At 38.3% G+C, this 72,089-nt stretch overlaps 1 protein-coding gene across 5 annotated transcripts; it reads right to left on the reverse strand.

Annotated features, from left to right (window-relative positions):
* Positions 1-42,572: 42,572 nt before the first annotated feature.
* On the reverse strand, positions 42,573-51,000 carry LOC113346481 (protein CELLULOSE SYNTHASE INTERACTIVE 3-like). 5 transcript variants are annotated; one of them, XM_026590032.1, is made up of 7 exons: positions 50,335-51,000; positions 50,002-50,096; positions 46,755-49,860; positions 44,052-46,611; positions 43,402-43,853; positions 43,085-43,201; positions 42,573-43,006 (listed from the first exon to the last, which is right to left on the reverse strand). In XM_026590032.1, exons 2-7 carry the CDS (start codon positions 50,061-50,063, stop codon positions 42,821-42,823), a joined length of 6,483 nt encoding a protein of 2,160 aa, XP_026445817.1. In that variant the 5' UTR covers positions 50,064-50,096; positions 50,335-51,000; the 3' UTR covers positions 42,573-42,820. The 5 variants fall into 5 exon arrangements, with proteins under 5 accessions (XP_026445817.1, XP_026445818.1, XP_026445819.1 ...); XM_026590033.1 differs by having other exon boundaries at positions 44,052-46,608; positions 50,335-50,999; XM_026590034.1 differs by having other exon boundaries at positions 42,573-42,988; positions 50,335-50,999.
* Positions 51,001-72,089: the final 21,089 nt, after the last annotated feature.

A 72,089-nucleotide genomic window follows, 5' to 3' on the forward strand; every position in this document is an offset into this window, starting at 1 on the left:
CCGTGTCACCATAATGTCCATGTCTCAGTCCTGAGAGTTTCGATATTTTCCGGTGTGCGTTTGAGCAACATTTTGAGAAAATATGAAGAAATCAGGGATCTTTGCTGAAACCAGGAAAACTTCATGAGATGAAGGAATAGTAAAATAATGAAGGAATCATGAAGTGTGGGACCGGCTATGGCCAAGGCATGGACGGCCGGACAAAGATCCCGGTCCCAAGACATTGTTCCTAATTTTATAATATTTTTCATGATCTTAGGGAAATATCATAAAATCAAGGAGTTTGTTGAAACCAAGGAATTTGCTGAAACCAATGAGTTTCCATGAGATGAGGGAAACATAAAAAAATAAAAAATAAAATAAGGGGCGTGTGGGACCGGTTAGGGCATGAACGGTCGGCTAGGGCCCGATCCCACGAGTTTTCCTAATTTTATATTATTTTCATGACTTGAGGGAAATTTCATGAATTCAAAGAGTTTGCTGAAACTAAGGAGCTTCCTTGAAGTGAAGGAGTTTCCATGGGTTGAGGGAAACAAATAATATTAAAATAATGAGACAAGAGCGTGTAGGACCGGCCACGGCTAGGGCGGCCGACCGACCAATGAGCCCGGTCCCGTGCGTTTTCTCCCTAATTTTACATAATTTTCATGAGTTTAGGGAAATATCATGAAATCAGGGAATTTTCATGAGATGAGGGAAATAATAAAATAATAAGGAACCATGAAGTGTGGGACTGGCCACAGCTAGGGCATGTCCGGCCGTCTAGCAAGATCGGTCCCACGACTCCTTTCCTTATTTTTATTATTTCTTTGACATGAGAAAACACCATGAGATTAGGGAGTTTACTTGAGACGAAGGAGATTTGCTCAAATGAAAAGACTTTCATGAGATCAGGGAAAAACAATAAAACATGATAAAATATGAAATTAGGCGTGGGACTGGCCACGGCGTGACAGGCCGTCCGGTGAACCCAGTACCCTAACGCCTTTGCTAATACTTTATTATTATTATTTTTCATCCCATTTTGCATAGGTTCATCGTTCCTTTGTGTTTTGGAATGCTCGTTTGTGCATTCAAGAGCTCGTTTGTGCATTATTGCTGAGTACACTTGCACCGTTTTAGTCGGGGGTTACTCGATAGCCGCTCAGATGCCCGCATGTTGAATATTTATCACTAACCCGTGGAATTCTGCTGGGAAGAACCTCAAATTGAAGTGACGAAATATTACGAAGAATTGTAGAATATTGCTGAATATTCAGTTAACGATTAGAGATAATTAATTGATGGATCTATACTAGCAGGCATGCTGTCTAGGAGCATTAATTATCTGAGAATTGATAAATATGAGCTTGTTAAAACGTCATATCACCTTTATATAGTCAGAGAAAACCTTGTTGTATCCTGAAGACGTTATCGCTCTATACTAGCAGGCAAGCTGTCTAGGAGCCGTCTAATCTTTCGATTATATATATAAATAATTACTGAAATTGCTCAGTATTCATGAGATGTGTTGTTGCCTCAGCTGAGATACTACACATCTACATATACTCTGAGAGACAGTATTCTCAGTCAGAGATTTCATGGCACGAGCTTTCATGCTTCAATGAGAGACATGAGCCTCAATACTCATCTGATTGTTGGATCAGGAGCATGTATAATTATGGTTTTACGATTTTAACCCTTGTTGAAAATCCATCATCTACACTGACAAAGGAGTTTATTGTGATAAACGGAAGAGCCTTTTGTCGAACTCATATCACTTGATTGAATAGAGTTGTTATCGAATAGATTTGTTGTTCCTTTACTGTTTGGAATATGAGCCAAAGGAATTGTTCCAAGTATGTGACTTATTACAAGTTGGAGGCATGGGAATACAGACGGAACTAGGTAAACTATAGGTTTAGTTGCTTGGTCTCAACTATACGAAGTTGGTTTATTTTGTATAGCGGCTTAATCCTGAGAGTATTCAATTCTAGACAAGGTCCCGGGGTTTTCTGCATTTGCGGTTTCCTCGTTAACAAAATCTTGCTGTATCTTTTACTTTTCTATTTCCGCAATTATAATTGTTTTATTATAATTAGAAGTAAAATACACAAACGTTAATTCATATTTACTTGATAGCAATCCTATTGTGTTTGGTTAAGTCCGAACCTTTTATCAAGTAAACATACTTCGTTGTTTTATTGTCTCGATCTTGAATCCATATTCAATCAAACAAGTTATCTTGTTGTCGTGTTGTCTCGATCTTGTATCCATAGACGATCACACGAAGTGTGAACCGATTAGTTGTATTGTCTCGACTCAGTCCAGAGACAACCACTTTCGAAGAAATGACTTATAGGTGGAAAAGTTTTAGATTGAGGTATTTCTAGGTACCCCCGCCTTTTCATTGTCTATTGCAATTGATTTCATATCTCACCTTAATCTTTGACCAGAACGAAATCACATATAGGATTATCTATGGAAGGAAGATTGGTTTAAAGTCTTCAATTGAATTGAAGCAACTCTTAGGTTGTAAAGGACGTCAACTAAGGGAATCAATTGCGCGGAGTCTTGCGAGATTCAAGAGTCGTAAGGAGCGCAACTGTAACTGAACCGCTGTGATAGTAGATTCGGTCTCAAATACATTCCAATCCGAAGTTTTGATAGTAGGCTAGTATCTTTAGCAACATGATACATTTTGGTGTTCAAATCTGGACAAGGTCCCGAGGTTTTTTTGCAATTACGGTTTTCTCGTCAACAAAATTTCTGTTGTCTGTGTTATTTCTTTTTCAGTATTATATTGTTTATGTTTATAAATGAAATATCACAGGTTGTACGTAAAATCAATCAAAATAGATATATTCATCCTTGTTTGTTGGATACGACTTGATTGATCTTGGATATTGATCTTTGGAATCGTCGAAGAACTCTCACGGTATCATTAGGTTCACGGACTTGTCCCAATACATATTGATTGTGAGAGTAAGAGATATAAACTCTACTTATAATTCCTAATTGAGATTCATTAAGTTATAACTCTCAGAATTGTAATTGAGTTTAGTCCATACAGGTTGCCTAAGAAAAAGTTGGTGGTGTATTTTGGTATCTCCGCATTTTCAAAACCATACACCAAAAATTCGCAACAATACTTACGCCAATTTCAACCACAAATACTTAACATTTTCTTACTCAAAATCTTCAACCTTAAATTCTATATCCTTAATCTAGTTGTCAGTATTGTTCCGGATACCACCCAACAGCTCCGTAGAACGACCTCTCGAGAGAATGCCAGCTGTCCAGGACTTTCTGACAGTTCAACAATTTTTTTTTTCTAAAAAAAATAACTCAATCAATTCTTTTCTTAAATTTTCAAAGTCATTCACTAGTAGTATAATGCATCAAATCCATTTTCAAAACCCGAAATTCAGTAAATATGTATTAATATAATTTCTATATTGAGAAAAACATTACTACCTAGATTAAATGTTAAAATAAAAATCTAGAATAATTTAACGATAATGGTTAATAATCAATACATAAAATTCATAAAATTAATTTACATAATAAATTCAAAACAAAAGTCATGATTATTAGCATGAAAAACAAAAAGAAATCAATACAATTTTAATGCTAAAATAGGTTTTGATTTTGATAATGAAAATCTCAATAATTTTTAGAATAAAATTTAAATAAAATAATACGAATGGGTATTTTGGGGCTCAATCAACATATTAGAGCTTGGCAGTTTAGTGCAATTCTCCGATATAGGCTTGATATCCCCCTTTTTTGAGGTGGATGGTTCCTGCCCTTTCTGCAAAAGGGAGATGGATGTCTTTGGAGATCATGCCTTACATTGTGCAAATGTGTTTGGTCTTAAGTTTACACATGATTTGGTGCGGGATACTATTGCTGACATGTGTTGTCGGGCGGGTGTGCCAGCAAGGAAGGAGGTTGACTTGGGGTATGTCTAATAATGGCACTGCTTTGAGACCAACTGATATTCTTGTTCATAACTGGGACAATGGACGGGATATGTGCTTTGACATGACTGGAGTTTCACCCTTTACTGGAGGTTAGGTGCGTACTTTTGCTCCGGACATGGCTATCAAGAATGCTGTTTCTCGGAAGAATTCCAAATATTTGGAGAAGTGCACGACACAAGGTTATGGGTTTGGGATACTTTCCTTCACCACCTTAGGAGAGCTTGGTGACGATACCACGGATTTTCTGAAATGCTTTCGTAATTATATAGCTAGTCATGATGCTAATATGCGGGCAAGCGAATATATTTTTCATAAATTAGGAGCGGTTATTCAAAAGAGGGTTGGAGCTAAGCTTGTTTCTAGGCTTACAACTAATTTCCTACCAGACAATAATCCTTCTGAGTTGTTTTAGGAGTTATTATCTTTATTTTAATTCTTAATTTTTTAATTACGATGGGTATTACGCCCGAAAATCATATTTATAAAATTACGAGGTTTTACACTATTAACCCATTAAAAAGAATTTTATCCTGAAATTCAAAATCCAAAAATAGAGGGTGTTACACTATGAACTTCTTAAAAAGAATTTCGTCTCGAAATTCAAAATAAAAAATACCGGATGTTACAATAGTCATGTTTATATTCGTCACGTAGGTGTTTTAAAATGCTTTTCAATGATATAATATATACGAATATGCGTAGTATAGTTTAAGAGATAAATCATTTCTAAATTTTATTATTCATTATTCATAAGGTATAATTGTAAAAAAATAATTAAAAATACTCATATCTCCTTTTTTCCTTTAAGAATTGTGCAAACTTGAGCTAGGTCACCTATTGAGGGACGGAGAGAGTAAATTCTTTTAAAATATTTTTAGTATTTTTACGATACAAATATACGAAAGTTTGATAAAATTCGTTACGGTGAATTATAGCATTAAAATTTTGTCGGGAACAACTATGCAATACATGCATAAGTGATGTGAAGAAAGAATCAAACGATCATCAATCCAATATGTAGTGATGTTTCAAAAAGAATGCGTGCAATTTTGTCGTCAACATAAGAAAATGCATAACCCAGTTAGGTAGACTTGTCCCTTTATCTTTTTTTCTCATTTTTAGTTTTAGCAAAGCAGTGGACTTGATTCACTTGAAGATTCAAGTTGATCCAATTGGAGAGGTAATGAACAATATATCGCATCCTTCGATTACATTTTCTTTTCATTTTCCCCTTTTAGAAAACAAAATCATTACATGTACTATTTTTTCTCTTTTCTCTTTTTTATGTCCGCTCTTTTTAAAACACAAGAAGGTGTACTGATGTAGTAGACAATCATTCTATAACTCAGTTTCTTCCGCGGAGAAATTATTCCTTTCTCTGAGTTTTAAATTTTTCAAGTTTCAACTTTCAACTACAAGTTTAAGAGATAATTGTAATATTTTTATTAGAATTTACATTTAAAATAAGTATTTACCGCTAAATTTATTGTTTGTTGCTATGCAGTTTATTCATAAGCAACCAGATGAGAGGATGCTGATGTCGAACGTTATCTTTGAACTATAAACTTGAATTGTACGAGCACTTTCTTATTTTAACAATTAAGTTATGGAGTAGTTACCTTTTTTTCTTTTGCAATGTTTTCGTCATTTTCTCCGTGTTGTTAATATGTATATATTATAATTTAGGATGTTTCCATAATTTTATGATAAAGTTTCAAGAAAATACAAAAAGTTCAAATCAAGATCAGAGGAAGAAAAACCAAGACAAATATGAATTTAGTCAATAAAATCTATGCAAAATAAATAAATAAAACTACTGTAATAATAAGGAGGGAGGATCCATGGACACTCTTAGATGGACAAGGTCGGACAAGATTTACGTCATTTTCTCTGCAAAATCCGAACGGTAATGAATTTAAGTCTAATATTTTGATGGTATATTCTTCTTATAAAACTCTACATTCCTACAAAAATTGAGCACAATTCGAGATGTATAAAACCACCATCTACCCCTTTGAATATTAGCCGTTCAAAATCAACGGTTGAAATTAAGATCGATAGATGGTCTGGTTTCCCATGTCAAATTGCATTCAATTTTGGTAGGAACGTAAAGTATTATAATCGGAACATATCAATAAAATATTAGACTTAAATTCATTAACGTTTGAGCTTGCCGGAGAAAATGGTGTGAATCTTGTCCGACATTTTCCATCTAAGAGTGTCCATGGATCCTCCCCCAATAATAATTCATAAGCATGATCTTTAAGTTAGACTTTAGCATTCATAATGATGAAATTAATTAGCATGATGACATGATGGAATAAGTTAGCATGATGTTGGTGTTTATGCTAATTAAAATATAACTTCATACGTGCATGTTAAAATTTGTGAAATTTAATTAACAGGGTGTCAATGTCCATGTTAGTTAAAAAAAAAATTAAACAATAATTAGCTAGCCTATGTTCAGAAGGGGTCAAAACTTAAAAGAATAAAAATAGTAATTGTATTCATGATCAAAAGACCTAGCTAGCCTATGTTCCTATACGCATGCAACCAAATTTCCTATTGTTTCAAGAATATATTGATTACCTAGCTATGAAATAGACATCTAGAATTTTCTATTTGTGGACACAAATTAAGAAGAGGCCGAGAATAGTACTACTGAATAAGGAGAAATGAATAGTTTGATAATATTATTTTCTTCCTCTTCGGTAATAATTATCCTTTAAAAGGGCAAGAGGAGAAATGAAATGAAATAAATACTTCTACTTCTCTTCCTTTTGCGCAAAAGAATTTTCGAATTCTCTGGGTTTTAAATTCTCAAATACAAGTTTAGGAGGTAATATTAAGTTTATATAGAATTTTCATTCAATTAAAGTTATAACTTGTTAATACGTTGTTAATTTATTATTTTTCAATTTTTTTCCATGATATTAAGGAATGATGTTGATGTTGAAAATTATCTTCGAGTTTGAATTGAGCAATTAGAATTTTGAAAATTTTCTTTCGAAAAATTATGCAAATACAATCCATGACTAGGAGTTTAAACTTTAAACTTAGAAATGTTTTAAAAACCGGTCTCGACTGGATTAGATTCGAAACACTATTCATAAATAAGTAGTCCATCAATTTGAATTATTTGATACATAAAGAATCTATGTTTCTTTATTAAAAATAACATTATGAATTGATATATATAGTATAATGTATACCTTATCTAAATCATGAAAAAGAATGTTGCATGAGTCACATCATTTGTTTAGTGGATGTTTTGTCTCATTTTATTTATTTCCTGCATATTTTGTAGTATAAAACGGATCCTACTTAACCCCTTTAAGTATTCTAAGTTGGGTAAATGATTGAACGCAACCTTTCATTTTTATAAAAAATACGATTTTTCCGTTGGACGTTTTTCTATACCAATGATATTCCCTTTAATGTGGCTAACACATCCCAGTACCACGAGGCATTCAATGCAGATGCAAATTTTGGCCAATCCTATATAGTTCTATCATCTTATAAGTTGTCGAATCCCATACTAACTTCTGAAAAACAAAGGATTAAAAAAGATGTGATGTCTGTCCAACGACACTACTAGAGAGAATATGGTATTATGGTTGTACACTCATGTTTGAATGGTTGAAAAAACAAAAGCAACCATACGATTGTAAACTTTCTAGTTTACAATGGTAGTGGAATTAAGGTTTCGAAAAGTTTCGACATAAAACATAGTCGGTTGACAACATAGTATTTAATTATTTTGTTCAAGCCCGTTATAGATGATACCGGTCCGACAACTAATGTCCAGTTAGTAGCAGATCAAGGATTCCAATTCAAAGATGCAGGTAACTATTAATAACTTCATTTTATTATATACATATTTGGAATATATTTATCATTAACTTCTTTCTATTTTCCTTTGAATAGGTAAGAGATTGGCATCAGAATATGGAACATTTTTATGGGTACCTTGTGCTGCTCACGTGCTGGACTTGATGTTGGAAGATACAAAAAAAATCCCCTTTGTTAAAGATGTGATCGTAGAACCAAGAAAAATTAGCAAATTTGTTTATAATCATGCTTGGGTTCTTGTTAGATTTAGACAATATTCTGCATGACGCAATCTATTGTGCCCTGGATTAACAAGGTTTGCAACGAAATTTATTTCAATAAAGAGTATCATTGATCAACAAAATGCTATCGAGATCATGTTTCTGAACAAAGAATTTATGAAATCGACAGAGGGAAAAACTCGTCAATCCAGAGATTTGAAGAATATTAGTTCAAATGAGATGTTTTGGACCACGTGTCAAAATGTGTGCATAATGGTTGGTCCTTTATAGAAAAGGGTTTGTTTCTTGGACTCAGACAAACCCACTATGGGTTATTTGTTCCATGCACTTGCAACATGTGTGGAAACTATACAAATGGGTTTGGGATCAAATCGAAAATGCTTCTGTCATAGGTGTAATAAAGAAACGATGAAAAAGTCAGTTGAGTTCTCCTCTTCATGCTGTATCGTATTTTCTCAATCCATATTACATTTTTAACCCAGCAACCAATATCATCAACAGTGAAATTTCTGAGTCCCAAATTTTTCTTACCGAAGTTATATCAAAAATGGATAGTGGCATGCAAGAACAAGTAAAATGCATCCTAGAGGTACAAAATTACTAATATTATCTCCAAATATATTTAATTAAGTAATTTGAATTTCTAGTAACAATTTTACTTTTCTTTCTAGGCGGGAAGCATGCGAATGGTTCAAGGTCAATTTTCATCTCCATCGACACGTATTTCGGCTCAACTTGGTGATCCTGTAAGTTGGTGATTGTCATATGGTGCTGAGTATCCATCCATTCAGAAGATTATAGTAAAGATATTCAGTGAAACAAACACATTATCTGGATCAGAGAGGAATTGGATTGTTTTTGAAAGAATCAAGAATATGTGATCTGGTGTATGTTCATTATAAATTCAAGTGATGTTCACGACGTTCATAGTCTACTGAGGGATGAAAATATGCTTGACTGGATAGCGGGGGAAGATGAAACACCGGTTTTACCTCAAGAAGAGCAATGGTTAAATATACTGGAAGAGGAAATCGTTCTTAATCCAGAACCATTCCCTCTACCATACAACTTCCATTGATCTCGAAGTTGAAACCCCATATCAAAGGCTACATGTGAGTGACTTTGTTTATGACTTTGGAAATAAGACACGAGGTTATGAGAAAGCGAATCCCATAGATGATTATCGTTACACTGTCGATCGCTCTGACCATGGTATCCAATACATGAACGCAAGATATAATTCTAATATTGATAACAATAATGAAGTACGTAACAACGATGATGAAAATGAAGAAGATTATGAAGGCGATTATGATGATGATACTTATGTTAACAATGACATCCAGTACCCCCGCGACGATGACTAAGATGAGGAAAAGAACCACCGAGAAAATGAAAGATACATGAATAGTTTGAAAAAAGGTAGTGGTCGTAGTTGGTTCGCGTAACTTCTTAAATGATGAACACTAGTTTAATAATCTTGTGTTTTTTAAATTTGAAGCTTTTAATCATGTAATTTCCTGTATTATTTTAAAATTTTAATTCTAACTTTTAAGCTTTCATTCCAGAGAAAAAAATAATCTCAAAAAAAATTTGTAAGAAAGTTATTTACACGATTACAACGTGCGTGATAACAGGAAAACAGTTCTAGAAAATGTACACTAAAATGTTATTTAGAAAAAAACATTCAAACGAAAAACGGTTATAATGTGTGTGAAAATAGAAAAGCGGTTCTAAAGAACTGCCGTTATTTCCTATTTATCGGCACTATATAGGCACGGGTTTCGGGAACCCTCATGGCCACGGTATATGGGTGTGACCATTTTAACGGATGTTTTTTTCGGAAAAAATGGGTGCTTTTCAAACTTTACTCTCAACTATCCATAGAGGGGATGTGTTATGTTCAATATAAATTTCTTTCTGGATGCGTACATATTCTCTCACTCCTTGTTTTATCACTCCAAGCCTACCTTTTATATTTTCCCTTATTCTTCGATGAATATTAATGATTTCTTGTCTATAGTTATTAAATACCTGCTTCCAAACTAAATTAGAAGGAACGTAATGACGTTGAACCTCAGGGAGAGTAACAACATTCCCACAAGCTTTTGTAATAGCAACATATTCTCCAGTTGTTACAGGAACCCTCTGACGAGATGAACTGATATATTCATAGGAGAGGAAAGTGGATGGAGGGGAAAATATCCTACTTGATGGGTTTTGTTTGGCGTCTGAATGAGTGAATTTAAAGGGAATGCACCATGAAAATTGTGACTTTGTATCACTTCTTGCAACAGGTTATTCAACCGTCATATCTTCCTAGTATTATAGTTCTGCGACGTAGTATTGATGTGTAAGGATTATCCGATTTTGGAAATAGTCCTAGTATTAGCATATCCTACAAGTTAAACCACCATAAACAAGGCATTCTGTCCATTCTAAACATAGGGTATGTTCTGATTTAGGTACATGAATATCATAAGAGGGAATTCTGATTTAAGTATGATAAACATGTATCAATACAACTTGTACTCTTTACGATTCTGAATAAAGCATCTTCGATAGCAGCATAACAACATAATACACAATTCTATATAAGTATATATAGAAGTAAGAAAACAAAACATCAAGTAATTAAGGGTTCATTGACTTAGATTCTAATTCTATTTCCTCTTGCTTGATTAATGACACAACACAAATTCTGGATATATATAATCAAGAGGCTAGAAGAGGGCTTAGTCATTACTTAAGTAGTTATGTGTCATCCAACCTGTCCATCATTAGTTGGATGACAACTCAGAAAACTCTGACATGTTAGTCACTTTAAGTCACCTCCTTGACAGGTAATTAAATTGTCTTTTAGTGCAATTAAAATCAGATCCTTGAGTTCTAATTTACGCTTTTACTTGTCGGAAAGAACGAATATCAAGCATAAATAAACGTATTATCTTTTGAAGAGAGCGTCCATCATCTTTATGAAAGTTTGTGATTTTTGGAACATAACGACCATCATCTTTCGAAATGGATATTTTTTTGGAAAGAACGTCCAACGGGGAATAACAATTTAAGTGAATTCAAATAATAAGGTTTAATTTATCTCATTAATTTCAAATAACGACATAAGATAGTACGTTGATCCTATTTAATCAACAAATTTAAGCCTAAATCGCTTTCGCAGGAACCGCGAATACACTGGGAAAGTGCAACAAGCCTTTAAACCGCAAAGTGACCCTAACTGCCGAGTGGTGTTTCAGGAGGGTTTACAAGAGGCATACCCACAAAACCGGTAATGCCGGTATAATTATGGGAAACTTAGGCTAAGGCCCAACCCATGGATAACCCATAATATGAAGCCCTTAATTAAAAGAAGTTTAAATCTAGGCTCCGAGTTATTAAAAGACATCCATGCCCTTTTATATATTGTCAAGCCCCAAATTAAATAAAATTTAATTTTAAGCCCGAAATTTTTAAATCTAGTGATAGACACATTTTTGTGTCTGAATTGTCCTCAGTATCTCTATTACTAGTGCTTGATTTTGTACTTATTATGGTGTTTTTATGTTTGTGTAGGTGTTTTTGGAGAAATACACTTGTGTGGAAAAAGTTGCTCAAAAAGTGCTATTTGGACCCCTGGAGGACATTTGCTATACGGACTCCATATTTTGCTAAGGGGCACCAAAGGTTATTCGTAGCCCAAATTAATCTTCAGCACCCAAATTTGTCCTCAGCACCTCAGTTGGACACCTATTATTTACACTCCACAGACGGATAGGGGCGACCTTCTTCTTCCACATTTAAACAATAGAATTTGGCGTGAAATTTGGCAGCGGAAGAACAATATTAGGGTTTGCGATTTGACCTTGTTTCAGTGAGATTAAAGGGTTGTAATAAACTAGGTTTAATCCTTTGGGACAGACAGGCGTGTTATGGGTGTTTAGTTGGATCAGATTTTGCTGGATATTCCGTTCGAAGTGAAACAGGGAGAGTTAACCAAGTCACCTGCGATTTCTTCTGGAACTGATTCAGACGAGATTCCATTGGATTTTTCTCTTAGTTTGGATATATACCATCCTGTTACATCACAACAGGATTGGTAAGTGCTTTGAATTCGATCAGAGGGGAAGATTTCATGTAATCTCGACTAAACAGGGCATGCACATTCTCGGGAAACTTCTGCGATATTTTGAGAAGGTCTATGTGTATTTTCAGCGTGCTAAAACTCTTATGGAGCGTGTATGATGCTGTTGGGAGTGTACAGAGTACATGAAGACACGTGTAGGAGATGCAAAAGGAAATTACTCCCGTGACATGAAGAAGAGAATAAGCGGAGTTAATGCAGATTATACGGAGTTATTACAGCGATTTTTAGGCCATGTATAGTATATAAAGAGTGTTCGGTGGTCATAGAATTTTTACGGAGAGTTTGGGGAGATCATAGAGCATCACAGAGTCGAGAAAATCAAGTTCCAGAAATATTTTTCTGCTGCTGCTCATCTGAAGAACGCGAAGAACAGACCATCCAAGACAGTCGTTTTTCAACAGTGGAAACGACACACAGGCGAGGGTCGAGAATCAGCGACAGTACTGTTCTATCGTTCTTTTCAGTTTGTAACACTTATAACTGTTGCAAACCCGGTTTTTAATAGTTTTTCTCCATTTCACCTTTGTAAACACCCTTTGAGCAATAAAAATGAATTTTGAGTGTGTTTCCAACATGATGATGAGCTAATTCTCCCATAACCAAGGCAATGAGGAAGCTATTCACGCATGAATAATAGGTAACTATTTCATTCTCTCTAATTTTTAATTATAATTCACTCAATCACTGCTTTTGCAGAGTTGTAAATTGTTTACATAATTTTCTTAAGCGAATGGAGCGAAAGAAAAGAAGAATAAAAATTAATTAAAAAAAAAAAGAGAAAGAGAGAGAGACATTTTTTTTAGATTATTTTTTTCTTTTGCACTTTATTTTTGTACTTTGGACTGTCGGCTTTGGGACTTTATTTTTTTTTAAAAACCTTACGGAAGGGTAGTTTAAATATAAACTGTTTGCAGAGAAGGACGGCGATTACGATATCGCCTCCGCCCCTCGCGTTCGTACATGACATAGGAGTCGTGGCCCGAGTCGACTTCAGCGGTTCATCCCCCGTCTGGTACGGGAGGTAAGTTTGTCGAAACACTCGCGAATTGGTGGAGTTGGCAGGAGCAGAGCTCGACTGCTCGAAGGAGGAAGATGAGAATTTGGGTAAGGTGCGTTTGGCTGAAGGGTATAGGTGTTCGATACTTGGGTGTTAGGCGGGTTTAGCAATTGTTGATGAACAACGAGGATGAGACGTTGGATGCGAAGATGATGGATCGATCTAACGGCGAGACAGAAGGAAGCGAGGAGCGACCGTTGGATGCGGAAGTACAACGAAACTGACGGCTCAAGATGGAGTTAGGTGCTGTAGTGTTAGACAGGAGCTTCAGACTTTGATGACTGGCGATGCTGCGACCGTAAGATGCTGAGATGATCAAATCTGACGGCTATAAAGGGAAACAGGCATGGATATATGAAATGGATTTGGGTGAGGGTTTTGGGCCTTGGGTATGCCAAGCCCATATCTTCTTTAAGAACAATTCTTCCTCTTCAAGCCCACTTCTAGCCTTTTGATCTTGTGCACAACATTCTTCGCGGCTTCCTTGTGTAATTCCTCCCGGCTTTTCACCGCTTTTCTGCTCTTTTCCGCTCCGCTATTCATCCAAACTTTATTTATTACCTAAAAATGCAAAATTAATTAATAAAAATATTTATTCTTGAAAACAAAGAAAATACAGAATATGGGATAAAATGTAGAATTAATGCACAAAAGATGAGTTAAATGCCAAGAAAAATATATAGAAATATGCACTTTTTAGCACTCATCAAATACCCCCAAACCTGAATTTTACTTGTCCTCAAGTAAAACAAAACTAAGGAAATCCTACCTATACCACTGTCGCTGGTCTCTCGAATGCATTTAGCGTATGCACTAAGCCTTTTAAACCACTAAGTGTCCCTAGTGGACGAGTGAAGTCTCGTGAAGGTTTGCTTAGAACGTACCTACAAAGTTCTAGGTCAAAATATAAGCTCATATTCCATCAAATGTGACATGTGCAAGACAGTTTAAGCTCACAGCAAAATGGAGATGTCAATCTAGCTATCAAAGGCACAATCCTAGCACTGATAACAAAAAAAGACATGTGATAAGAGTGTAAAGTGTATCTACACATGTGTAAAGAAAGATCTGAAGTTATGACTACTAATCACCAAGAGATAGTTTCTCAGGCTAAGAACCGAGGTTGAAATCTAGCTAGTTGTCCGGACTTTACGAGAATTGTGAATGAGTAGGAGGTATTTCACAATCACTCGCGTTGTACATCAATGGCATGCACCCTTCCTTGCTTATTACAATAAAACACAAAAGATGACTCTTTACATGACTCTTATTTACATTGACTCCTCTCTTTATTTTTGGAACAAGAGAGAATGGAATTGATAAATATTTGATTATTTTTTTTTTTTTTTGTATTTTTCTTTTTTTTTTTTTCTGAATATAAACATCGTTTTTTTTTTTTTTTTTTTTTTTTGAATAAGGAAACACTTTTGATACATATACAAAAGGAAACAAAAGATTACATGACACTTTGCAAGAGGTAGCCCTTTTTGATGCACCCAGTTAAATTCGATGGTTGTTTTTCTTAATGTAACCTCCACCTTCTATCCCAACCAACCAAAGAACAAGCTAGTCAAGTTTCGTTCAGTATTCTAAAGTGATTGGCAATCGTGACTTCCTATCAAACACCTTGAAGATCGAGGCTATACATGTATTGGTAGATCGTGCGCGTGCAAATTTCTTATCACTATGTGAATTGTGCTAGAATCAGGGTGCCTAAATATCTAGACTAAGACTCCTAATAATTACATATTTGCACAAGAGTCAACATTTCAAGGTAAATGAGCTCCATTTTTATGTTTTTTTTTTTTTTTTTTTTTTTTTTTTGAATAAGGAAACACTTTTGATACATACAAAAGGAAACAAAAGATTACATGACACTTTGCAAGAGGTAGCCCTTTTTGATGCACCCAGTTAAATTCGATGGTTGTTTTTCTTAATGTAACCTCCACCTTCTATCCCAACCAACCAAAGAACAAGCTAGTCAAGTTTCGTTCAGTATTCTAAAGTGATTGGCAATCGTGACTTCCTATCAAACACCTTGAAGATCGAGGCTATACATGTATTGGTAGATCGTGCGCGTGCAAATTTCTTATCACTATGTGAATTGTGCTAGAATCAGGGTGCCTAAATATCTAGACTAAGACTCCTAATAATTACATATTTGCACAAGAGTCAACATTTCAAGGTAAATGAGCTCCATTTTTATTTTATTTTTTTTTTCAATTTTTTAATTTTTTTTATTTTCATTTTTTTTTCAAAAAGAAGGAGTTCTTGTTTTCAATTATGGCAAATTATCAAAGTATCTACTTTTCACCCCCAAACCTAAACTAAACATTGTCCTCAATGTTTCAAAATATGAACAAAATTATAATACAACATATGAAGAGGATCATGTTGAGTAGAGAAAAAGGAAAGAGAATACCCGATTTCGGCGAAAGCAATATTAGAACTCCGTTATTCAAGGAAAGAATCCAACATATGTCAGCCGAGATCATATTGGATTAGCAAAATATATACAAAAGGAACAAAAGGGTTTTAAGAAATTTTATCTACTGGATTATATACAAAAATTCACCATACACTAACAATCTAAAGAGTTGAGGATCAACCCAAAAGACAAAGTGTAGAGGTTTCAACAGCTTCACACAAATATAACAGGAAAGAAACGCAAGTGAAACTGTGAAACAAAATGAGCTACCCCCAAACCTGGATTTTTCAATGGATAAAATTTTGGAAACAAAATCTCGCAGTTTTGGGGGTTCATCATGTACAAGGTCTAACTCAAAGTGAACTGTGCTAGGGACGGGCAAACATGCTAATTCCAACTGTGGTTCCTCAAAGATATTATACTTAGATGCAAAATGGTCCAAGAGGACTTGGGAAGCACACAGTTCCAAACCTAGATTAGGCATTCTCAGAAAAATTGGTTTTACAATATTGGTACAAACCAAATCTAGGTTGGGTGGAAGGCCATAAGATTGTGACTTATGTAGGACGATAGGCACATCATTACTAATCACATCAACATCTCCTAAGTCTTCTACACGTGTCACAACATGATTACAATCATCAAACAAATTGGCAAGATCACAATCAGAATCATCAACATCATCAACAAATTTATTCTCATGCATCGGAAAATCAGGAGAAATATCACAATGTGACCTAGGTAGAGAATCAGACACATCAAATATATTTTCATGCATATTAGCATTAGTGTCTACAGAAGATTCAACTATTCCTATGTCATGCTCATCTTCACAGAATAATTGTACGAATCCCATGTCAATATCAAAATCATATGAATTACAATGAGTATTAGAAGAAACAACATTCATGAAGGTCAAGGGCGAGAAGCCATATGTTATTGAACCAACAGGTTCCACAATATTTTCATGTTCTTCTAACATATCATCATAATCATCATAATCATCATCATGGTAGCATGCATATTGGTCCTCATTAACAGTGGTGGTGTCATTAGTCGATTCATGTTCCTCTAAATTAGGTTCGTATTCAACATCATTTACATGAATGGGACTAGACACTTCATTAGGGACAACATACATTTCCTCATGAATTTCCTCCTTTTGCAGGTGAAGCAAAATCTGATCTAAATATGCATGAATTCGTGATGTAGATTTATCAAAGTTTTTCTTACTGAGTCTTAAAGCTTCTGTGGTGGAGTCTAAATTCATGGGAGTACAAAATTCTTCATGTTCAAATTGTGGTGAATGGTACATGTGTGCATGGCCATTAGGGTTTACAAAATATTGATCGCAACCCTCAAAGGATTGATTATGGTCCCAATGACTACCATTCTCACAATTTATGGGCATTTCATACCTTGGATTTTCTCTAGATTGCCTAAAATTATGCAAAATATGACAATTCTCAACAGGGTGGTCTAAACTACCACATGCGGGACATGCATAGATTTCAGGTTGCCTAAGAAAATTAGACGTGACAGATTCCTCATGTGATTGCATTTCTAAAGCTGTGATTCGAGCTTTTAATTGATCGATCAGTGATGATTGTGTGAGTGAGACACTAGCAAAATGTTCATTTTCACGTTGTGATGAATGATGCATGTATGAATAGTCATTAGGGTTCATGTATTGCGGCTCGGGACTTTGAAAATGTCCATAATAATTCCTATGACTATTGACATCATGGTCCGTGGAAGGTTCATAACGTGAAGTTTGTCCATATGCAAGTTCTCTAAGGGATTTGTTGTACTCCCCAACTGTAGAAAAAGATCTATTCATGATTGGCTCAAAAGCTAAGTAAAGAATGTACAAAGCTCAGAATTTTGGTTTTTTAAAGGGTTTGGATTTTTGGGAAAAATTTGGTTTTGGTGGGATAAAAGAAAAAAAATTTGGTTGTTAATGTGGGAGCAAAATAAAATTTGGTTTTAAAATTTGGGAGCAAATTTTTTTTTTTTTTTTTTTTTTTAAAGAAAATAAAATTTGGTTTTTGAATGGGAGCAAGCCCACTGTTGGTTTTGTGTTTGCTTTGGCTCAGCTGGTTTGAAAACGTTTGGTGAAACTGAGTCCAAAATCTCGGCCTAGAATTTGGGTACTCGGCCCACTAACGAGTTAACCTAGCGTGATCGGTTACAAGCTCAGCTGGGTTTAAAAACCCAGAATACAAAATACCAGTCCAAATTAAACAAGCTCACAAAAATTAAATACAAGCCCACAAATTAAACAAACAAGCCCACAAAAATTAATTACAAACCCAACAGAAAATAAAAAGCCCAAAAATTGGCTTTAATATTACAAGCCCACAATTAAAAATTGGAAGCCCACAATTCGGGTTCTCTTAAATGGGTTACCTTTTAAGCACAGCCCAGCTGCTCTGATATTGTTGCAAAAACCCAGTTGGGCTTTGGTTCTTTTCCTCGGTGGCGTCCCAGCAGAGGAAAAACTGGTTCAGAACAGCAGGTCCAACAGCAAATGAAGTGAAGCAGATGCAGATGCAAATGCTATGCATTGAAATGCAAAAATATCTAATAAAATTACTAGAGAAACAAACCCGAGTCCCCGGCAGCGGCGCCAAAAACTTGGTGGAGTTGGCAGGAGCAGAGCTCGACTGCTCGAAGGAGGAAGATGAGAATTTGGGTAAGGTGCGTTTGGCTGAAGGGTATAGGTGTTCGATACTTGGGTGTTAGGCGGGTTTAGCAATTGTTGATGAACAGCGAGGATGAGACGTTGGATGCGAAGATGATGGATCGATCTAACGGCGAGACATAAGGAAGCGAGGAGCGACCGTTGGATGCGGAAGTACAACGAAACTGACGGCTCAAGATGGAGTTAGGTGATGTAGTGTTAGACAGGAGCTTCAGACTTTGATGACTGGCGATGCTGCGACCGTAAGATGCTGAGATGATCAAATCTGACGGCTATAAAGGGAAACGGGCATGGATATATGAAATGGATTTGGGTGAGGGTTTTGGGCCTTGGGTATGCCAAGCCCATATCTTCTTTAAGAACAATTCTTCCTCTTCAAGCCCACTTCTAGCCTTTTGATCTTGTGCACAACATTCTTCGCGGCTTCCTTGTGTAATTCCTCCCGGCTTTTCACCGCTTTTCTGCTCTTTTCCGCTCCGCTATTCATCCAAACTTTATTTATTACCTAAAAATGCAAAATTAATTAATAAAAATATTTATTCTTGAAAACAAAGAAAATACAGAATATGGGATAAAATGTAGAATTAATGCACAAAAGATGAGTTAAATGCCAAGAAAAATATATATAAATATGCACTTTTTAGCACTCATCACGAATCCCCTGTCAGCAAGTTACTGTATTCCTTCGTTTGCATATATACTGAGGATTTGAAAACGACTGCTTTAATTTCCTAGTAAAGGGCAAGGACTGGCCATACAAGATAAGGGTTCGGATTTCGTCACCGTTCCCTTCTTGCCCGCCTTAGGAAAACGAAACCAAACGCGAACCTAAGCCTAAAATTTGACTAGAACGAGACCTATAGGGTAACGAGCTTAATAGGAAAGTCATTCGAAAAATATTGGTTACTCTTTTAAGCATGCTTCAAAGTTCATGATGGTTTCTATGAGTTGAATACGCCGCCGTGTAACGCCGGTGAGGCCTTGGGTATCAAAGCTCCACTGAGCTTCCCTCGTCTCGATTCAAATTACTTAAACTCGGATTGATTTCAGAGGGGTTTGCTTAAATTATAACGAATTCCCTTTCGAAGGATTAGAAGCTGGTCTAGGAACAATCTAAGTGGAGCCATCATGCTTTTTGTTTGCTATAAATCAGTAGGTTTGCTGTGGTGGAGTCAACCTTGTTTGTGTTTGCATAGAACTTCCCTTCCTTTTAGGATTTCTTTCTTTTTCTTATGTTTTTCTAGTGTATGCCCAAGGTTATTAAAGAGCGGGCTTGGAAAAGGAACACTCTAGGTCGTTTGATTAGTGATAAACCTAGTAGTTCTTCTTGTGAAGGCAGGGAGCTCGAAGACTCTTCTTTTGAGAGCCCTGTCTTTGGAAATTTCAGCTTTGAAAACTTGACAATTAGTGAAGAAAGTACTCCTAGTCCTTTGGTAATGCCAGAAATGGCAACTTTGAAAGCTTTATTAAACCCAACTAGGACCTATCGTCCGTCTTGTATCAAGTTAGCTGAAACCGAGGCAAATTATGAACTCAAACCTGGGACTTTACAGATGCTCCCAATCTTTTTAGGAAAATAGAATGAGAACACCTATTTTCATGTTAGGGAATTTGAGGAAGTTTGTAGTACTCTGAAGATCAAAAACCTTAGTGATGATGCGTTGAAACTTAGGCTATTCCCATTTTTATTAAAAGATAAAGCCAAATCTTGGATGTATAGTTTGGCTTCTGAGTCAATTGAAACCTATGGCAAACTTACATCTGCCTTTATACATAAGTTTTTCTCAAGGCACAAAACATCGTCTATTAGGACACAAATATGTACTTTTGCTTAACAAGAGGGAGAATCTTTATATAGGTATTTAGAAAGGTTCAATGACTTAATATCTCAATGTCCTCATCATGGTTTAGAGATGGTTAGGTTAGTTCAGATCCTCTACGAGGGTTTAGATTATTCAACAACAACCATGGTTGAGTCCTTATGCACAGGTGGGTTTGAGAATAAAACTGTTGATGAGGCGATGACATTTTTGAATGAAATCTCCGATAAGACCCAACAATGGGAAAATAGTAGGGACCCCAGAAAACAATTCTTCTAAGTAGAGGAAATGTCAATAGGGTAGAAGGATCTTATGAGTCAGATGCTAAAATAGCAGCCATAGCCAAAAGGTTAGAAGCCTTAGAATTAGGCTATTCTAGTGGTAATAATGGTAGAATGGAGCCTTCTTGGGAAGGCCATACTGTTGAGGAACAATCCAATGCTCTTTATAACAACAATAGATTCGATAACCGTCAGAAGTTTGACCCATATTCAGAAACCTATAACCCTGGCTGGAGAAACCATCCCAACCTTTCTTGGTCTAAGGGCCAGAATCAAGGTCAGTCTAGTAACTCTCAGGTTCCCCCAGGTTTTGGATATACTAAGAATCTTTCAGCTCCGGCACAGTTTTAGAACCCTTCGGATAAGAATATTATGAGTTTAGAAGAGTCTCTTGGTTTGTTAACTCGTAACACTGTGCAGTTTCAGCAATCTGTCGCTCAAGGTTTAGAAGAAAATAAGAGAATAGGTCAGGCTAACTCTCAGGCTATTTCCGAGTTGAAAACCCAGGTTAGTCAGATAAATGAGTCTTTAAGAGAAAGAGGTAAGTTTCCTAGTCAAACTCAACCCAACCCTAGAGGAATTAATGAAATAGGTGAAAGACCATCCGAACATGTAAATGCTATTAAAACCCTTAGGAGTGGTAGACTGATAGACAACAAGGTTTCCATGCATGATAGTGAACATGTTGTAGTTCACCCTTCTGAACCAGAAACTGAGGAGACTGATAGAGTCTCTAAAGGGACCAGTGAGGGTCATGTTGAGCCCGACTTTGTTCCCAGAGCCCCATTCATACAGCTGCTAGTTCCAACTAAGAGGAAGTCCAACTTTAATGATGTATTGGAGGTTTTTAAACAGGTAACCATCAACCTTCCATTATTAGATGCGATTAAGCAGATTCCCTCTTATGCCAAGTTTCTTAAGGATATGTGTACGCGAAAGCGAAAACTTAGTGTCCAGAAGAAAGCCTTCCTAGATAGTCATGTGAGTTCTATTATTCATAATACCACTACTCCTAAGTATAAAGACCCAGGGTCCCCTACTATTTCTTGCACAATAGGTAAATACCGTGTCGAGAAAGCTTTGCTTGACTTAGGAGCCAGTGTGAACTTACTTCCATACCATGTGTACCTTAAGCTAGGACTTGGTGAGATGAAACCTACCCAAATGAAACTTCGGTTAGCTGATAGGTTCGTTAAAATTCCTCGTGGTGTGATCGAGGATGTTCTTATAGAGATCGACAAGTTTATATATCCTGTGGATTTTGTTATCCTAGATACCCAACCTGTCCCTGACCCAGAGAACTAGATCCAGTGATTTAGGTCTCCCGTTTTTAGCTACATCCAATGTGATCATCAACTGTCGAAACGGTATTATGAATTTGTTTTTTGGTAATATGACTATTGAGCTGAACAATTTTTAATATTAGTAAGCTACCCTCTGAACTAGATGACTCGAACATAGAAGAGGTGAACATGATAGGAACATTAGTCGAGGAGTCATTACCAAACACTTTGTTAGAAGATCCACTAGAAAAATGCCTAGCTCACTTTGGGATTTATTTTGATGATGATAATGTGATCAATGAGGTGAATGCTTTGTTAGACTCAACCCCTTTGTTAGACACTAATAATGGATGGAAACCTAAGTTCGAACCACTACCAGTTTCTAAGTCTACCCTAGTTCCTTCGTTAGAAGAGCCTCCTAATTTGGACCTAAAACCATTACCAGATACCCTGAAATATGTGTTTTGAGGCCCGTCTGAGACTTTACCTATGATTGTAGCATCCGACTTGGATAGTGATCAGGAAAGTAGGCTAGTAACTGTCCTTCAGAACAATAAGGAAGCGTTAGGATGGACCATAGCAGACATTAAGGGTATAAGTCCTACTGATTGTATGCATCATATCTATCTAGAGAGTGAAACCAAACCTTCTAGGGAGATGAAACGTCGACTGAACCCTAATATGAAAGAAGTAGTTCCAACCGAGGTTCTTAAGCTGTTAGATGCAGGCATTATCTACCCCATTTCATATAGTAAGTGGGTCAGCCCCCTTCAGGTTGTTCCCAAGAAATCCGGTATTACTGTAGTCCATAATGAGAATAATGAGTTAATCCCAACCCGGGTGACCACGGGTTGGCGTGTCTGTATTGACTATAGAAAATTGAACAAGGTCACTAGGAAGGACCACTTTCCTATTCCCTTCATCGACCAAATGCTAGAGAGATTAGCTGGACGTAGCCATTATTGCTTTTTAGATGGATACTGCGGTTATAATCAGATTTTTATTTCCCCAGAAGACCAAGAGAAAACCACTTTTACCTTTCCCTTTGGTACCTTTGCGTATAGACGCATGCCTTTCGGGATATGTAATACCCCTGCGACCTTTCAGCGTTGTATGTTGAGCATATTTTCTGACATGGTATAACGGTTCTTAGAGGTCTTTATGGATGATTTTTCAGTGTTTGGTTCATCTTTCGATGAGTGCTTGCATCATTTGTCATTAGTTTTGACTAGGTGTAAGGAAAAGAATTTAGTGCTTAATCGGGAGAAATGTCACTTCATGGTTCGTTCAGGAATTGTTCTAGGGCATATCGTATTGTCGAAGGGTATAGAGGTAGATAGAGCCAAAGTTGACCTTATTAAAACTTTACAGGTCCCAAAAACTGTAAGAGATATTAGGTCATTCTTAGGGCATGCGGGTTTTTATCGTCGATTCATTAAGGATTTTAGCTTGATTTCTAGACCTCTTTGCAATTTGCTTGCAAAAGACGTTAAGTTTATCTTTGATGATGCTTGTTTAGAGGCTTTTGAGAAGCTTAAGAATTTACTCACTACCGCCCCCATAGTCCAGGCACCCAACTGGAACTACCCTTTGAGATCATGTGTGCTCTTCAGATTATGCTATTGGTGTTGTGCTAGGTCAGCGAGAAAACAAATTACTTCATGTGATTTACTATGCTAGCAAAACTCTGAATGATGCCCAGTTGAACTATACCACCGAGAAGGAACTGTTAGCCATTGTGTTTGCCTTAGACAAGTTTAGACCCTATCTCTTAGGTTCTAAGATCGTATATATACTGATCATGCTGCTTTGAAATATCTTCTGTCTAAAAAGGATACGAAACCTAGATTGATTAGGTGGATCCTTTTGTTGCAAGAGTTTTCTCCAGACATTAGAGACAAAAAGGGTGCCGAAAATGTAGTAGCAGACCACTTGTCTAGGCTAGTTGTTGATTCCCCTGATGATTCCCTTCCTATAAGGGATAGCTTTCCTGATGAACAACTGTTCTTTGTTACCCAATTACCTTGGTATGCAAATATAGTGAACTATCTTGTTACTGGTCGAATGCCCCAACATTGGGGTAAACAAGATCGTTCTAGGTTTTTAGCCGAGGTTAAGCACTTCTTTTGGGATGATCCTTATTTGTTTAAGTATTGTCCAGACCAGATTATTAGGAGATGTATACCTGAGAGTGACCAGTCCAGTATTATTTCCTTTTGTCATGATCATGCTTGTGGGGGTCACTTTAGTGCTAAGAAGACTGCTGCTAAGATATTGCAGTGTGGATTCTATTGGCCTTCGTTGTTTAAAGACTCCCACAGTTACTGTGTTACTTGTGAACGTTGCCAGAAATTAGGAACCATTTCCCGTAGGAACATGATGCCCTTGAACCCTATTTTAGTTGTTGAGGTCTTTGATGTGTGGGGTATTGACTTTATGGGTCCGTTTCCTAATTCTTTTGGTAACTTATACATCCTTGTCGCTGTAGACTATGTCTCTAAGTGGATTGATGTGGTTGCGTGTAATACTAATGACCATAGGGTTGTGATTGAGTTCTTGAAAGATAATATACTTACACGTTTTGGTACACCGCGAGCTATAATTAGTGATGGAGGGTCGCACTTTTGTAATGGACCTTTTAGGCTTTTGATGAAGAAATATGGTGTTACACATAAGGTAGCTACCCCGTATCATCCACAGACTAGTGGTCAAGTAGAGGTTTCCAATAGGGAGATAAAACGTATATTAGAGAAAACAGTTAATCCTAATCGGAAAGATTGGTCGTCTAGGCTTACTGATGCCTTATGGGCTTACCGTACTGCGTTTAAGACCCCCATTGGAATATCACATTATAGACTTGTGTATGGAAAGGCATGTCACTTACCTTTTGAGTTAGAACATAGAGCATACTGGGCTGTTAAGCAGCTAAATTTTTCACTAGACAAGGCAGGAGCCCATAGGAAACTCCAGCTCAATGAGTTTGAAGAAATTCGTAGAGATGCATACGATAGTGCTAAGGAGTATAAGAACAAAATGAAACTTGTGCATGATAGGAATATTTTAAGAAAGTCATTTTCTCCAGGTCAAAAAGTTCTTCTGTATGATACCCGCTTGCATCTTTTCTCTGGGAAGTTACGTTCTCGGTGGACGAGTCCTTTTATTGTTCGCACTGTCTTTCCTCATGGAGATGTTGAGATTGAGACACGGATGGTAGTAGTTCTTTGAAAGTTAACGGTCAGAGATTGAAACCCTTTTTAGATCCCTTTCCTATAGGTGATGTTGAGGAGGTCCATATGGAGGACCCTGTTTACCCTTGATTGACCATCAAGGCGATTGTATGTTGTATATTAGTTTTTGATTTCTCTCTTCACCCAGGTACTATCTTTCCAACTTCTCCTCGTGTTATTTTACTTTTGGTACTGCTTTTTCATTAGAAACATTGAGGACAATGTTAGATTTAAGTTTGGGGGTGGGGTAAAACTTTTTAGTTGCATTTTTGAAAATTCTAGCGTCACATAGTATCCGGTTAGCTAAGTTTACATACGGTTTCTCATCGAAAAGATGGAAATTGGAATTGCTAGGGAAAACAATCTTCTGAGACATTAGAGAAAAAGACATTGAGATCTTTGACATTCAGGAGAGAACTTGTTCCTTTTAGAGGGTAACCGTGATGGACCTAACCATCCATGATGAAAAGGCAAGTAGGTCAAAAGGAAATGCCAGAAAGACAAAGCAACCTCACAATGTAGTCTTAGTTACTGGATTACGACTCTCTCTCAGTATAAACTTATCATCATCAACAAGCGGAGCGACATAAAAATCTATGAAGAAAGTTAAAGACGTTTAAGGTTTATAAGCAACAATAAAAAAGAATAATTCAAAAAATTAAAGTTTAAGATTGAGTTACAAGAGCAAAGAAAATCAAACGATATACGTTATTGAAGTTCATGATACCAAGAAGTTACAAGTTGTGAAGATCCAAGTTCTAAAGTCCTTCTCTAATGGCCATGTAAATTGTTGTCTTGTTATTTTTGTTTCCAAAAAAAAAAGTACATTTAAATTTTGTTTAATAAAGCCATATGGAAGTAGAAATCTATAAGGAAGTTTCAAGCAAGAAATCGAAGAGAAGAATTAATTGTCAAGGTTCTACGAAGTTCGAGAGTTTATCATCAACAGTTGAAGACCGAAGAAGACATTGTTTCTACTGAGCACTATGAGAGAGTCGAGGAGAGATGCATATTGGTTGCTTTGTTAGTCCGCTTTCCATCTAGCACAAGATCTTTCTAACAATGGTTCAACTCATCACACGTAATTAGTACAGCTATGTAGCAAATGTCCTCTCATTTTTATCTCTCTCCTAATCTTATCAAGTTGTAAAGCGGATGCATCTTACAATGTTTATCTAGATGTGTAGCGGATATCTCTTTATCTAGCAGTATTGTAGATGTGTCTCCCCTATTTTTTGTTCAGCTTTAGAGCTGGCACCTTTAATTTCTATGGCATTCTAGTTACTTGGAGATAGGTTGAGAATCTGTATGTCCTCATAGCTCTTTGGATACTTGTGACCAATTAGAAGTCATGGTTTTGTGGGTACACCTCTGGTAAACCCTCCCGAGACTATATCTCGGTCACTAGGTCCACCTAGTGAGTTAGGCTTTTATTTCTATTATTTCACTAGGGCCACCTAGTAACAAATAATAGTTTTGGGGGTATTTGATAGACACATTTTTGTGTCTGAATTGTCCTCAGTGTCTCTATTACTAGTGCTTGATTTTGTACTTATTATGGTGTTTTTATGTTTGTGTAGGTGTTTTTGGAGAAATACACTTGTGTGGAAAAAGTTGCTCAAAAAGTGCTATTTGGACCCCTGGAGGACATTTGCTATACAGACCCCAGATTTGGCTAAGGGGCACCCAAGGTTATGCGTAGCCCAAATTCATCCTCAGCATCCAAATTTTTCCTCAACACTTCAGTTGGACACCTACTATTTACACTCCACAAACAGATAGAGGGCGACCTTCTTCTTCCACATTTAAACAACATAATTTGGCGGGAAATTTGGCAGTGGAAGAAGAATACTAGGGTTTGTGATTTGACCTTGTTTCAGTGAGATTAAAGGGCTGTAATCAAATGGGTTTAATCCTTTGAGCCAGACAGGCGTGTTATGGGTGTTTAGTTGGATCAGATTTTGCTGGATATTCCGTTCGAAGTGAAACAGGGAGAGTTAACCAAGTCACCTGCGATTTCTTCTGGAACTGATTCAGACGAGATTCCATTGGATTTTTCTCTTAGTTTGGATATATACCAGCCTGCTACATCACAACAGGATTGGTAAGTGCTTTGAATTCGATCAGAGGGGAAGATTTCATGTAATCTCGACTAAACAGGGCATGCACATTCTCGGGAAACTTCTGCGATATTTTGAGAAGGTCTGTGTGTATTTTCAGCGTGCTAAAACTCCTATGGAGCGTGTATGATGCTGTTGGGAGTGTACAGAGTACATGAAGACGCGTGAAGGAGCTGAAAAAGGAAATTACTCCCGTGACAGGAAGAAGAGAGTAAACAGAGTTAATCAAGATTATATGCCGTTATTACAGCTATTTTTAGGCCCTGTATAGTATATAAAGAGTGTTCGGTGGTCATAGAATTTTTACGGAGAGTTTGGGGAGATTATAGAGCATCACAGAGTCGATAAAATCAAGTTCCAGAAATATTTTTCTGCTGCTGCTCATCTGAAGAACGCGAAGAACAGACCATCCAAGACAGTCGTTTTTCAACATCGGAAACGACACACAGGCGAGGGTCGAGAATCAGCGACAATACTGTTCTATCGTTCTTTTCAGTTTGTAACACTTATAACTGTTGCAAACCCGATTTTTAATAGTTTTTCTCCATTTCATCTTTGTAAACACCCTTTGAGCAATAAAAATGAATTTTGAGTGTGTTTCCAACATGATGATGAGCTAATTCTCCCATAACCAAGACAATGAGGAAGCTATTCACGCATGAATAATGGGTAACTATTTAATTCTCTCTAATTTTTAATTATAATTAACTTAATCACTACTTTTACAGAGTTTTAAATTGTTTACATAATTTTCTTAATTACTTGTGATTCAATTTGATAGATTATACTTTGTTGAATCAATTGATAGTCTATGCTTGGGGAATACAATTAATAGAGTTCGATCCTGGCTCAGGATGAACGCTGGCGGCATGCTTAACACACTTTGAGAATATGTTTGATTAATTTTGAATTAAGAAACAAGGGACTTAAAAACATAATTAGAGTTCTGGATTATTTTCCATAATTTATTCATGTGTGATAGTGGAATCAGTGTCTTGGTTATTCCTAATAATCTTAATTAATTCTTGTTTGTTTTTAAATTTCATTAAATCTAAAATCTTTTGCTTTCACAACTCTCAACGAACTTTTTACTACAACTCAATTTGAAATCACATCATCTAGGCCCAAAATTATTAAACTAAAGTGTGAATGTGTAAACAGAAGTTACACATGCATATGACATGTGTATCCTGAAGTTACACATCTTTATGCCATATGTAATGAAAAGTTACACATCAAAAAAATAGAAAACAAAAAGAACACATACAAAATATACATTTATTACTTTAATATTCATTTACAATAATTTCTTAGCATGTGTAACTAGAAGTTACACACGCATATGTCTAGTGTAATTGAGAGTTACATATGCATCTATATAGTGTAATTGAGAGTTACACATGCGTCTGACGTCTGATTTGTGCTTTTATGAAGTTTAAATATTTGCCTTTCCTTCTTGTCTTCGTCCCTCCAAAATGCTTGCATATCTGCAACGAAATAAACATCCATAGATTAGGTTCGATGAAAAAAAAGCAAAAATAATAATATCATAGAACAATTATAAGGCAAAATTACAGAACAAAGATCACAGAAAAGACACATGATAACCTATCTTAGCTTGTGTAACTGGGAGCTACACATGCATCTGTCATGTGTAATTGGAAGTTGCACATGCATATGACTTGGATACCTAGCATGTGGAATTTTTTGGTTGCAAGTTTGTTCATTTTAGCATGTGTAACTAGGAGTTACATGTGCATCTGTCTAGTGTAAAGAGGAGTTACATGTATATAGTATGTGTAACTAGGAGTTACACATGCATATATCATGTGTAATTGAGAGTTACAAATGCACCTGACTTGTGTAACTGAGAGTTACACATCCATATAAAGCACACATTTTCAACTATAAAAGAGCTAAAAATTATAACTTCTATCCAGCCATAAATTGCAAGAATATCCCAGAGCTTTGATAAATGTTTTTGGTTCTCTTGGTAAGCTAGTGTCTTATCAGTGCGCGCAAACCACATCGAAACCTGCATATACATCAATTGATATAGAAAAGGTTACAATTATTCAGAAATTACTTCCATAGAAACATTGAAATAACATAGTCAAAACACCCCTAAACAAGCATGTGTAATCATCTGAGACACATATAAAATCCATGCGTAATTCGGAGTTACACATGCATCCTTCTAGTGTAACTGGGAGTTACACATGCATATGTCATGTGTAACTGAGAATTACACTGGCAGCAACAACATTCACATCAGCCATAAAAAAAGACCCATACAAAAACAGATAAAAACATAATTCACCACAAAAATTTCTCAGAAATTACACATGCAATTAGGTTGTGTATATAGGAGTTTCACATGTTATTTAACGTGTGTAATCAGAAGTTACACATGTAATTATCTTACCTGAAAATATAAGCATACTTAGAACTACAAAACATAAGCATACGTAGAACTACAAAAATATAAGCATATCTTCACTTTTGAGTCTTGTAGATCTTATTTATGAGTACATGTGAAAAATATAAGCATACTTAGAACTATAAATATGCAACATATATAGACATCCACATAGCATGTATAACTACCAGTTACACATTCAGTTAGCATGTGTAACTGGCAGTTACACAACCAATTGTTGTGTTATTACCTTGGTTGGTTATTCCAGTGTGCATGATATATCTAGTTAACATGTGTAACTATTATCTACACATCCATAGTCTACAAACACTAGTTTCAGATTAAACTAACAACTCTCTAAGCACACATTTTCAACTGTAAAGAGCAAAATATCGTTATTTCTCACCTTGATAGTAGCCAACATATTTCTCTATCCAAGCATAAACTTCAAAAATACCCAGGAGTATCGATAAATGTCTGTGCTTCTCATAATAGTTTCCTTTCATCGCACGCAAACCACATCGAGACCTGCGTAGACATCATTGATCCAGAAAATGAAAATAATTATTTAGATTTTACTTTCGTAAAAAACCATTGTCTAAACACTACTAAAACAAGCATCTGTAGTCAGCTGGTACACATTAAAAATTCATGTGTAATTTGAAGTTACACATGCATATGGCATGTGTAATCAACAATTACATATTCCGCATCAAGGTATTTTGCATTCATTCGCATTGATTAACACCAGTTCAAGTTATTCTGTATCAAATCCTTGTCAAATACTAGTATTATGAAAGCTAAAAAGAGTACTGATCTTCTAACCAATAATTTTCATATGTAACTAGTAGATACACATCCATATGGCTTAAGTGAAACCATTCCATACCTATATCCTCACCTATATATCCATATACTACCTTTCAAGAAAAGAAGTAGATGGTCGTAAGTAATCAAAAAGGCTTACCTGGATATTTCAGGATCTAGTAGTGGTCAAGCTTGTTCCTTGGTGGTGCACTTATACGTGGGTACTTGGGGTTCCTTGCCTTCTGCAATGTCTTTGGCCTGTGAAATGTGACTGATGTGCGGATCTTCTTAGCCTTCTTCTTAATGCTTGATGCTCCAGCTTTGACAGCCTTAGCAGCTTTGTTAGCCTGCACCTTGGATTCAGCCTTCTTAGTAACTACATGACAAGCAACTGATATCAGTATCATAGCAGCCAGAAAACTTCTCATACAAATGAACAAAAAAGAACATCCAAAAATAAAAAACCAGTGGATACAGAACAGTCTAAACTATCTTATAACTGAACAAACTACATAAGGTATACAAAACTTAATAGTTCAGCCTTACAGAGTTACAAACTCTACAAAAAGAAGGTAATCCATCTCCATATGATGTGCATTTTAATCAGGACAAACACATGCAAGAAAGCACAACCAAAACCACCCCTCCTAACTGAAATCAGCTAATTACCTGTGACCACTAGCACCAGCAGTAGAAACTTAAAATAGTTCACCCTCTTTCTTCTCATCATCTCCTTCAATTCATCAATTCTGAAAAACACCACCACTGACTTCAAAATCCTTCTTCAAACCTGCTCCAATACCACCACAACCTCCTCATACTCCTCCAGAACCTGCATCTCCACCACCATAGATTTGTTAATAAAACTCAACATGTGTAGGCAAGATAAGCAAAATAAAACACCAACAAGTGTCAACAACTTTCTCCATTAGAATTACGAGAGATCATCGTTTTATTTGAATGGAGAATATATTCTTAGCTTATTGAATTCAACCAGTATTATCAACAAATCGAACTTGAACAACAACATCAACAGAAACAACAACAATATTAAAATTGAAATCAAGAATGAAATTAAAATTGAAATCGAGAATAATTACAAACAATAACAACAACTAAAAATCAAAATGTACCTTGATTCTGTTGTTATTCTTCCGAAACAGTGATGATTCTTGTTGATCTCAGAAATCAAAAGAAACAAATTCAAATCAGAAAACCTTACATGGAGAAGCTTTGAAACAACAAACTAGAATCAATTGAGAATTCGTAGATTGATTGATAATCAGTTGTTAAATAAATTTGAATCAAATCATTCAGATCTATAAATCGACTGAAACAAAAATCGATTAAATCAATACATAAGAAATCTTCAAATGAAATCAGTGAAACAAAATTCGATTAAATCAATACCTAGACAAATCTTTTCTGCAGGTCGATTTGATTATGCAGATTAATCTTCAGATGCAGTTGATCTTCGCTGGTTAGTAATCGCATGAAATAAATCTTCTTCGTCATCCATATCATCTCTCTATCAGATTCGATTCATCTTCTTAACAACTGAGAATACAGAGGAATCGATGGAGAAGATGAAAAAATGTGAAAGGAAACCTTAAAACTCTTCATCGTTGTTGCAGTAGGAGATCTAAAAGGAGAAGATGAAAATAAATCTCAGAAAAACCCTAGAACTTTTTTTCTCCGCAACCGAGGGAGATAAAGATGAGAGAGAAATATAATGGGAAAATGAAAATATTTATTGCTTTTCCTCTTGTATTTATAGAAAAGGGTAGTTTTGTCAATATCAAAATACATAATATAAAATTATAGAGCCAGATCTGAAGAGAAATTGATATTTTGGGCCTAGTAATATCATTTTCTGAGAGTATGGAGTTGACAATGTATGATCCATTTAATGGGGCTTCTATATATTGAACCCATATAGTAGGGGGGTTATAGTATTTTTCACTTATCTTAATCTTCGTCTCCATCTTGAGACGGGCGCATTGGATTGTACTCATCCATGACGTCCTTCAAAAGAGGTAGCATTCATAAAACCTGAAATCGTGTCCTTGTTTTTCGGAGAAATAACGTTTCTCCTCTGTTTCCTACATGAAGTGCACAAAAACCAATTTATTATTTCACCAAAAAACTGTTTTAAAAAGAAGTACTTAAATGAGAAATTACTTATGACATCATTCATATTATATCCAGATGGAAGGTATCTGAATAGCGTAGCTTGGATGATAACATACTGTTTGGCCTTTCCTTTTATAGTTCCAACCCTGTGTTTGTATAACTTGCATAGATCTTTGGTGAGGAATCAAAAATCTTTCTACAAAATGGTTATGGACCAGATCCCAAAAGTTTTGTTCGACTATTAAAACTTCTTTTATAATTGGAGAAGATATAACTCTAACCCATGCATCTATGATTGATGTATCTTCCTCTGTGGTGAATCTGGCAACCATACTGGCAAAACTAATTACAAAAGATAGTTGTAGAAACTAAAGAAGATGTTCACAGTTGGGTTGTGCTTGCACTCTATTTATAGGAAATTTTGTAAAGGATGTGTCGTTCCTTCCTCCCACTCTTCACGGATGCATGTTAACCGAACTGCATAACAGTGTTTCGCACCTGTCACATCATTCATTTCTATCGTTGTTAATCATGCAATCTGGAGCCAATGGTGCTGAAAAGGCCTCGGTATAATGTAGACGTTCCTTTCCTAATGTGAGACCAGTATCTATCTCAACGGCCTAGCATACTCTCCCATCCGAGCACAAGCGAACGACCCCTAGTTGTATCCTAACTAACACCGATATTGTTCCCACTTACCCACTTAGGTTATCCAGCAGTGTGGGATTTTTAACGACACTACTGCGGTTATCCAGCAGCAGCTTTCCGAGAGGTCACCCATCTTGTGAGTACTCTCGGCCGAGCACGCTTAACTGAGAAGTTTTTCCCACCACTCAGTCAAGTGAACCCATCATGCCTCGGTGTTAGGAAAGGAAAAATCATTACTTATATTTCAATCGGCTAACCACTTCCGAAATCGGCGTATTCCAATACCACCACCTCAAATTGGAGTCGTCATCGGCTCCTGAATATATTCTCAAAACCATATCTGCGACGTTCCCTGCCCCTCATGAGAAGCACCTGGACCAACCCTTTCCAGCGTACTTCCCACCCTCGGCAGGTGACCCTTCTTCGGCTCTGATACCGTTTGTAATGACTCGTCCCTCCACCGATATTGTCCCCACTTATCCACTGTTGTTATCCGGCAGTGAGGGGTTTTCAACGGACGTCACTGCGGTCATCCAGCAACAACTTCCCAGAAGGTCACACATCCCTGGATTGCTCCCGTCCGATCATGCTTAACTGCAGAGTTTTCTGCCAACTCTGGAGCCAATTATGCTGAAAAGCCCTCGGTATAATGTAGACGTTCCTTGCCTCATGTGAGACAAGTATCTATCTCAACGTCCTAGCATACTCTCCCATCCGAGCACAAGCGAACGACCCCTAGTTGTATCCAAACTAACACCGATATTGTTCCCACTCACCCATTGAGGTTATCCAGCAATGTGGGATTTTTAATGGCACTACTGTGGTTATCCACAACAGCTTCCCGAGAGGTCACCCATCATGTGACTACTCTCGGCCGAGCACGCTTAACTGAGAAGTTTTTCCCACAACTCAGTCAAGTGAACCCATCAGGCCTCAGTGCTAGGAAAGGACAAATCATTACTTATATTAATGGGCTAACCACTGCCGAAATCGGGGTATTATAGGTGTACCCAAAAAATCTGTTTTTATCTAACTAAGGTGTTACCCTTGTCTATGGCCCCCAGAAGCAAGACCACTAGGGCTGTCAATATCAGTCCGATATCCTGAATCCATTTCCGAGAATTCGAGATCCTATAGAATTTTATCCCTTTTATCGAATATTGGATCGGCTTTTTATCGGATATTTTCTTCCTTAACATATCAGATTCGGATTAGGCTCCATCCGTTTGTTAATATCTGATATCCGATAGAAACAATGATTTACTTGTAATTTTCAATGGAGAATGACTTGATCAATTGGGATAACGGGTAAATTAAGCCTCCTCTCTCGTATGATTTCAATGGCGAATGCAGCAATTTGAGAAAGAAACAATATGGAAAGCTCATGGAGCATTAGTTATGGTATATATATCATGTGGAGGTTATCATATCATAACAACTATTGCTGTCAATGTTGGTATCAATCAGATTATATTCTGTGTTTATCATGATCTTATTGCTCTTTCCATACTCGCACCTGTTGCTTACTTTCGTGACAAAAGGATTCGTCTTCCTATCAGTTCTCATCTACTAATCTCATTCTTCTTCCTCAGATTAATTGAGTATGTTTTAATCCAATCAAGACCCCACATTCTTCAAATTTGTTAAAATTTTATACCTTATTCATGATTTCATATGATTGAGCAAAACTCGTTATTCAATTTTGTTAAAATTCGTTCATTCTCATTATGACTAGGGTATCTGGGAACCGGCTTTTGTTATTAACTTTCTTTCTCCAGATATTACCAGATAAATATCTGATAGCTTAGCCTATCAGAATCGATATATGATTTTTGATATCCTATAGGATATTATCCGATAGTGCTTAACCTATCAGATACATATTTCTAAATACCCGACGGATATTCATCCGTTGAAAGCCCCAAAGACCACAATCAATGGGATGACCTGTAAATGAATGAACATACTAAAATCCACTATTACCAGATTAGATTATGCAAATAAAGGAAATACATATGTTAAAAAAAAATTAAACAAACCTTCTCGATGTTGGGGAGGGTGATGTTAATGTAAGTTTGTCTTCCTTGGAGAAAAAATAAGCACATTCTTCAAAACAAATACTGACCCCACCTTAATTTTCTTTTTTCAGACTCAAAATGCTCCACCACAGTGTGGCTGACATGTGGACTCATTTTACTATTAAGATCATGTAACAAAAAAGAAAAAAAAAAGCGTGTATTGGGTGAGAATAGGACCACCCAATGGTACTGACTAACTAAACATATAACTAAACAGAAGTAAACAATCAACTTCACCCTCAAACAAAATCTACCAAGACCATCTGCTCTATGCTCCTCGAACAATACAACCAACCGATGGATTCTTTGATGGGCGGGTTTTATTGGCCCCAATGGGGTTTTTCTGCTTCTTTCCTCTGCGTAAAATTGTTGCACAAGAAACTAAAGGTTACTTTGATATCGTTAACGCCTTCGGTTCCATCCCTTACTAATTATTGTGTGACTTGTGTATATTCATCTGGTTCTCCTATTTCCCTCCTTCTACATTTAAGGCTTTCTAAATTTTGATGTTCTTCTGTTAGACCAGCAATTTTTTGTCGGCCGGTTAAGGCACCACATGAGTTAGAGTCATATCCATATGATTATTTACTATGGGACATGGGGTGAGATCAACAACAACGCATTTTTTATGGTGCTCATTCGGGTTCCATGAGTCACCCATGACCGTCGTGTTTATTCGAGATGCTATGAAATTTTGAAGATTGACATCCGAGTAACTATCTAACATTGATGTCAACTCGTTTTTTTCAAAACGTTCCCAAGGATCGCCACCCTCCATATACATCTTTAATACTCCCTTTTAAACTACAAAATCATTGCTACTAAGAACTTGAGTTGATAAACTATTAAACCTTGCGACCATATTGGGAGTTTAGGTTTGGATTTCAATATATGTATATAGTAATAGTGTTAATCATTGTAAAATCTTGGGAATAATATAATCAGAATCGTGTGTAATGGTCATAACCTAACCATAGACAGAATCGAGGGTTCAAGATAACAATAATGCAATGTATGGCGGTGTAGGTCCATACATACTTTAGTTTTGTGTTTGATGTGACAAGTCGATGTCCCAAATTCAAAAATATAAAAGGAAATGAAATAAAAAGAAAAAAATAATATCCCCTGCTCATGCATATCAGTATATATAGCCTTAATATTAATAATTGTAGAAGTTTAGTACGAATACAATGACAATCACGTGTGATGGTCAGAACCCATCCATTGAGAGAATCGAGGGTTCAAGATAATAATAATGCAACGTATGAGGTGTAGCTCCATACATACTTTATTTTTGTGTTGGATGTGACAAGTCAATGTTACCAATTCAAAAATATAAAAAGGAAAAAAAGAAAGAAAAAAATATCCCCTTGCTCAGATATATCAGTAGTAGTGGGGTTGATTCTTCCCGTGTCGAGTTTTCAGAAAAAGAGTGAACATTAACCAATAGTTAGAACATATCAGCACCTTTTTATCCAGGATAAATTGGAGCCTACTGTGATTAATTGGGGCCTATGAATTACTTCAACTAACCTAAAGAATAGGATATGGGGTGTCTAAATGATGGGTAAAAATACTAAATTAACCTTGAAAGAAACTTTAATTATTCTAATACAAATACAAAATCATAATCACTTAATTAAAAAATAAAAAAATCATTAATCAAAACTCAAAAAAAATTCAATTTCCATCAAAATCAAAACTAAAACTAAAACCTAATCAATCACAAACAACATTTGAAATCTAATGAACCTTTTTGGATTTTGAAAAAAAAAAACCAAAACCAAACAATTCAAGTGATTGAGTTAAATCTCTTTAATCCATTCCTTCTAAGAGGTACTCTACAATGATTTACCTCTAAATCTTTGAAATTCACTTATCAAATTTTCTGAAAATCCACCCAAAATAGGTTTATATGTGCACCATATTAGTCCGATTATGGTTGATGTTACAAGCAATCGGTTTTTATTGTGAACCTAAATAACTCGATTCTGGGTGAACATCAACCATAATCGGTTTACGTTAATGCACGCAACCGATTCGGGGTTCAAGTTCGGATTTGTACAGAAATCAAGAATCAGATTATTAGTGCATATATATAATCTGATTGTGACTGTTAAAGAATATTTTTTGAAATTGAAATTATAGTCGTTGGTACTTTGTGTATATAAAGAGGATAGCCTATTCTCTATCATACACTATTTAATCCAAAGAAATATTTCATTTGAAGATGTCAAGTCCATCATCATTAACTAACAAATCAGTCGAACACATACTTAGAAGATACAAGCGAACAACCAAATCAACTGCGGCAATGGAAGAAGAGATACGCAAAGGAAGCGAACAAACAACTACAAACGCGGCTTCGTCTTCATCACCTAACAAATATATTTATGTAATGGATGAAGTGTTCAGCAAGCAAATAACTACAAAAGAAACCATATCATCATCATCGTCCGCGACAGAATATGAAGAGGAACTCAAGGCAAAGAAACAAGGTCAAGAGAAATTCCAACTAAGGGAAAGAATGAAGGATGTTGATAAAGAGACCGAATGGATTAGAAACTTTTACATTCTCAAGGATCTTCCCGAAGATCCTAAAGATCATATTATATGTTGGATTGAAGTTGGTTGGGGTTCTTTTCTTTAAACAGACGGGCAAGAAACCAAGCTATAATTATGAACCATATCACATTTGTTCAAGGACAAATCATGTTAGGAAATTATGCATCAAGTACAACGAGATTCTCGCTAGACACAGAGGAGACAAGTTCGTGACACATGATGAATATACCGCTTGGAGAGGAGAGCGGTTTTATCATTTCGAAGCGGCATTGATAGTTGAAGCTCACACTAAGAAATAGAACTGTGCTAGTTTCCATTTTAAGAGTTTATGAAAAATGGAAATGATCCACAATCGGATCATGTTGGACCATATGTAATCCGATTATTGAGTTAAAAATTGTTTGTTCTTCTGTAACTTTTTCTTCCCAAAATCGAATTACATTATCGTACATAAAGACCGATTATGGAAGAACCTCGGATCGTGTTAGACCATATGTAATCCGATTATTTAGTTAAAAATTGGGTGTTCTTCTATACCTCGTTCTTCCCAAAATCGAATTACATTATCGTCCATAAAGACCGATTCTGAAAGAATCCCAGACAAGTTTTGTTCAGAATAGGTTTATAATAGTTCCTTAACCGATTCTTGTTTGAAGTCAGAATTGGTTTATAACAGTTGTAGTGTAAACCGATTTTGAAAAATCTGTAGCAAACTACCTCCAGAATCGGACTTTAAAAACGTATTATAAGACCGATTATGTTACAAATTTCATGAGGCCAACGTACCCAAAAAAGACAAATCACTTTCATTCATTAAGCTTGGTTCGGTTTGCAACATACAATATATGAAAGCGACAAAATATAAACATCTGATAGTTCAAGTTCTGAACAAAAGGAAAATACTCATTCCAACACTTGAATACCCCCTTCATGTGATCCGGCTCGACTAACTCTTCCAACACTTCATGTTGGGCTCGTATTTTTCAAACCATTTCTGAGTGAGCTCTGAGGAATAATGAAACCTACACAACGGTGGTAATGGACAATCTTTACGTAGCCTAAGACAGATAAAATGTATGTTGTTAGGGTTGAATAAAACAATTCTCCGATCCTTAAGCGATTCATCCCAAATGGTTTACTTGGGGGCGTATGTATAATATGTTTCATGACCAAATAAATGAACAACATAACTCCATGTTTCGGCCAGAAGCTGACCACATAGAGGCATGCTCATTCAATACTCTGGGGTAATTGGTCCATTCCCCTTTGGCCCTTTTACACTAGCAACCATTTCATAAAATCTCACTTCTTTATCCTTTCTTGATCCTTCCTTCATCATTGAAATGTAAAAATCCTTGTCTTCTTATAGGCGCAAGGCCATCGTCTTTCTAAAATGTTGGCATTGGTTAGGTTCTCATCGTCCGCCAAGCTTATATGACCTATTTGTTCTGACGCAACGTGATAACCACAATTCCAATTCGTATCCACATCACCGGTAGATAAAACATAGGGCTTAATGAATTCAGGAAGTTTCGAATAATACTCCTCGAATATGGTGTAACACGTTCGATGGGGTCTACCTCGTTCATCCCTAGGTGTGCTTCCATCACCAAGATCGGCCCTTAGAGTCTCCATAGAACCCATTTGTATCGCTTGTCTCTTCCATGCACGTATCCTTGATACTCGTGTTGTACTCTCTTGACTCTCTTGAGAAGGAACGATTAGATCATATGGCTCATCGTTTATTGTTGGCGCTTGACTTTCTTGAGAAGGATCGATTGGATCCTCATGTTGCGAAGGAGCGATTGGATCATTTGAAAGGACCATATATGCGCTATTTGTCCCGCTTTCTCCCTTCTTAGGTCGACCCCTTTTCCTCTTAGCCGGTGCCTGTTCATGCTCAATTTGTGAAGGAACGTTTGAAACATTTGTCTTGGCTTGTGCGTTACTTGTCCCGCTTTCCCCTTTCTTTGGTTGACCCATTTTCTTTGGAACATGCGCCTCTTCATATTCACCATCTTCATACTCATGTTGAGAAAAGTTTCTTTTATGACTCAATAACGGGTTTTTTCCGATGCTCATTGCAACCTTAAACTCTTTCCTTTCTTCCTTCCTATCCATGTTGGTAGGTAGTCCACCCGTCGATACTAGCATCGTTGGTTCTCCGACCGGTACCATATGAGGGTTAACGGCTAGTTTTAAGTCGTACATCAAAACTTTTCGTCCCAAACCATCCTTTTTGCGAATTTCTCGATGAGTTATCTTCCAATATTCGTGTCCACAAAGGATTCGAGTGGTTCTTCAGCTGGGGGTGGTATGAAAGTTAGTTGCTTCCAAAACGGATCAATGATTTCAAAAGGAATTCCTTGTTGGTACCTCGCAATCATGTGATGACATGGAAATATCCTTCAAGGTCCTTATCTGTTAGTTGCTTCTAATATTGCATTGTATGTGCCATGTGAAAAGAAAATGCTTAGCATCCGGAAAAACCACTCCTAAGGCATTCATTAGTGCTTGATCCTTATCCGTTACTATGATCCTTAGAGTTTGATCGCCACGGTTATCTCCTTCAAGGTCTCTAGCATCCAAGTAAAACTCACATCATTCTCCCGATCCATAAACCTCCATGCTACCGTGAAAGTTTGCTTGTCGGAAGTATGTCAAGCAATGTTTAACAACGTCATGTTGTATTTTTTGGTATTGTACGTACAATCTATTAACAAAATTTGATAGAAGCATTGGACCAACTTCATCATCTCCGGATGCGCCAAGAAAATACCAGTCACTTTACCTTCCAATACCTGCTTCCTCATTGTGTATCCGTGTTGATCGGCTAATCACTGAGATTGTTCCATAACAGCTATACCATCCCATTCCCTCTTCCTAAAGGCTGCTATTTCCGTGTAAATTTGCCTCAAAGTGGACAAGTTATTCTTATCATCCTCCTTAATCTTCCTAAGGATGTCACTTGGTTTACACGCTTTCATCGACCTTACCGTTTCCAATTGATGTGGTTTCAACCCACAAACGACCGCGTGTCCAATAAGAGATTCCGGATCATCATGATTATGACAACCATTCATCACTTTATCGAGCTCGTATACCTTACCACTGGGTCCACTGGGTCTATTCACTATAATCTTAAACGGGCAACCATACTTCTTTGAAGTAATGTATTCCCTTGCCGACTTCTTCGCGTACGGTCTGTCCTTCCCCCAGTGACTTTCTTGCTTTCCACCTCTCTCACAAACAAGTTCCAAACGATATTTTTTTGAACGACAACCTAAAACTAGTGCGCATTTGATCTCTATGCCCTTGTCTATAAACCATTGCTTTGCATCGTTTCTTTCTTTCCATTCCAAATCGGTGAAATAGTGGGCATAGGTATCAGCACCCAGCAGAGATACGGCTTTGGGATGATCCTCTTCGAACGCCGCAACAATCTACAACATATATCGATAGGTGTAGGATTTAGAATTGGTTTATGTGTCACAGTCGAGACAACCGATTGATAGGAATCAGATTATATGAGCAACAATAAAGTCCGATTAAGGACTTGATGATTTCAGAGAAAAATTTCCATATTTCACAATCGGTTCACATTGCATAACATGTAATCCGATTTTCGTCATCTATATTCCTGTATCATTTCATCTCCACAATCGGATTACATATATACATAAATGAACCGATTGTGAACTTAGTGTATTTTATGTGAACATCCAAGTGAAGGAATCGGCATATATACGTCACCAACAAAAACCGATTTTGGTCACGTACCCATCGCGCCAAAAATTTACTACAATCGGATTATATGGTGATGAACAACAACCGATTATGATACCCAATTTGAGGATTTTATCCAGAATCGGTTTATGTGGTGATATCAAATAAACCAATTCTGGGAATTTATTTTGAAATTTTTTCCTTTGTGGGAGATCTAGACATGCAAATAGATGTTTGTGGACAACTCATACCTGTCTATTTGAAGCATTATCACCTTCTTCTTCCCGGAGATATTGTTCTTGTGCTTGAATAATGTCCTCAAGCATTCTTTGGTTGTTATGCTCTTCTTCATTCAACAAATTATCCAATTCGGTAGGATCAAAATCATGATTATCTGATGCACCCACTTCTTCATCACTAGTAGAGTCTTCATCGTCACTATAAAGTTTCATTTTTGCGAAGAAAATCACAAACCCTAGCTTTTTCTTTTTTCTCTCTACTTCTTCTTTCCCTCCAAACCTTAAAAGAGGAAATGAATTTCTACTCTAATCCTAACACTATAATCAAACTCAAACACTAATTAATATTAACTTAATTAATCATCACTAATGAATAAGGGCATATTAACCATTAACACAAATAGGAGGATAAGGGGCTTCTAGAGATTATTTTTTAATGACCTCTTTTTTTTTTAGTCGCAGGCCCCAATTAATCACAGTTAGGCCCCAATTTAACCGGGCTTTTTATTAGTGTGAGGGAATGCACTCAGTGATTGAAATTAAATGAAAAAAGAAAATAAGGCTCGACTCTTGTGGATGTCGAATTCTAGTGAAGTGCCTTCGCTTGAATTTTGAGTGTTGGAGCTCCACTGCACTAGGCCTTATAGTAACAAATGTAGAACTGTGCCAATGAATCTTTAAAACAAAAGTTGCCAAAATGTATGTCGATATTTATTTTGTTTTTGTTTTTATGACCTGTGCTACAGCAAGCTCTTAGTGCCTGGAAATTTTTCTCCTATTGCCAAACAATTTCTACCATGCTCATCGTTTAGATCGTTAGCACCATCTATTTGTCTCCTTTACTCTAACTCCGTAGGACATTTAAACCATTATATGCTTTAACCTCTGAACTTAAATACAAATTACATTTACACATCAACTGACACTGGCAGCTTACTCATTTCACAACTACAAAACTGAAACCTAAAAGAAAAAACTACTAGTCACAATTACAACCAAATCAATTTTACCCAAATCAAACTGCAACACAGTTGGATACAACAATTCTAGTCCCTTTTGGCTCCCTAATTCCTGAGAAAAATACTCCACAAATGACTACTTCCATTTCATTTTCGAATCTTATCGTTTGTTATCCTGTTAGACCAGGTGATCTCAATTTCAAGTGTTCTAGATGACCCATCCTTATTGCTGTCGCTCTTTAAGCTGAAAACTCCACTATGTACTCCATCTATTACGACTCTGTCTATCGGTAGTGTTACTCTCCCAAGAGTTGACTGCAACCAACAACACCACTATTTCCATCATACTGTTAAATAAACCACGAGCCTTGGAACGGGATAATAATTGGTGAAGCTAAGTTTATCACATACCTTCCCAAATGTATTTTTGCTTTTGCATATAATCTGAAGTTTCTGTCCCTTTGGTGGTACATCAAATGCCCAAGTGAACCCTTCCTTCCATTCTGGACTTGTACTGTGGCTCACTACCTATACAGCAAAAAGATCGTAATTTTTAGGTAACCAACGTCGCAAAATTCAGAAAGAATTTTAAGAGCACCCACAACAACAAAGTCCATATCAGCAAACATTAGTTCGATACAGCTGTAATGGTGTTTTAAGAACAAGAGCAATCCTCTTAAATGTTTTCGGGAACAAAAAAAGAAGAAAAAAAGTTTTGTCGTGCTTACTTTAGTTTGCCTTGGAGGACCATTTCCTATCGTCAACCGGCAAAAGGAATTTGTGGTACCAACACTCTGCTTCAAGTTGCATCCACGCTTGATAGTGACAGTTAAACAACCAGGTAAGCAATGCAAAAGGGCATCTACTCTCTCATGAAAACTTGGTGGACAACTTTTCATTAGTAATTGGAATATCGGAATAGCTTCTGCAGCAGCCATGGCTTGAGCCTTAGAAATATCTGTAGGAATGAATGACCATGAATGTCTTAATATGCATAGAATATCCAACACCAACTCCTGGGAAGCTACAGTCCCAGTCTTCAGTCCTACAACCAAGTGAGGAATGACGAGGGTTGCCGCTTCTGATGCATGCAGCTTAGGGAAATTACTGAATATCACTTTTATGGTTGACAAGACCTCTTCATTTATACTTGTTGCAGAGAACTCTTTCCCGACTGCAGCTGCACAACCATCATTTAATATTAGAAGACTCAATGATATTAACTGTATAAATCTTCTTTCAATATATATTTAATTCTGCTAAATTTGTGAGAATCATTAAGCAAACAGTTTATATATGATAAGCAATTAATGTAGCAACCAGATCTCTGTTTGCCACTTCTAGGAATACAACTATGTAATCAAAATTATATAGATACCTGTCAAAGACCTGATCAAATCATTTGAAACATACTCTTGGAGCGTGTGATTGGAAAATAGGAATTTAACCAGCAGTGCTGCCTGTGCAGCAATTTCTGAATTTGATGACAGTAGCAATCCCTGTATTATCAATATCCCACCTGCTTCTGCAACCGCTCGTTTGTTTGTCCTACTGTGCTTAACCAAGTTTTGCAGTGCAGACACAGCTACCATGCTCATGGGCTCAGTCGGCTGGTCCTCAAGTAACCTCAATAGTGCTCGACATGCGGATACTGAATCTCTGGATCTAGCATGTCCTTCGTGCTGGAATATGTCCTCAAGAGAAAGTGCGGCAAGAAGCTTACCGGGTTGCGATTTGGTTTCTGGATCCAGCAGATACTGAGATAATGGTGCTATAGCAAGCTTTGTGACCTTCATTTCTCTCACCCTCGCATTATTAAACAAAGCTTCAAGTAGTTTTCCAGATATTTCTTCGCATTGGTGGGACCTTAAAAGGTCCAGCAGTGCATCCACGGCACCAGCCTCGGCCAAGAGTTCAGAACTTGAAGCATCAGTACCCTCTTGGACAACTATTAAAGCATTCAGCGCTAGAGTTATTGTACTCTCCATGTTGGAGTGCAACATTCTCACAAGGACTACCAAAGGAACTTTGAAGTAGTACTCCGTATTGAACCGCAAAATATTTGACAGAACCAACGCAGCAGATTCCCATAATTCATGAGAAGGCTGAGGGTCATCCTGAATAATAACTTTGGAAAACTCAAAGATACCCCCGGCAAAAGCAACAACCTCTGGCCAACTCCTGGAGATACTCTCTAAGGCCTTAATTGCCGTTTGCTGCAAGTTCAGTATCCCAATTCCAGCAAGCTGAACAAGAGGCACAACTGCATTTTGTGAGGTAATATCTTGTTGAAAACGTTCCTGTGCTAAAAGATGTGATAGTACTTCGGTACCAAGTTGTTGAATGGTTTGTGAAGGGGACTGTAGACACGCTATCAAAGGTTCAATTACTTGGCTAGGAGTTAATCTCAAGGTTGAAAGGCTTTGGGGCTTCTCCAGAATATTTACTAGTGCTTGCAAGGCACTATGCTGTCCCCACATGTCGATATCTGGACGCGGTAAAAGGATGAAAAGAGGTTCAACAGTTTTTGCAGCAGCAGGACTTCTCGCAATCCCGCTACTATTAGTTAATATTCGGAACAACTCTGCAACCATGGAGCATAGAGACCCAGGTGAATTAGGAAGTAACTCTAGACAGTTTTCAACTATTCCTGCTTTCACCATATCGAGTTTGCAAGGAGTGCGATCTTTCCCCAACTTTATAAGAATGCTGATGCAAGCCTCTGTAAGACGATTGTTATTACTAGAAACCAATCCAACAAGAAGATCCACGATTTCATAAGAAGATGCTGCAAGTTCTACCTGTTGCTCGTCATCCAACAGCCTATTAAAAGCCAAGGCACCCGACTCCATTGCAGAAGTTGAATTTGATTGCATTAATAACAGAAGGGGTTTTATACATTCCGAGGCGGTTTCAGTAGCTCGCACTTTTTTGTTGCTGAACAAAATAAAGCAGAGCTGTGCAGCATCTCTCTTCAGCTCCAATGAAGAGGTGGCGGATAATAAAACCTTGCACAGGCTGTGAAGTGGATCTCCTTCGACATCTGCTAATGCTACTGCATTTGAAGAATTTCCGGAAGTCAACTTTATCAAAACTAGGAGAGCAGTTTGTTGTTCTTTCTCTGATCCACCAGCATCAAGCATGTCAACTAATGGTTGTATGGCTTGCTTTGCTGATTCACTGTCTCTAATTCTCTGAGCATCAAAAAGTAAATGGAGTGTCCTAACAGCACTGAATCTAGCGCTTCTTGACCCTAAACGTAGAACAGCAATCAGTTGATTCAAGGAACTGATGGACGCTTCATGGCAAATCAGTTCAGGGTTCATAAACAAAATCCTCAGTAGTTCAACTACGGTAGTCTCAGCTGAGTCTTGAGGACTCAAAGACAGATATTTAGGTAATGCATCTAGAGCTCCAGCTTCGGCTATAGCCAGTTTATTCTCATCATTCTCCTCAGCGATACGGATCAGAAGGGAAACAGCAAATGGAGGAGCACCTGGTCTATCTGGCATTGGTCTCAAAAGGTCTACTAGAAGAGGTATAGACTTCCTCGCAATAGATCCAACTCTTACATCTTCAATGTCAAATAAGTGCTCCAGAACAACTCTATCAGGATTGCGTAAAAGTGAAAATTCTTGAGATAGTGCTACAAGATTGGGCATATCTGATTCTATATAACCAATGAGGCTAATCAAACCAGCAACTGCATCAGAATTTGCAATTGCCATATGTATTCCTTTATTTCCACCATTTACAAGACTGGCCATTGCTTGTGCAGAGAAGTATCGATCAATAATTTCGTCAGACCTTAAGAGAAAAGCAAGTGAAGGTATGATGCGCATCGTAGCAGGAGACATCACCACAGTAGCATCCTGGAATAAAATAGATAATAGCAAAGAACTAATCCAAATACCCTCTGTATCTCCAAATTCATTCTGCTGGTTCACAAATAAAGAAAATCGTTAAATTTATGTTATCAAAGAAAAACTGCATGGATTGAGACGATTTGAAGATTAACATGCAAAGCACACTAGTCAAGTTTTGTGCTTATCTTGCAAGAATAAACCAGACAATGCCATACCTGTGGATTGGAGGTGTAACTAGTAAGCTTATCATAGAGAGCTTCTAAACCACCTGCTTCCATGACAGTAAGAATGTTCTTTTTATGAAATGAAGAAATTATAGACAATAACCACAAGGCAACTGTACTCCCCAAAACAGTTGCTGGATCAGGGACTTCAAAATCACAACCTTCGTCAAAAAACGTTCTTTCTATATAACCTCTAGGAGTTTTGACTTCAATCTCAAGAGAAGCACAACTAGAGTTTATCTTCATCATATCTACTAGGGAATAAATGAGAGGTTTCATAAAGCCAGATGCATTCAGGGCACTCATTGATTGCTGCTTATGTTCCTTAGTAGCACAAATAAGTAATGCTGACCCTCCAACTCTTACTTCCAAACTAGATGAGTTCATTATCCTATTCGCTAAGGAAGTGATGCACCTAATTGTTCCAACCAAAAGATCGCCAAGCAAAACTGGTAAATCACTACAGACCCTCGAAAGTATCTCAATTGCCTTATCTTGTGCTGGAGGAAGGCCTTCAGCGAGGCACCGGATTAATGCCTCTAAACTTGATGGAACCTCAGTAAAGACAGACCATGGTGGACAAGAGAAGTTCACAGCATCTTTAGTCCTAGCCAGCATGGCAACCACGTCTAGAACGTCAACAGAATCAGGTTCATCCAAGTCCATAGAGGATAAAGAATCAACAAGTGCAAGAACAACAAAACGACGTTGAGCATTACCACTAAGCACCTCATCTATAGGGAAATGGTTCATCAGATGGTGAAGGGCACGTGCTGCGTTTCTCTTACCTTCCGATGTCCCTTCTCCGAACACTCTGGTCAAAGCAGATATAACATCTCCTGCTAGAGCTTCTTCAGCAATGTGAGGATGAGAAAGAAGGTTAGCGAGGGAAGCAACTGCAGTCTCAGCTGAACCAATAGAAGAAGTTTTTGCAATCTTGATAAGGGACTTAACATCCCCTTCGTACTTTTTGTTTGTATCATTTATATTTGTTGAACTCTGCATTACACTGGCAGAACGAGTTGATCTGGGTACACTTGATTGGGGTATTTTTCTCAATCCCTTAGCTGATTGTGTATTAACTTCCTGAGTTTTGCTTGTCAAAAGCTTCATACGAGGATGAATAGTTTCGTCAACCCCAAGACTATCAGAAATATCCTGCCTGCTATCAAATAGGTTTGTTAAGACAGAAGCAGCACTCTCTTGAGATTCTTTATTCGATGACTCGAGAGCCTCGACAAGGGACTTAACGACTTTATTAGCAGGTGCTCCCTTCTGCACAAGATCCTCGTGGGATGCCATATTGAGGACATGACCCAACACCCTGACAATGTGGACTTTTGAGCGTGGTGTGTTCCCATACAGCAAAGCTAGCAACTGATTAAGAGTAGCAGCGTCCGCTGATCTGATAAGCTTTGTGAGTGCCCTCGCAGAAGTTTCTTGTCCTCCAAATCCACCACTTTTAAGAAGACATAAGAAAGCTGGAATTGCTCCTGCACTTTCGACACAGATACGAATATCTTCACTATGACTGCACAAATTCCACAACACACGTGCAGAATCCTCTCTTGCTTTCAGTGACCCCGTTTCTAATAACTGCACAAGTGGAGGGATTCCACCTGCAGCAGTGATTGCCCACTTACTATCATCAGTTTGGTCGGTCAAAATTGCTAGCAATGCAACAGCATGCTCTTGATGTTGCTCACTTGATAATCCCAACAACGATATCAGCAATTGAATTCCCTCTCTCTTTTCAAGGGCCTCCCAAACCCCTATTCCATCACTACACAAGCTTGTCAAAGAGAGTATCAGGAACTCTTGAACATCAGTAGAAACTGTAATTATCAACCCAGTGAGAACCCTCTTGGCATCTGAATGATTAAGCCACTTTGAGATGTGGGTATTACCATACAGACTTGCTAAGGCCTCAAGAACACGCTCTTGAACTAGCTTATTATCCCGAGGCTTCAACAGCATCATAAGAATATCTTCTAATTGAGTTACATCAAATGATGCCTCCTCCTTATTAGTATCTTGCTCAAAGATCATCAATGTATAAGCAAGTGCTCCAATTATATCAGCAACCGGAGCAGATAAACGAGGCGATTGAGACAAGTCTCCAAGATAAAGTATTAAAGCTGGCATTCCACCACAAATATTTGCTAGTGCACGTGTAGCATGTCCCTGTAGTAATCGGCCGCCCTCACCTTGTATGCCCTCTTTAGAAGGAGCTACAACAGCTCCAATCAGAATAGGTATCCCGTCTGCATCAACCATAGCTTTCCTTCCCGTGGTTGATTTTGAGGAAAATGACTCCAATGCGTCGGCAACACTAACACGAACTGAAATATCATTTTCCCGTCCTATCAAACGAAGCAAGATTTTAAGAACTCCTGCGTCGATAACTTTATGGATGCTATCTGGAAAAGCCAACATCAAACGAGCTAATAGAGAAGCTGCATTTGATTGGGCGGTGATATTATCAGAAGAAAGAAGACCCATAATGATCTCTACTCCCCCTGCATCAAGTGTGGTCCTCCAATATCCGTCCTTGTCTCCACAAATGTTTCTCAAAGCCCCAGTAACAAATCCCTCTACCACTTTGTCCTGCTTGTTTTTTGGATTGAGCTGCTCCCATAATGTGGGAACTACACCTTCAGTAACAAATATTTTCATGCCTACATGATCATCTGACAGACCTCCAGACGACACTTCATAGATAGCTTCTGCAGCAGCTTTCCTGGCATCGAAAGATTCAGACTTAAGTAGTGACAGTAAAGAGGGTATGCATCCTCCCAAAAGCACCTTTAGACGTAAACTGTCTTCCTTGCAAAGAGCACTCAAAGTTGCAGCAACATTAAGTTTCGCTACGGTTGTTCCACTTCTCAAAATTGACACGAACAGTGGCATTGCCTGTGGATGCGAACCAATAACCGTCCTTGCATCCTTTCTTGCTCTGGCAATACCAAGCAATCGTGCTGTAATAAGCTCCTTTTCATGTGGTGAAGACATTTTGGCATGCAGCTGCTCAACAAATTGAGCAACCCTTGCTGTTGTACTTTCTGGATTATCCATTGGTGATGTTCCATTTAAATCCCTGACAAGAAAATGGTTTACTTATTAAAATTGTCTTCCCTGTCTGGACGCATGAACTTATAAAATGTTGCCATAGTATGAGAAGTTGTCTATCCGACTTGGAGCAAACAATGATAATTCAGCATGAACACAAACTAGTTACATTTGTCGGGGAGAAGATGGTGAAACACGTTCTCGAGGTTCAGGCGAGGGAAATTTCGACATAAGCAGCACTAATTATATCCACTTTAGCCACCTCTGGTAAAAAAAAAAAATCAAAAAATCACCGTGACTGAAGTTTTACCAGATGATGAATTTTTTCTAAATAGACAGCATTAAAAATGCATAAACAGGCCGGATCCATTGACATGTTTTTAAAATATTAACAATAATACTACAAGAACAATGATCTCCTCCACACTAAAAAGATACGAATAAAAATAGAGTTAGATCTCTTGGCATGTTTAAGATGACAGTTTGTGTAAGAAAAGCATACCAGAGAAGAGAATGCAAATGCCGAAGAAATCCCTCGTTTGTCAAACACAAAAATGCATGCTAATGCCTCTTGAACCACCAATTTTGTCCGAGAAACACCTAAAATCCTTTTTCTTGTCCGCTTCTTCAATTCTCAATGGAAATTGTGCGCATTTTGAATAAAACCATGAATAGAATGAGGACGTAAAAAGGGAGAGCTCACAAAAAAAAAAGTGTAAGCTCCCCTTATTTGATTAAATGCACTACTACTTGAAACAAGGACACAAAAAAAATGATGATGAATTGATCAAGGTTTGAGAGATTGCAGAAGAATAGCTGTTGGTAGATAGACAAGGAAAGAGATGAAATCTAAACCGATCATAATTAGACATAATCTGGATTATGACATCAAACAGAGTGTCTAAATTTTGATCACAAAACCAAAAGTGGAAAAAAAACAAAAGGGAAAGAGAGAGAAGATGAGCGGATGATGATGTGGGAGAAGAATTGATGCGGAGTGAGAATCGGAGAGTGATGACGACGACGGTGAGAGACTCATTTTTTTCCATTTTCATCAATTAGGTTATGGCAACACCCCAGACCAAATTACTATGGAACCAACTTACTCAGGAAAGGGGAGAGAAGGAAGGGGGTCAGATTTTGTTAGCTATGGAAATGGAACCAAATTACTAAGTTTCACTATCACGCTTTCGAGTGCATGATAAGAGTCTATTTAGGTGCAGCTTTGATAACAAATTCGATGGCTTTTCTTTTTTCTTTTTTTAAAGGAGATTTTTATTTAAACGTATTCAAGGATTACATATTTTAGAAATGTAGCATTCCCGGTCTTTACAATCGGTAAATAAGACATTAGCATAACTAATTCCCAATTATAAGCATCAATTTCTGACCGTCTTGTTCGATTATATCTTATCCCTTTGGTAGTATGGATGTTGTTGCGAACTTTGATTCCTGGTACCTGCATAGTTTCGTTACAATCTTGATTATTTCCGGGTTCAGGTGTGTGGATCCACAGTTGGTGTAGACCATAACAGTTACAGTTAGCCAAATAGTTGTTGATGGAGTGATGGAGGTAGATCTGGAGTGTGAAGGTTATAAAACCTTCTTCAATGACTATCCACAAGAATAGCCTAAAGTTTAAAGGATACTTCAATACAATGAAATGATCCGTTGATGTTGTTGATGATTTTGTAGCTGAGGTTTTGGTGGATTGGTAGTTGTTGTTGTTGTGGTGTGGTGTATGGCTCTTGTCCCCACCTTCTAAGAGCACCTTTTGTAGTTGTTGTTGATGTGAAACTTGCATACTTGGATCATGTTGATGATGATTCGCAGAACCTAAGCTATCCTTAATACTACTAATAAACTTAACTAAAATCATAGGGACAAAAAACACAAAAGTAAGTACTGGTTGAAAATTACGGTAATTCTCAGGTTGGTTGGTAAAGTTGTGACTAATATCTTTGTTCCCTGATTTCAGCTTTTTACGCGTGGATGGGAGTTGTGGTTGTTGGTGATGTGGCGGAGCTGAGTTGCTGGTGTTGCATCGTATTAGCCGATAGTAATCAAAACCTGCAGAGTGATCCCAAGATAGGGCATGGTAGAGACCGTAACTTGAGCCTAGATCTAAAATACAATGGACAGATGGTGTCATCACACACTTATTTATATGCATACATAGATGCTTTTTAGTTGTAATCATTATCTTCATGAGATAATATACCTCCACGGGATGACCCAATTTCCGTCCCATAACCTTCTGTGCAGAAGTTTCTATGTGTCGTCCAAATGGACCCTTAACTTTTTCATTGTCAGAAACAATAGCAAACAGGTAGACAGGCTCTTTCCCCAAGGCGGTATATGTATGCACTAGAGATAACTCCTTAGAGCATCTCCAACAGTGGGTGCTACAAATCCTACGTGGAATTTGTATTTAGATCCTTATTTGTGGGGTTATATATATCTACCAAAAAGAGTAATGTTTTTCTCATAAACCATCTCCAGTAGTGTGGAGTCTTAGTTTTAAGATTTATTTTTTTGGACAAAGATAAAAGTGATTTCTTTTTTCCTATTGGTTTAGAAAAATTTATTTAAAAATAATAATTAAAAAAATAGTCAAAAGATGACACGGAGGTCACTCCTAAGGTTTAAATAAGACTTTCTCTGAGACCTCCATATTTATTTTGATACCCTTCCTATTTTATAGGACCTACTGTTGAAGATGGATTTAATCTAAATGAGGGTCTAAATCCTATGTGTCAACAGAAAATAAAATTCTCACCCTCTGTTGGAGATGCTCTTATAAGGAGGTAAAGATGTACCCCAAGACCACCGTTCCAAACCATCAACAAAAAAAAAAAAAAAACAATTCACATTTACAACTTTCAGTATCGGTCGAATATATTCCCCGATTTTTCATAAACTATTCAGTTATCTTTTGTTGGAAGATGTATAACAATATCTCTTTTATAACCTATTTCACCAAAGAATTAAAGTTTCCCCTTTCATTTCTCTATATTGATTTTATAAATATGTTATACCGAGCTCGTAATCGAAAGTGTAATCCTAACAATCTTGTATAAATATTATTGTTCTTAGGATTCTTCTCATCGATTGAGAACCCATCAATCTTAATTTGGTATTAGCCTAACATCGACCCAATAACCTCTTTTCTACTCCCTCTTCCTTTTCCAGCATAACCTTCTCCACCACCTCTTCAACTTAATACAATATACACTTATCACTGTACCACATTTTCTTTAAACTCTTTATTTAAGATGTCCATGACAGTTCTGCAAAATGTTATTGTTGTCAAACTAGATCAAATGAATCTATTCATTTGGGAAGCACAGTTTGAACCTTACCTTCTGTGAATACAAAGATCTGGTGTCATCTGAGTATTCACAAATAATGCGTGCAGACTCATGACAATACAGTAAATAAGTTGCGCCTGAGGGGAATGGATAGGTTATGTCGAATCCTTGACTCTTAGTTCTAATACTCTTCCTCGTCTCATCAACTAAAATCATTGTTCTTGACTCATACAATAAGATAAATAGTGGATGAAATATAAAATGTACGAACATGATATACCATAAGTATCGAATTGAATATATAAAGTATAAATGCATGAATATAGATGAAACGATTAACTTATATGATTCATCACTCAGATCTCTGTCTACGGGTTTGGGTTTTTCATTATATGTATGAAGGTTACAGAAATAGTCGAATGACTTTGAGACCAATATAAGCCTGCGTAGCAGGAGGAACTTCACTTACACTTTCACTATCTCTCTGTCTCTCTCCTATTCTCCTCTCAATGTTTTTCGGCCTCCCTCTTCACTTGGGAGAGAGGGGTATTTATAGGGAGGTTACATGGGGTCCACTTCTGAAGCCCGTTATAACCTTATCCTCTTGTGTTTTGTGCCACTCACGCAGAAGTCTTTGGGTTCTCGGCTGCATCTGCGTGTTCTGTCTGGATACGCAGTATTATATGCGCTTCCAATACAGGCTGACTGACACGTATGCTGTTTGAGGGTATTTAATGCGGGTAGTTGAGATGTTTGTCCGCGATAGACAGATGTCCTCTGCCCCTGTCTTTTCTGCGTCAGTCTGACTATCCCCAGCCGTAGATCTTAGATCTTTCTAGGTATAGGATAAAGTGACTCTTGGCTGTCCACGCGTGATATCATATCTTGATGTCCTTAGTCGCATGTCCTCCACGTGTGTCTTTGTGGGCACGTGGCCGAAGATGAAATGTGTACCTACAATTTGCCCTTTTTCCTCCTACTGGGCGGTTAGTCGAAGTGGGAAGAAAAAACGTGTTACTCTCTTCATCTCCTCTTTACTATTTTCCTAGATTTTAGGGCACGTTCCCCACTATTTGTAATAACTTCTTCTTGGGTAGTGGAAGAACGTATTACTCTCTTTGCATATATATATGAGAAGGAATGTGAAAATTCTCTAATCATAAATTTCATTCCTTCTCTTTCCTCGGAATTTTCATTCTTTGTTCTCTGCTTTTGTATCCTTGTTATTAACTGTTGTTGTTGTTGCTGCTGCTGCTGCTGCTACTGTTGCTCCTCAAAGTTTTCTTCTGCTGTTGCTACTATTGTTCGTCGAGGTTTTCTGTTGCTGCTACTGTTGTTCGCCGAGGTTTTCTGCTGCTGCTACTGTTCGTCGAGGCTTTCAGCTTAATTTTTTGTTTATAGGTAGGTGGTTTTACTGTGTCTTGATTATCTTTTGATGAACTGTTGTTGTATGTGTTTGTGATGAAGAACATATATATAAGTGTGTGTATGATTGCCCATGTTCGTTATTACAAACAGTAATGATTTCTTCCTTCGTATATGCTTGCCCCAATTTGTTATTTCCCCTTTTATTTAGGGTTTGTTCTTATTTTCCATCTGGTTCATGATTATGAAGAACTGGATGAAATTGGGTTTTTTGATTTCTGTTTTGTCTTCGCGGAAATCTGAAACTTGTTTGTGTACTACGCAGACATGGCTGACCGTCCGCGGGTTTCTTATCAAACTCCACCGCCTAGTCCGCGTAGATCTCCTCCGCGTAGGGATCCTGATGTTTCTCCGCCTGGTGGAGGTTCGTCTAAATCTTCCGAAGGTGATGCCCGCGTTCATAGGGTTTCGTCTTCTTCTGTTCAGAGGCACTTATCTTCTAAGAGGGGTGAGTCATATAGAGGGAATACGCAGAAGCGGGACCCGCCAAAAGAGGCTCCTGGCTCCCGGTATGTTGTTTCTCGTCCCTTAGTTAATCCTCGTGATGATCCTAAGAGAACGCGGGATGTCCTACCTCTTCGGTCAGTGGCGCCTCCTTCCGCGTCTCATCAACATCCTCTACCTCCCCCTCAAGTGTCTCAACCCAAGGGGAGGTCTTCGAAAGAAGTGGTTTCGAAGACTGATGTATCTAAGGTTCATCCTAAGAGGAAAGCTTCCGAGAGAAAACCTTCGAAGGGTTCTGCGCCTGATCCCGTGGAGGAGGAAGATATTTCTCAGGAAATTCGTAGCGTCGCTGTTGGGGAGAAGAAAGTGACCTTCAAAAATATTGATCTGGAGGTTTTCAAGGAAAAGCATGGTCTTCAGCTATTCGATGTTCGTTTTTACGCTGCTGATGATGATATTACTTATGAGATGATATCGACATATAAGTTTGATGAATTTCATCTGCTGGCCATGGTGGGGGCCTTTGAAGCGGGTCTTATGTTGCCTTTGTACAAGTCTGGGGATTCTTTTTATTATGATGTGCTGGCTGGTCGAGAGGGTTCTTCGAAGAACACACACTGTCGCTCTATTTCCCAACTTCATGGGAATTATCTTCGTGCACTGAGGGAGTGTTATCTTCGGAGCAAAGGAGAGACAATGATGACTCTTTATGTTCCCAATCCTGAGGAAAGGGAGTGGTATACGCCTGAGAATTTTAACAAGTTTTTCAGTGACTATGTTAACAGTAGGAATCGTAAACCGTGGAGTGTGAGTCTTCGGAATATTGCCGCTCCTCGTGGTGAGATCCGCCTTCTAAGTGAAGTAAGTGGTGCTAAGGTGAAGTACGTCCCGGGTACAGAGAATTTTACTAACAAACTGGTGTTTCCTACTCGTGAGCGGATCAAGCGTGATCATGACTATGAATGGCACGCAACTGTTATTGAGGTTGTTGGTCCCTGGGCTTGGGGGTGGGTTCCAGGTCCGCAAGGATGGCGTCCTACCGCAGATAGCCAGATACGTGCGTCTCCTCATGCTCGTTATGGGAATTTCCGTCCCTGGCATTTTAATTTTGAGGGCATGAGTTTCCAATATGCCCTCGATGTTGTTGATGGAGATGACGAAGAGAGTTCCGATGCTGATCTTCAGGCGAAGAATGCTGCGGTTGTCAAGGTAAGATTTCCATATGCCTTGTCCTAGTTGAGGCAGTTTTAATTCTTTTCAAAGTCAGGGATTTTTATTCTTGTGCCTTGTATTTTTAGGCGACGAAGAAGACGAGGATAAATCCCAAGCAGTCCACCACCGCAACAATCGAGGAGGCGGAGGTTTATGAAGAAGTTAACAGTCATGTGACTGAGCTTGAAGAGGATGAAGATATGTCTGATATGGAAGAGCGTACTGATACATCCCCTCCAGGTCATGATGATGAAGAATTTGTTGAGGGGAATACTACCGCTGGTGGCGGCGGTATTGGTGGTGAAATTAATCCCGCAGGTTGTCATGATGCTGGTGCCGAAGCTAATCCTGAGGGTTGCAGTGATGCTGGTGATGATAACACTGGCCTTGGTGATGAGGGTGTTGGTGGTGAAATTCCTTTTATGTCTCAGGAGTTTTCCTTTGGTCGGATTTATTCTGCGGAGGATAGTTTTGACATAAACGCTGCCCTGGGCCTGGCTTCTGAGTTCAACCTGCTTTCCCCAAACGATGATTTGGATGTTCTTGGTAACTCTAGCAAGGCGGATGTAAAGGGAAAGTGAGTCGTGGATGCTAGTGATGTTCCAGAGGGGAGCGGTGTTAGAGACCTTCCAGATTTGGATGCGGGAGTAGCCTCGAACTCTTCGGGTGCTAAATTCACGGACATGGGTAAGGCCTCGGTTGGGTCTTCTGGAGATGATTTTCCTCAGTCACTGATCCTTGAGGGTGATGATGCCATCTTAGCTTGGTTTAAAAAGAAGAACTTGATGTTCTTACCCAATCCAGCTCCTATGGTGGAGGGTGAGAAGAAATTTGATGCCTATACCCGTAAGATGATGCAATTGTCTCCCGAGGACCAGGTTGCAGAAGCGTGGGATAAGAATCTTCGGGCCTTAGAGGCTGCTCTAGTAGTCGAAGCTCCCTCGACTGTTGCTGATATGATGGCATTGGCTGATGGGTATCAGTATGGATTTCCCCAACAACGGATGTTATAGGTGAGTTCTCTTATCATTTTGCCTTGTATCAATTTTTAGCAATTTTTAGAGTCAGGGTTTTCTAATCTTCTGATTCGCAGATGATGAGTAGTGAGCATTGAAATCACATGTTGTGCCAGTTTTTAAGGCCAAATCCCTTAAGTTGGAGGCTAAGCTTCGTCTTCGGGAAGAGGAGCTTACTGCGGCTGAGACTGTCATTGCTGATAGGGATAGGGAGATGTGAGTTGAAGAGTCTCCTCAAGGCTAAGGAGCAACAAGGCAAGGAGGAGGAGAAGCTTCGCTTGGATCTTGCTATGGCTCGTAGTGAGTTGGAGGAGGCCAAAAATAATTCTTTGGCTGTTACAGGTTTGATTATCTGTTCTCTTCCTTGCTGTTGTCCTTTACTATAATCAATGTTCTGTCTGAGTCTCCCTCCCCCACCCTATCTTCAGTGGGTGGAGTTCCTGAGTTAGTATGGCTTCGAAAAGAGCGGCAGCGTCAGAAATCTCGCATCGCAGAGTTGGTAGAGAAGATAAAGAGCGATGCTGATAAGTGGAATGCTCGTGCCGATGAACATAATGCTCGGGCAGAGGAGTGGCGGGTCAGACGAGTCCAAATGATTGATATGCAGAACAATATAACAATGATCGTCGTTTGTTTAATGGAACGTTGTTGCGGACGCGTGATAATCTTCGTGAATCCCGAGAACAGGTCTCATCATTGGAAGCTAAAATCAATCTCTTGGAAGAAGAATTGCGTCAAGCTCGTTCTTCTCAGTCTTCTGATGTTAAAGATTACATTCAGCGTCTTGCTAGGGAGAGAGATGACGCTAGGGCTGAGGCTGGTGCTCTTAGCAAAGCTTTAGCTGCGTCTAGGGATGATGTGGTACGCCAAGCTGAGTCTGAGAGAAATCTTGATGAAGCCCGTGATGCTGTTGTTAACGAATATGAAATAGCTTCGGCGAGAGTGGAAGGTATATGCTTATACTATCGAGTGTGATTCTGTAATTTCCTGGACCTAACCATCTGCATTTTTCTTTTCCTTGCATAGATCCAGGGACAGCTTCGCACTGCAAATGAAGATCTTGCGGAGGCTCAATCTCAATTAGTGCATCAGGAAAGCCAAATTAATTATCACAAAAGTTTAGCTACAACAAGGGACGAGGCTGCCCAAGCCGCTTCGAAGGAAGTGAGTCGCCTTTCCTCGTTGTTGTCAAATGCTGAGATGGTGAATACTGTTATTGCGTACAAGGCTCGGTGTCAACTAGTGGAAGAGACTAACAAAATTCTGGATAGCATCGAGTATGATCTTAAGACCGAGCATGGCCTTATCAAGAGCTATACGCGCCGTGAGAAACCCCCGCCCCCTACATCTGGTTCTTTAGGGCCTTCCTCGGGTGGGAGCGTACCTTCAATGCGGAAGGGGAAGATTGCTAAACCTGCTGGTGGGGTTGAACCATCCAAGTAGATTTTTGTAGAGAGTTGATCTTTGTTGATTATGAGGCTTCGTGAGATTCCTTTTGTATTTTCTTGTTTCCGTGTATCATTGCCAAGCCTGTAATCAACTTTTAACGAATTGATCATTGTTTTAACTTTTATTTGTGTTGTCCGACTTTTTTTTTTTTTTTTTTTAAATATTGTTATGGTTAATTTGGAATATAACTGAATGTAATCAGGGATAGCGAAGTGTTTGAGTGAGAATCCGAAGATATGTGTATCTTCGTGAACGTCTTAAGACCTGTCACTCCGCTGGCTAATCCTGGGCCATAGGATTACCAGACGGTGGGGGTCGGAGCAGCGTTCTAGGATATGAGTTTTTTGGAATGTACGTTCATTCCGTCAACCCGCTGCCATAAGATTGGTTGGGTATCTCTTTCTGTTGGATGCCTTCCCCATGGTCCTACACTTATAGACGCTGATAGGGGAGTCCCGAGAGATTGTAGGTGACTACTTTCCCCAAGTAAAATAGAACAACAATTAACACCAGTGTTTACGTGGTTCGACAGCAGAGTGTCTACATCCACGGGTGAAAGAGGGTTAAAGTGTATATTCAGTTGTTGAGTTACATTTAGAAGAATTCCATTGATGGAACCTCTGAGGTAGTAAATAGTAAAAAACAGGAGGATGAAGTATTGACGCGGAGGCTGTATTTACAGGTGTAGGGTTCTCGTGAGGTGTTATATTTACACGCAGTCGTCTTGTTACTATGTTGCTCCATGTATTGTGACTATTTTTTGCCAAAAGTTTGCTTGATTGATAGGTTGAGGTTTGCTATTCCTCTCTCAGAGATAGAAACATGTCGATCACAAGCGTCGTTTTCTTCTTCTGGCGCCCTTCACGCAGATGCAGGTCTGCGTTTCCCTCCACGGGTAGTATGGCTTGAGATATTTTGCATTCCATGGGTGTTTGAGGAACTCCCCTTTTAGGTTGCGCAGATAATAAGACCCATTTCCTGCAACATCATGTATGACGAAGGGTCCCCCCCATGTTGGTGCTAATTTGCCCCACTTCTTTTCTCGTTGGTATTGGGGAATGGTCCTCAGCACATACTTCCCTTCTACGAAATTTCTAAGCTTAACCCTCTTATTATACTCCCTTGCTAGATTCTTTGATAGTTTTCCATTTTTTGTAGTGCTGCCTCCCTCCTCTCTTCTAGATCATCCAACCTTTCCAACATCATGTCCGCTGTGAGGTTCTTCTCCCATGCTTCAGTCTTCGTAGTTGGCATGATTATTTCTGTTGGGATAATAGCTTCGGCTCCATAGGTGAGTAAGAATGTGGATTCTCCCATGGTTGATCTTTGAGTTGTCCTATAAGCCCACAAAACGTTGTGTAGTTGCTCACACCAACGCTTCTTGTATTCGTCCAACTGCTTTTTGAGGATGAATGCGAGGGTTTTGTTTGTGGCTTCTGCCTGACCATTGCTTTGAGGGTAAATTGGTGTTGACTTGTTCTTTCGAATTTTGAAAGTATCGAAGAGTAAGTCGATGTTTTTTCCCTGGAATTGCTTGCCATTGTCAGATACAACCTCAGCTGGTATGCCAAACCTGCAAATGATGTTTTGAAAATGAATGTGAAGACATCTGCGTCTCGGATCCTTGCCAGGGATTTAGCCTCTACCCATTTGCTGAAATAGTCTGTGGCCACTATCAAAAATCTTCTCTTCCCTGATCCTTCGATTAGGGGACCCACGATGTCTATGCCCCATTTTGAGAATGGCCAAGGGCTGTCTACTGGGTTCAACATTGTTGCGGGTGCGTGGATTTTTTTGGCGAAACGCTGGCATTCTTCACATCTTCGTGACATTCTTGCAGCGTCTCGTATCATTGTTGGCCAGTAATATCCTTGAGTTTTCGCCTTATCTGCTAGGGATCTCATTCCGCTGTGATTGCCTGCGTCGCCGCGGTGTATGTCTTTCAAAATCAAATGTCCTTCGTATCTGGATAGGCAACGTAATAATGGTCCGAGAAAAGATTTTTTGTACGAAATTTCTTTTCTCAGATCATATCTTCCTGCCTTTGACTGTATTTTTCTAGCTTGCTTTAGATCCGAGGGTAGTATTATTTCTTTTAGGAAAAGATGAATCTCAGATCTCCAATCTTCTTCTTTGCTGAAGTCTTCATCTTGATCTGCCTTAGCCATGATGTCGTCTTCTTGGAAATCATCCGCGATGAATTCTCCCACGTCATCATCTGCAATATCTTCTTCTGCGTGGTTCCTCTGGTGTGCAGCGCAGAGTTCTTGAATATCAATTGAAGGCTCGTAAATCCTGGTTACTTTGATTGCTTTGACGTCCTCGTTTCTGAGCATCGATGATATGTAGGCCAGGGCATCCGCGTGCCTGAGTTCCTTTCTTGCCAGGTGTCGGAATTTGATGTTTGGGATTTGTGATTCTAGTGTTTGCACCAATTCCATGTATGCTGACAATGTTCTGTCATAAACATTATATTGAAACCCAATTTTTCGGATGACCAGCTGTGAATCGCTTGTCAGACGCACGTCAGTTATGCCCATTTCTATTATCAACTGAAGGGCATGCACCACTGCTTCATATTCAACTATGTTGTTGGTATGCCCCTTGAATTCTAACCTCAAAGCATGTATGATCCTGTCTCCTGTTGGGGTGGTGATTACGATGCCTATCTGATGAGTGCTAAAAAGTGCATATTTCTATATATTTTTCTTGGCATTTAACTCATCTTTTGTGCATTAATTCTACATTTTATCCCATATTCTGTATTTTCATTGTTTTCAAGAATAAATATTTTTTTATTAATTAATTTTGCATTTTTAGGTTGTAAATAAAGTTTGGATGAATTGCGGAGCGAAAAGAGCAGAAAAGTAGTGAAAAGTCGGGAGGAATTACGCAAGGAAGCCGCGAGGAATGTTGTGCACAAGACCAAAAGGCTAGAAATGGGCTTAACAAGGAAGAATTGTTCTTAAAGAAGATATGGGCTTGGAATACCCAAGGTCCAAAACCCTTACCCAAACCCATTTCCAATATCCATACCCTCCTCCATCTTCAGCCGTCAGATTGGATCATCTCAGCATCCTACGGTCGCTTCATCATAGTGCATCAAAATCTGAAGCTCCTGTCAAACACTATAGCACCTAACTCCATCTTGAGCCGTCAGTTTCGTTGTGTCACGCATCCAACGGTCGCTCAAGACCTGCTTCCATATTGCCGTTAGAATCAATCTAGAATTGATAATCCAACGCTTTCGCTTCGATGTGCATCAGATTTTGATGTTCGGCTCAACACTACAACACCTGACACCTATACTCTTCAGCCAAACGCACCTTACCCAAATTCTCATCTTCCTCCTTCGAGCAGTCGAGCTCTGCTCCTGCCAACTCCACCCTCTCCGTCGCCTCAACCACCACCACTCCCCTCCACGAGCCGTCAAATCCCCAAACACTCGAACCCATCACTACCACCTAATCCCCCATCATTCTAGCCTACTATTCTATCACTTTCTCCTCTTCACAGTTCCTGAAACCCTAGGAGAGAAAATGATGGAATAGCTCGAGCTAGGGCAATTGTACCAGAAGAGTGAGCAGGAGAGGAAGAGGAAGCGTGGGTCAAGCTAATTGAGTGGATATCAGAAGTAGTTGGTAAGAATTTTTGATTTAATTTGTAAACCCTAATTTTAGAAATTAGGTATTTTGGGGGAATTGAAATTGGGTATAAATAGAAGGCTTGTGTGTTGTGTTGGGGCATGCCTGGGCTAGCCAGAGCTTCACCCAAGAGGACTGGACTAGCCAGTTCCTCAACTGTATTATTTTCAATTGTTTTGCACAATGTTTGTTATGTTCTGATTTCATGTCTAGGGTTTAGATGAAACCCCAATTCTGATGTTAAGTTGTTCATATTCTAGACAGTGTTCTTGTTGTGATATAATGTTGTGGATAAATATAATCTAAACATGTCAGTATTTTACTTTCACAATGTATGCCTTGTATCCATTGTAGTCAGGTTATTTCTATGTTGAATGTGTTGCAAATCATGCTTAACAGATTGTTGTTCATAACTTTGACTAATTGTACTTTAATCAGACAATTAGTACTTTGTAGGAACACCTTAGTTGCGATTAGAATATCCTTCAGGATTGTTTAGCTATCTAAGAGGTTAATCCATAGTTCGTTGCATTGTGAGAAGGAAGCTAGAACTAGGATTAGGATCATCTTAGAGACACTGAACCATTCTCCTAAGACCATCCTTTGATGAGCAGCAGGCATAGAACCTCAACTGCCATCTAGATAGTTACATGAGGCTAGAACTTCACTAATATCTATACAAGGAACAAGACTCTATTAGAACTAGGAGGACTTAGCTTAGGAAAAGGGTGGATTCAAGATCCTAGTCCCTCCCATATCACTGCCATTTAGAATTCTTTAAAAAATCACTTAGAAAACAACATATCACCCTCCTTGTCCCTGTGGACTTTCCCCTACTTGCACACTAGCTTCATCAAGACCCTGTATACTTGTAGGTAAAACATAGGTTGTAGTTTTAGGTACTCTTTGCCCAGCTACCCAGTTTTTGGCGCCGCTGCCGGGGACTTGGCGTTGTGTGGTTGTTGTTCTTTTTATCTTACTTTGCTGTTTTTTTTTGTGTAACTTAGCTGCTGTGTAGTGTAACTTAGTGTAACTTAGCTGCATTGCATACTGTCATGTCATACTTGCATATCATTGCATAATTTGCATAACTTAGGAGCATTTTCATCTTGCATTTGCATATTCATCCTGCATCATTTGTTTTCTTGCATCTTAGTAGCTCTGTAACCTGCTGTGTAGTGCAAGCATCTATGGCCATGTTTATCTTGTAGCAGTTGCATATCTTGCTCTCAAGTTATTGAAACTTCTGGAACTAAGAACTTGGTTGAGTGACAGGTACTGCTGAACCTGTGCTGCTGCTGGTGCTGCTACTAATTGGTGTTGAGCCTCTGGTGCTCTTGCTGTTGTTGTTGCAGCTGTGCTGCTACTTTCTTCTTCTCCCTGCTGCTGCTGCTACTTCTTCCTGCTGGTGCTGGTGCTTGGGCCATTGCTACAGCCAGCCTCTGGTGCTGCTGCTGTTTCCTTCTGCTGTTGTTGAGTTGCTGGTCTGAGCTTGTTGCTGAGAACCAAGCCCAACTGGGCTGTGCAACCAAAATCAGAGCAGCTGGGCTGTGCTTAAAGAGTAAGCCTAAACCCATTAAGAGAACCCAAATTGTGGTCTTCCATTTTCTATTGGGTTTGTAATTTGAACTGAACTGTAGGCTTGACCCAACAAAAATTTGAAAAACGTTTTTAAGCCCAAGTGGGCCTCGTATTTTGGCTAACTGAGAGCCCAAAAATCAAATACCCAGCTGGGCCTCGTGCATTCCTGGGCTTGGTTCGCTGAACTCGTTAGTTGGGCCGTGTACTCAAATCTCTAGGCCGTTCGCTGGGCTTGTCCCAGAGAAAATTTGAACCAGTTAACTGGGCCTCATCCCATTAAAACCAAAAGTAGTTTTCAAAACCCATAAAAACCAAATGTTTTTCATTCCCATCAAAACCAAAATTTTACCATAAAAAACCAAATAGTGGGCTTTGTGTATTTTCAATATGGGCCAACCTCGTGCTCTCCATAAATACATGTATCCCACAATAAAAATTCCATTATCATGTATTGTCTTACCTCAAACCAATAACCCTTTTAAAATAAATGCAAGCATGATACAAATACTTCCTATATTTCGAGGGTTCAATTCTGAGAACCCCTATACTCATGTAAGATAGTTTGAACAAATTTGTCGGACTATGCAACCTGATCATATGTCCGAAGACTCTCTGAAATTGCGTTTGTTTACATTTTCTCTAAAGGAAAGGGCCAAAACATGGTTTTACGGTTTGAGACCACAATCAATCAACACTTGGGACCAACTCACAGATCTATTTTTCAAAAAATTCTTTCCACATCATAGGACCATCGCTATTCGTCAAAGTATCAATTGTTTTGTCCAATTGGATGAGGAAACTGTTTTTCACTATTTTGAACGTTTTAATGATTTGTTGAGCGAATGTCCGCACCATGGATTTGAGAAGTGGAGACTTTTCGTCATCCTCTATGAGGGACTAGACTTTAAATCTCGAACCATGGTTGAGTCTATGTGTAATGGTAAATTTCTTGATAAATCTATGGATGATGCATGGAAATTTTTAGCTGAAATTGCAGAGAAAACCCATCAATGGGAATCTGTTAGGGAAACAGGGACAACGCCACATGGTATGAGTCACCCCCATGAGTTAGAGTCTTATTCTTGTGATAGCTCCGACCTTAGGATTGAAAATTATCCTAGATTGCAAAATCCCTATCATGATGATGATGATGATTATGATGTTATGTTAGAAGAACATGTATATACTGAAAATGTTATGGAACCTTTGGGTTCAAATGCATTAGGCTTCTCTTCCTCGACCTTCATGAATGATGTTTCTTCTAGTATTCCATATACATGTGATGTTGATACTGATTTTGAGCATGTGCATCTGTCCTATGAAAATGACTTAGGTAATATAGAATCTTCTGTTGACACTAATATGCATGAAAATATAATTGATGTGTCTGATTCTCTACCTGGGTCACGTTGTGATGTTTCCACTGATTTGCCGATGCATGAGAATAATTCTTCTGATGATGTTGATGATTCTGATTTGTGTGAGCATGGTGAGAATGTTGTGACACTTTTAGAAGACTTAGGAGATGTTGATTTGATTAATAATGATGTGCCTATCTTCCTACATAAGTCACAATCTGATGGCCTTCCACCCAACCTAGATTTGGTTTGTAACAAAACTTTTAAACCAACTTTTCTGAAAATTCCCAACCTAGGATTGGAACTGTGTGCCTCCCAAGTCCTTTTGGACTATTTTGCATCCAAATACAATACCTTTAAGGAGCCACAGTTGGAATATGCATGTTTGCCCGTCCCTAGCAAAGTCCATTTCGAGTTAGACCTTGTGCATGATGAACCCCCAAAACTGCGAGATTTTGTATCCAAAATTTTATCTGTTGAAAAATCCAGGTTTGGGGGTAGCTCACTTTGTTTCACAGCTTCACTTGCATGCCTATCATATTATTATTGTGTGAAGCTGTTGAAATGTCTACACTTCGTCTTTTGGGTTGATCCTCAACTCTTTAGATTGTTAGTGTATGGTGAATTTTCTTGTATATAATCCAGTAGATAATATTCTAGATAAATCTTTTGTTTCTTTTATATATATTGTGCTAATCCAATATGATCTCGTCTAAAAAATGTTGGATTCTAGCCTTGAATAACGAGTTCTAATCTTGCTTTCGCCGTCAAATTGGGTAATCTCTTTCCTTTTTCTCTACTCAGCATGATCCTCTTCGTATGTTGTATTACAATTTTGTTCATCTTTTGAAACATTGAGGACAATGTTTAGTTTAGGTTTGGGGGTAAAGAGTAGATACCACGATAGCATGCAATAATTGAAAACAGAACTCTTTCTTTTTGAAAAAAAAAAAAAATCATTAAAATGGAGCTCATTTACCATGAAATGTTGACTCTTGTGCATGTATGTAAACATAAGGATTCTTAGTCTAGATATTTAGGCACCCTGATTCTAGCACAATTCACATGTGATAAGAAACTTGCACACGCACAATCTACCAATACATGAATAGCCTCGATCTTCAAGGTGTTTGATAGGAAGTTAGATTGCCAATCACTTTAGAATACTGAATGAGACTTGACTAGCTTGTTCTTTGGTTGGCTGGGATAGAAGTTGGAGGATACGTTAAGAAAAGCAACCATAGAATTTGACTGGATGCATTCGATAAGGGCCACCTCTTGCTAAGAGTCATGTAATTATGTTTTTCTTTTTGTTCATGTATCAAAAGTGTCACTATGTTGTAAAGATCAAAGTTATTTCTTCAAAAAAAAAAAATCAGAAAAATTCAGAAAAATCAAAAAAATATTAAAAAAAAAAAAGAAAAAAGGTATTTATTTATTCCATGTTTTGTCATGTTAAAGACTATAGTTCTCTCTTGTTCCAAAAATAAAAGAGAGTAATCAATGTAAATAAGAGTCATGTAAAGAGTCATCTTTTTGTTGTAAATAGTCTTGTAATAAGCAAGGAGGGTGCAGTCATCGATGTATAACGCGGGTAAACTGAAATATCACCAACCCATTGGGTGAACATTCACAATTCTCGTAAAGCCGTACAACTAGCTTGGCTTAGAATTCGGTTCTTAGCCTAAAAACTATCTCTTGGTGATTAGTAGTCATAACTTCAGGTCATTCTAGAAACATGTGTAGATACACTTTACACTCTTATCACGTGTCTTTAGTTGTTATCAGTGCTAGGATTGTACCTTTGATAGCTAGATTGACATCTCCATTTTGCTGTGAGCTTCTACTGTCTTGCACATGTCACATTTCATGGAATCTGAGCTTATATTTTGTCCTAGAACTTTGTAGGTACGTTCTAAGCAAACCTTCACGAGACTTCAACTCGTCCACTAGGGACACTTAGTGGTTTAAAAGGCTTAGTGCATACGCTAAATGCATTCGAGAGACCAGTGACAGTGGTATAGGTAGGATTTCCTTAGTTTTGTTTTACTTGAGGACAAGTAAAATTCAGGTTTGGGGGTATTTGATGAGTGCTAAAAAGTGCATAGTTCTATATATTTTTCTTGGCATTTAACTCATCTTTTCTGCATTAATTCTACATTTTATCCCATATTCTGTATTTTTATTGTTTTCAAGAATAAATATTTTTATTAATTAATTTTGCATTTTTAGGTTGTAAATAAAGTTTGGATGAATTGCGGAGCGAAAAGAGCAGAAAAGTAGTGAAAAGTCGGGAGGAATTACGCAAGGAAGCCGCGAGGAATGTTGTGCACAAGACCAAAAGGCTAGAAATGGGCTTAACAAGGAAGAATTGTTCTTAAAGAAGATATGTGCTTGGAATACCCAAGGTCCAAAACCCTTACCCAAACCCATTTCCAATATCCATACCCTCCTCCATCTTCAGCCGTCAGATTGGATCATCTCAGCATCCTACGGTCGCTTCATCATAGTGCATCAAAATCTGAAGCTCCTGTCAAACACTATAGCACCTAATTCCATCTTGAGCCGTCAGTTTCGTTGTGTCACGCATCCAACGGTCGCTCAAGACCTGCTTCCATCTTGCCGTTAGAATCAATCTAGAATTGATAATCCAACGCTTTCGCTTCGATGTGCATCAGATTTTGATGTTCGGCTCAACACTACAACACCTGACACCTATACCCTTCAGCCAAACGCACCTTACCCAAATTCTCATCTTCCTCCTTCGAGCAGTCGAGCTCTGCTCCTGCCAACTCCACCCTCTCCGTCGCCTCAACCACCACCACTCCCCTCCACGAGCCGTCAAATCCCCAAACACTCGAACCCATCACTACCACCTAATCCTCCATCATTCTAGCCTACTATTCTATTACTTTCTCCTCTTCACAGTTCCTGAAACCCTGGGAGAGAAAATGATGAAATAGCTCGAGCTAGGGCAATTGTACCAGAAGAGTGAGCAGTAGAGGAAGAGGAAGCGTGGGTCAAGCTAATTGAGTGGATATCAGAAGTAGTTGGTAAGAATTTTTGATTTAATTTGTAAACCCTAATTTTAGAAATTAGGTATTTTGGGGGAATTGAAATTGGGTATAAATACAAGGATTGTGTGTTGTGTTGGGGCATGCCTGGGCTAGCCAGAGCTTCACCCAAGAGGACTGGACTAGCCAGTTCCTCAACTGTGTTATTTTCAATTGTTTTGCACAATGTTTGTTATGTTCTGATTTCATGTCTAGGGTTTAGATGAAACCCCAATTCTGATGTTAAGTTGTTCATATTCTAGACAGTGTTCTTGTTTTGATATAATGTTGTGGATAAATATAATCTAAACATGTCAGTATTTTACTTTCACAATGTATGCCTTGTATCCATTGTAGTCAGGTTATTTCTATGTTGAATGTGTTGCAACTCATGCTTAACAGATTGTTGTTCATAACTTTGACTAATTGTACTTTAATCAGACAATTAGTACTTTGTAGGAACACCTTAGTTGCGATTATAATATCCTTCAGGATTTTTTAGCTATCTAAGAGGTTAATCCATAGTTAGTTGCATTGTGAGAAGGCAGCTAGAACTAGGATTATGATCATCTTAGAGACACTGAACCATTCTCCTAAGACCATCCTTTGATGAGCAGAAGGCATAGAACCTCAATTGCCATCTAGATAGTTACATGAGGCTAGAACTTCACTAATATCTATACAAGGAACAAGACTCTATTAGAACTAGGAGGACTTAGCTTAGGAAAAGGATGGATTCAAGATCCTAGTCCCTCCCATATCACTGCCATTTATAATTCTTTAGGAAATCACTTAGAAAACAACATATCACCCTCCTTGTCCCTGTGGACTTTCCTCTACTTGCACACTAGCTTCATCAAGACCCTGTATACTTGTAGGTAAAACATAGGTTGTAGTTTTAGGTACTCTTTGCCCAGCTACCACTATCCCCGCCCCTTCTTTATTTTTCGACCATCTACGAAGACTTCTCATTGCCTAGGATTTTTTGGTTCCAAGATGTCTATAGGGTCTTTACCTTCGTCCATTTCTGGTAGTTCTGTTGCCTTTCGTCCTTCGATGATGACTTCTTCGCAGTTATCCAATGGTAAGTCTGCTAGGAAATCTGCTAATACTTGTGACTTCTGAGAGTGTTGTAGCTCATGGATGATATTGAATTGATCTAGGTGAGTATTCCATTTTGCAATTCTGCCTACTTTTACTGCGTTTTTAAGGACTGCTTCTAGCGGAGCTTTGCATGGGACGCGGACGTAGTGAGTCAAAAAGTAAGTTATGAGTTTCAGGGTTTCCCATACTAATGCCAAGATGAGATGCTCGATCTTCGTGTAGTTCCTTTATGCTGCGTTCAGAGTCTTCCTGATGTAATAGATGGGCTGCTCTATCTTCGTGTTGGTTTTAACCAATATTGCGCTAACTGCATCTTCTGTTGCCGCTATGTATAGTGCCAACACTTCATCAGGGTCTGGTTTTTGTAATATAAGGATCTCAGCCAGGTATTCTTTGATATTTCAAAAAGCTTCCTCGCACTCTGCCGTCCATTCTTTGCTTCCTTTTTTGAGAATGTTAAAAAAGTGCTTACATCTATCCGAGGACCTGGATATGAACCTCCACAGCGCAGCCAGCGAACCATTGAGTTTCTGAACCTCTTTTAAATTCTTTGGGGATGGCATTCTTACGATGGCTTCGATTTTAGCGGGATCGACTTCAATGCCCCTCTTCGTCACCCAATATCCGAGGAACTTTCCGGAAGTGACACCAAAAGTGCACTTCTCTGGGTTTACCTTCATGTTGTGCACTCTCATTGCTTGGAAAATATCTTTTAGGTCTTGGTGATGATCTTTGTGCAGCTTGCTTTTAACGAGCATATCATCCACATATACTTCCAGCGTACTTCCAATCTATGGTTTGAAAATTGCATCCACTATTCTTTGGTAGGTTTCCCCTGCGTTTCGCAGTCCAAAGGGAATTCTTACATAGCAATAAAGGCCGTGTGGTGTATAGAATGTTGTATGTTGCTGATCTTCTTCTGCTAGGAATAATTGATTGTATCCAGAGTATCCATCCATGAATGACATTTCTTTGTATCCTTCAACTGCCTCGACAAGTTGGTCAATGCTTGGCAGTGGATAGCTATCTTTAGGGCAAGCCTTATTGAGGTTGGTGAAGTCGATGCATATCCTTACTCCGCCATTTTTCTTCGGTACGATGACCATGTTAGAGATCCATGTTGGGTACTTAACTTCTTTGATGAATCATGCGTCCAGTAGTTTGCGGAGTTCCACTTCAACTGCTCGATGGTATTTTGGAGCTACTTTGCGCACCTTCTGCCTAAAAGGGGGGGTACCTGGTTTTATCCGAAGTTCGTGATGAACTAACTTTGGGTCAATTCCCGGCATGTCCCCCAATTTCCAAGCAAAGATGTCCGCGTATTCCTTTAGAAGTTTGATTAGCGCGGCTTCTCTTTCTTCATCCATCAAGGTGCCTATTCTGATAATCTTCGGGTTTTACTCAGTACCTATGTTGAATTCTTTAGCTGCTTCGACAGGTGTAAACGTGGGTTTTGGTTCCCCCAAAAGAGAAACATTCTTTGATTTCTATTTGGTGGGCTCTCCGTCTTATTTTGTCGCGGAGGTGCTTGCTTCTGCGCTGCCAGTGGTGCTTACATTCAGAAGGCTTTTTCCGGAGATTTCTTCCAGATATGTATCTATAGTTATCTCCTTATTTTTGGCTCTTCGGGACTGGTGCTTTTCTTCCCGCTCATTATTGATCTGATTCTGTAAGGTCTGACATTCCCGCGCAGTTACTTGGTCTCCTTTAATTTCCATGACTCCCTGGGGTGTTGGGAATCTGAGATATTGATGGTAGGTTGCCGCTACTCCCTTGAGCTTGTGAACCCATCTTCTTCCGATGATGGCGTTGTAATGTAAAGGTGCATCTACGACGCTGAATCGAGTGTCCACTTTCATGGGCCCTGCGTCTACTTGTAAGACAATGTCCCCTAGGGGCTTTGTAGCTGCGCCGTTGAATCCGTAGATGGTGTAGTAAGATGACAACAGTTGCTCGTCGTTGAGTTCCATACGTTTGAACGTGTCATAGAACAGGACGTTGACTGAGATTCCTCCATCGATGAGGATTTTCTTGACATTGCACCCTGCTATTGGGAGTGTGAGGACTAGAGGATCATTATGGTCTTCCATGTCTTCTTCCACATCGTCTGCATCGAAAGTCATGGGAGCGTCCATCCATTGTTCGTGCTCGTTTACCTCTTTCCCATCGATCTTATAAATCTCACAATAATATTCGAATTGTTTTCTCAATCTCTTCCCAATCTGGGCGGTTAGGGATGATCCTTGAATCTCTGAACATGAAATCGTGTTAAGGGTGCGGTTGCCTTCTGGTAATTGAACCTGCTTGCCTCTCTTGGTTCTATCTTCGTTATAAATCTTCTGTATATATTGCTTCAGGTCTCCTGCGTCGATTAGTTTTTGAATCATTATCTTGAGATTTTTGCACTTTTCTGTTTGGTGACCGTTGAAACAGTGGTATTCACAGTATTCCTTGGATTTTTCTGATCTAGGAGGCTGCTTTCCCTTGGACCATGGCCAATCGAAGTTATCCCTCCCTTTGATCTCTCTCAGGATGCGCGAATAACTGGTATTCAACTTGGTATAGATTTGATCTTCAGATTTTCGATCACCTCTTCGTCTATCATCCCTTCGTTCTTTCCTTTCTTCGTTGGGACAATCTTCTGTGATTCCTCTTTTGGA

Source organism: Papaver somniferum, unplaced genomic scaffold (genome assembly GCF_003573695.1).
Source record: "Papaver somniferum cultivar HN1 unplaced genomic scaffold, ASM357369v1 unplaced-scaffold_99, whole genome shotgun sequence".
In the NCBI taxonomy this organism is placed as follows: Eukaryota; Viridiplantae; Streptophyta; class Magnoliopsida; order Ranunculales; family Papaveraceae; genus Papaver; species Papaver somniferum.

Coding starts and splice junctions, on each gene's coding strand:
- LOC113346481 (XM_026590032.1), bottom strand. CDS start 50,063: ATGTCGAAATTTCCCTCGCCTGAACCTCGAGAACGTGTTTCACCATCT. Junction 49,861..50,001: donor CCATCTTCTCCCCGACAAAT/GTAACTAGTTTG, acceptor TTTTCTTGTCAG/GGATTTAAATGGAACATCAC. Junction 43,202..43,401: donor GTCCTCCAAGGCAAACTAAA/GTAAGCACGACA, acceptor TTTGCTGTATAG/GTAGTGAGCCACAGTACAAG.